Here is a 71,837-nt window from a genome sequence, read left to right as displayed (position 1 = left end):
ACAGATTATCACATTGCTGTTTGTGGGATCTTGCTGTGCACAAATTGGCTGCCGTGTTTTCTACATTACAACAGTGACTACACTTCAAAAGCACTTAATTGGCTGTAAAGCACTTTGGGAAGACCTGAGATTGTGTCCTGAGAAAAAAATCCCTTTTATGACTGTAGAAGAAGTCATCGTCTCCTATCTCCTCTGGTGATGCCCTGAATCCATTACAATACAGGACTACCGGTGGTGAACAGATTTTAGCAGAACAAGAGCTCGGAAGTGGGAGGCTACGCTTAAATTCCTCAACTGCACCTTTCCCTAATTTATAGAACTATAAAAAGGAAAGAAGAAAAGACTTGCATTTCTGTAGCGTCTCTCATGACCTCAGGACGTCCCAAAGTGCTTCACAGCCAATTAAGTACTTTTGAAGCGTAGTCACTGATATAATTTAGGAAACACAGCAGCCAAATTGTGCACAGCAAGATCCCACAAATAGCAATGTGATAATGACCAGTTAATCTGTTTTAGGTTGGTTGAGGGATAAATATTGGCCAAAACACCAGGGAGAACTCCCCTGCTCTTCTTCAAAATAGTGCTGTGGGATCTTTTGCATCCACCTGAGACAGCAGACGGGGCCTCGGTTTAACGTCCAAAAGACGGCACCTCTGACAGTGCAGCACTCCCTCAGTACTGCACTGAGAGTGTCAGCTTGAATTATGTGCTCAAGCCGCTGGAGCGAGATTTGAACCTATGACCTTTTGCCTCAGAGGTGAGAGCGTTACCAACTGAGTCACAGCTAACAACTAACTATGTATGGCCTTCGCTGCAATTACCTGCAAGTAATGTGGAGCGTACGGCACGGATTCTGTATGAAACCATGTCCCGAATGTTTGGAAACTTCTTGTCCATAAAAGAAATCCGTTTGTCTCATCTGAGATCACAACGGCCTTCTGCATCATCGTCTGAACATTATCCTCTCACCAGGGGCCAAAAGGAGACAGTATCGTTGGGCCCAGAGGACTACCAGGCAACCCAGGACCCCCTGGTTATAGCTATCCGGGACCCCCAGGACCTCCCGGACCTCCTGGCTCACCTGGTCTGCCGGGATCAAGCGTATCTTCAGGACAACATAGAACAAGTTGGCATCTTTTCCTTTTCATTTTAAAGGGCTCATTTTGTGAAATGTATGATGATTAAGAGAAATGGGGTAAAGGGATGGAGAGGGTTTGTTTGGGATGGAGAGGGTTAGGTTTGGGATGGAGAGGGTTTGGTTGGGATGGAAGGATGGAGAGGGTTAGGATAGAGGGATGGAGAGGGTTTGTTTGGGATGGAGGGATGGAGAGGTTTAGTTTGGGATGGAGGGATGGAGAGGGTTTGTTTGGGATGGAGAGGGTTTGTTTGGGATGGAGAGGGTTTGTTTGGGATGGAGAGGGTTTGTTTGGGATGGAGAGGATTAGGTTGGAATGGAAGGATGGAGTGGGTTTGTTTGGGATGGAGCGGGTTAGGTTGGAATGGAAGGATGGAGAGGGTTTGTTTGGGATGGAGGGATGGAGAGGGTTTGTTTGGGATGGAGAGGGTTTGTTTGGGATGGAGAAGGTTTTTTGGGATGGAGAGGATTAGTTTGGGATGGAGGGATGGAGTGGGTTTGTTTGGGATGGAGGGATGGAGAGGGTTTGGTTGGGATGGAGGGATGGAGAGGGTTTGTTTGGGATGGAGAGGGTTTTTTGGGATGGAGAGGATTAGGTTGGGATGGAGGGATGGAGTGGGTTTGGCTGGGATGGAGGGATGGAGAGGATTAGGTTGGGATGGAGGGATGGAGTGGGTTTGGTTGGGATGGAGGGATGGAGTGGGTTTGTTGGGATGGAGAAGGTTTTTTGGGATGGAGAGGATTAGGTTGGGATGGAGGGATGGAGAGGATTAGGTTGGGATGGAGGGATGGAGAGGATTAGGTTGGGATGGAGGGATGGAGTGGGTTTGGTTGGGATGGAGGGATGGAGTGGGTTTGGTTGGGATGGAGGGATGGAGTGGGTTTGGTTGGGATGGAGGGATGGAGTGGGTTTGGTTGGGATGGAGGGATGGAGTGGGTTTGGCTGGGATGGACCCGTGGAGAGGCTCTGGTGGGGAGAGTGCTTTGGAGGTGGGCTCGGTTCGTGATGTTCACGAGCTGTGTGTGCTGCCTGCTCCATTGGAAACGATCTTCTGATCCAATTCCTTGGTGTGTAGTCCGCACATCCATAATGGCCAGATGCGTGAGGCTAATGGTAACCGAGGCTAAAAGGGTTAAATTATGAGGTCAGGTTGCATAGACTAGGCTTGTATTCCCTTGTGTATAGAAGATTAAAGGGCGATCTAATTAGAAACAAAACGTAGAAAACAAAAAAAATTACAGCGCAGAAGGAGGCCATTTGGCCCATCGTGTCTGTGCTGGTCGAAAAAGAGCTGCCCAGCCTAATCCCACCTTCCAGCACTTGGTCCGTAGCCTTGTAGGTCACGGCACTTCAGGTGCACATCCAGGTACTTTAAATGTGATGAGGGTTTCTGCCTCTACCACCCTTTCAAGTAGTGAGTTCCACCCTCTGGGTGAAAAAGATTTTCCTCAGCCCTCCTCTAACCCTTCTACCAAGTACTTTAAATTTATGCCACCTGGTTATTGACCTCTCTGCTAAGGGAAATCGGTCCTTCCTGTCCATTCTATCTAGGCCCCTCAATTGAGGTGTTTAAGATGATTAAAGGATTTGACAGGGTAGATGGAGAGAAACTATTTCCTCTGGTGGGAGAGTCCAGAACAAGGGGGCATAACCTGTAAATTAGAGCTGGGTCGTTCAGGGGTGATGTCAGGAAACACTTCTTCACACAAAGGGTAGTGGAAATCTGGAAATCTCGCCCCCAAAAAGCTGTTGAGGCTGGGGGTCAATTGAAAATATCAAAACTGAGATTGATAAATTTTTGTTAGGTAAGGGTAATATGGGTTACGGAACCAAGGCGGGTAAATGGAGTTAAGATACAGATCAGCCATGATCTAATTAAATAGCGGAACAGGCTCAAGGGACTGATTGGCCCACTCCTATGTAATGTGGAACTCTACTGTGGCCTATGTACAAGGTGAGGGGAGGATAACAAGAACAGATTCTGTTGGCAGTTGTCGCCTGTTTCTGTTGACAACTGGAGTTCAGATCACTACATCACACCTGGAAAATGGACAGTGTCCCTCCACACCAGTTAATGAATGTCTTCCAAATGAGCTAAACTAGTTAACTGGATTGGTGGCCATGGTTTGGACAAGTCAATGCAGAGGGTTGGTTCACTTAATGTGATGTGGAATAAAACCTCTCTCTCTCTTCCTCTCTCTCACGCTAGGCATTGTAGGGCCACCTGGCCCTCCCGGTCCTCCCGGCTCCCCAGCCTCGTCATCAGGGGTAAGTGTAGAATCTTCAACACTCCTTCTTCTTAAAGCAGGACTGAGAGTCACCATGCTGTGGAGGATCCAGGGATTTTGATAATTCTATAAAATAGCATGGTCAGGTAAGCTCAGTTTGGTTTAGAACCAGACCAAGGGGCCTGAAGACCCAACAGTTTGTTGGGGAGGGAAGAAAATGCAGGAAGAAAGCTCTGCTGACGAAGTGTGCCTCCTGTAGGCCGGCAGGCACATCGGTCACCATGGAGAGGTCAGTGGGCCAGATTGTGGTGCATTCCTGGCAGTGCGGGGATAGGTGGCAGCAGTGACAACCTGTTGGCTCTTGATAATGCCTCGTAACGCAATGCCTCCTAATCGAACACCAGTAATCCTTGAGCTGTGTAGTCGGTTGTCTTTGACATTCCATAACATTTCTTTTCAATATCACCCAGGTTACGGTTCTACAGACTTACCAGACAATGCTCAGTGTCTCTCGTAGTCTGCATGAGGGAACACTAGCTTACGTCATGGAACGAGGAGACCTGTACATCCGAGTACGGGACGGTTGGCGGCAGGTTTATGTAAGTGCATGTTTAGCGTTGTTTCGATACCTGGGGTTGTTTTTTCTTTCCTAATTCCTTCACTTTCTCACACCTTCAAGTTGACCAAACATGCGGTGACTTCGGTCAACCCTATTGAAGAAGAGCCCTATTGGAGCAGGTGCAGAGGAGATTTACTAGAATCCAGGGATGAGGGACTTTAGTTACGTGGATAGACTGGAGAATCTGGGGTTGTTCTCCTTAGAGCAGAGAAGGTAGAGAGGAGATTTGATAGAGGTGTTCAAAATCATGAAGGGGTGTTGATAGAGTAAATAAGGAGAAACTGTTTCCACTGGTAGGAAGGTTGGTAACCAGAGGACACTTAAAACAATTGGAAAAAGAACCAGAGCGGGGATGTGGAGAAATTTTTAACAGCAAGTTGTTATGATCTGGAATGCACTGTCTGAAAGGGTGGTGGAAGCAGATTCAACAGTAACTTTCAGAAGGGAATTGGATAAATACTTGAAAAGGACAAATTTGAAGGGCGACTGGGAAAGTGCAGGGGGAGTGGGACTAATTGGAAAGCTTTTTCAAAGAGCCAGCACAGGTGTGATGGGCCGAATGGCCTCTTCTGTGCTGTAAGATCCTATGATATTGTTCAAGTTCTGTGTTCACATATACACACACAGACATACCTGCACAAACATGTAGATTTGACGTCCTTTATCTTTTGCTTGCAGCTTGGAGAATACATTCCTTACCTTGGAGGTGGAATACTTGTGAGTACAGTTCCTCATTCTCTATGCTCCTGTGTTTTCATATACTTTCCCCTTTAGTGTTAATTCCTGTTTATACATATTGTGGATTTGGTCCTTTATCTACTCCGCTTGCTCTATTGATTCTAAAACACCAAATAACCTGTTTGAACTCAGGCATATATCCAGATAATCTGTTTTTTAGTTGGTTGAGGGATAAATATTGGCCAGGACAACTCCGCTGCTCTTCTTCGAAATAATACCCAGGGATCTTTTACATCCACCTATAAGGCAGATGAAGCCTTGATTTAACGTCTTATCCGAAAGACGGCACCTCCAACAGTGCAGCTCTCCCTCAGTATTGCACTGGAGTGTCAGCCTAGATTTTGTGCTCAAGTCTCTGGAGTGGGACTTGAACCCACGACCTTCTGACTTCGAGGCGAGAGAGCTTCCCAATGAGCCACGGCTAGCAGTTTTCAGTTTTGATGATGTCCTGCAGTGGGACCTTGTCCTTCACCTTGTTTCTCCACGTAAAATATCACCACGCCACTTCATTCAACACATGGGAGATCTCTCAAAATGGTGAGACGGGCCATATCTAGAACCTTGTCCTGGATTATTTATTTATTTATTTTTCTTAACTTGTTTATCGGTTTACAGGAAAACAAAGTGGAGGCAGTGGGATCGCCACCGGTGGTGCAGTATACACAGGGCGAGTCCTCACCAAAAACAGAGGTTTCAGAGAACTCGGCCTCTGACCCTCGCAAGCCGGAGCGCCCAAAGGAGACTGAACCCCAAAGACATCTGTACCATCATCCAGAGCCGCCACAGCCAAACTACCCGTACCAGCACCACCACCAGCACCTTCCAAGGAGGTACACGACAGCCGCCCCACCCCGCTCGGTAGATTCTCCCAGGGTGAACCACCACGGCTCCTCACACCGACCCTACTTCGCCCCCTCTGGCCATGCGGGGGGCCTGCAAGGAGTACCAATGGTAAATGGCTCCCCTTTGGAAGTTCTTCTCTCGCCGTGTTATACTGGTAGCAAGAGCGTTGCACATTTGCTTCTGTTTCAATCTAATACGGGAGAACCTGGCCCTATTGTAACGCGGGCCAGACCCATTGTGTAGGGTGGATATTCCGCAGTGCTGAAGCCACAGGGTAGGAGCTCACTCTTCTGAACTCTGGTCTATCTAAACTACCAATTTAGTAAAGAACGAAAGAAAGAACTTGCATTTAATTAGTGCTTTTTACAACCTCGGGACGTCCCAAACAACTTTACAGCCAATGAAGTACTTTTGAAGTGTAGTCACTGTTGTAATGTAGGAAACGTGGCAGCCAATTTGCGCACAGCAAGGTCCCACAAACAGCAATGTGATAATGACCAGATAATCTGTTTTAGTGATGTTCATTGAGGGATAAATATTGGCCAGGACACCGGGGATATAATCACCTGCTCTTCTTTGAAATGGTGCCATGGGATCTTTTAAGTCAGCCTGAGAGGGCAGACGGGACCTCGGTTTAACGTCTCATCCTAAAGACGGCACATCCGACAGTGCAGCACTCCCTCAGTACTGCACAGGAAAGTCAGCTTGGACTTTGTGCACAAGGCTTTGGAGTAGACCTTCTGACTCAGGGGACGACAGTGCTACCCACTGAGCCACAGCTTGACACTACATCTTCCAGCCCCAATCACTACCCACCTCTTTCTTCCCCCCCCTCCCCCCTGCAGTTCATGCCCGATTTGTTTTTCCCACAATGCTTATTATGTTGGCAATCCCGCTAGCAATCTACGCACAAGGGAGCAACTCTGAGATTAAACGTGTCAGGTTTGGGAGAATCGAACAGGGAGAATGATAGCCTAGTGGTTATGGTACTGAATAAGCAGTCACAACAGAGGTTGAGAGTTCAAACCCACCATGGCAAATTGAGACATTTAAGTCATTAAATCTGGTAATTTGTGGGCTGGCACCAGATAAAATGACCATGAAAGCTGCCAGATTATTATAAAAACCCACCAGGTTTACTAATATCCTTCAGGGAAGGACACCTCCCGTCCTTGCCCAGTCTTGCCTACATGTGACTCCAGTCCCATGTGATTGATTCTTAATGCCTTCTGGGCAACTAGAGAAGGTCAATAAATGCTGGCCAAGCCAGCGATGCCCATATCCCAAGAATGAATTAGAAACATTTTTAAAAATACAACGAGTGTCGTTTGTGGGAGGAGGTAGTCATCACTGCTGGGAGAGGGGACTTTGGGAAATCGGAGTTTGGTATAATGCGGACCCCTGTAATGCGGTGCCAGAATGTCCCGAGAGTCAGAGGTGAGGAAATGTTACAGCCTGCGGGTGGCTAAGGACACGTGGTTATATCACAATGTCGCACTGTTTAGTGGCATTAATACTTACATTTGTAGAGCTGCTGATTGCACCATCAACCATCTCAAAGCAGCCATTGAGTTTTTGGAGTGCAGTGAATCCTGTTATGTAGGCAGCCAGCAACATCTCACAAACAGCAATCATTCGTTGAGGAATAAATATTGGCCAGGACACCGGGGAGAACTCCCCTGCTCTTCTTCCAACAGTGCTGTGGGATGTTTTACATCCACCTAGTCAGGAAGACGACCGTTCAGTTTATTGTCTCATTCGAAGGATGGCACCTCTGACAATGCAGCACTCCCTCTGCACTTGTTGGAGTGCCGGCCAAGATGACGGGCTCAAGTCCTGGTGTGGGCCTGGAATCTCCAACTTTCTAATCCAGAGCCATGAGTGCCACCAATTGAGCCAATGTTTGGGGGTCTATGGAGAGAATGGGGTTGATGTGCGGAATGGCCTTTTCTTATGCCATACTTTGTCCTTCTCTATGAGAAGATACTACCTCCACGTCACACACCATTTTGACTTGGACATATATCACCGTTCCTTCATCGTCGCTGGGTCAAAATCCTGGAACTCCCTTCCTAACAGCACTGCAGGAGAACCTTCACCACACGGACTGCAGCGGTTCAAGAAGGCGGCTCACCACCACCTTCTCAAGGGCAATTAGGGATGGGCAATAAATGCCGGCCTTGCCAGCGACGCCCACATCCCAAGAATTAATATTAAAAATTGCTAGTGTAAGTGCTGTGAATGTTCAGGTTTCTGTTTTCCTACAACTGATACTCTGTGCTTCTCCCTGCAGCTACACATCATGGCACTCAACACTCCTCTCACGGGCAACATGCGGGGGATCCGTGGTGTTGACTTCCAGTGTTTCCAGCAGGCCCGTAGTGTAGGCCTGATGGGTACGTTCAGGGGCTTCCTCTCCTCCAGGCTACAGGACCTGTACAGTGTTGTTCGGCGTGCTGACAGGAACTCAGTGCCCATCGTCAACAGCAAGGTGAGTCCCCACACCGAGTCACAGTCAGAAACATATATATATATATATAAATATATTCACTGGGGCTGGTAATGCATTCCTGGCAGGGCTGCATTGGGCCCGGTAATGCATTCCTGGCAGGACTGCATTGGGCCCGGTAATGCATTCCTGGCAGGGCTGCACTGGGCCTGGTAATGCATTCCTGGCAGGACTGCATTGGGCCTGGTAAGCATACTTGGTAGGTCTGCACTGGGGCTGATAATGCATTCCTGGCAGGACTGCATTGGGCTGGTAATGCATTCCTGGCAGGGCTGCATTGGGCCCGGTAATGCATTCCTAGCAGGGCTGCATTGGGGCTGGTAATGTATTCCTGACAGGGCTGCGCTGGGCAAGGAAACGCATTCCTGGCTGGACTGCACTGAGGCTGGAAATGCAATCCTAGTTCAGCCACACTGGGACTGCAGTTGCCGAGGTGACGGCCTTGCCTGCGTCAGAATGATTTGACCTTGGCCCACAATGCCTTTTTAGCGGCAGTCACAGCACATGATGTGCTGATGCCCAATCAGTGCTGCTGTTTCTAGGGGCAGAAAAGGCAATGGGGACTTAGCCCCTTTGCAGTATTTGGCAAGTTGGAGGTCTCAAAATACTGGGGCAGCGAGGAAGGGTAGCCCTAAAATACAGGTGGGAGCCTCCCAGGGGGAGACTGGCCTTCCTGTGCAAGGGGCCTGCCCTTCGGTGCCGTTCGTTAGTAGTGCTTAGCAACTGGAACGTTGCTCAGACACTCCCAATTGCGATGGGCTGCATGGCCTCCTCCTGTGCTGCAATATTGAACGATTCTACCTGGGTTGTTTGTGATATTTGCCAACTGGAAGGGTGAGGTGCGTTGGACTCAGCGATCCGGTAAAAGCCGTTGGTTAGACCAGGACCTACATTAACCTATAACGTACCCTTTCCAGATCTTTCTGAGTGCTGTTTGCCCGAGTGCAGTCACGTGCTATCCCATAATCCTCATGGAGGAGGAGTGAGTGAAATGACTGAGTGCAGTTGCACACAACATCACTGAACAGCTTAAGGTGGCTAGACTGTAAAGTTTCCAGAGAACTGTGGCAGAAATGAATGAAAAGATGTGTTGAGATATTTTCTTGCTCTTCCCTCTCAGGGAGAGGTGCTGTTCGATAGTTGGAGCTCACTCTTCTCTGGATCTCAAGCGCTCTTCAAATCCAACACCCCCATCTATTCCTTCGATGGACGGGATGTACTTCGAGACCAAGCCTGGTATGTGAATAACAGCTTTTGTTAATGTAGTCCCATTAAGATGGTAAAATGTCTGAAGGCCTTACACAGAGGAGTAACAACTTGCATCGATATAGCATCTTTAACATAGCAAAACGTCCCAAAGCATTTCACAGGAGCGTAACCAGACAGAATTTGACACTGAGCCACACGAGGAAATATTAGGACAGGCGACCAAAAGCTTGGTCAAAGAGGTAGGTTTTAAGGAATGTCTTAAAGGAGGAGAGAGAGGCAGAGAGGTTTAGGGAGGGAATTCCAGAGCTTAGGGCCCAGGAAGCTAAAAGCACGGCCGCCAATGGTGCAGCGATTAAAATCGGGGATGTGCAAAAGGCCAGAATTGGAGGAGCTCAGAGATCTCGGAGGGTTGTAGGGCTGGAGGAGCTTACAGAGATAGGGAGGGGCGAGGCCATGGAAGGATTTGAAAACAAGGATGAGAATTTTAAAATCGAGGCATTGCCGGACAGGGAGCCAATGTAGGTCAGCGAGCACAGGGGCGATGGGTGAAAGGGACTTGGTGCGAGTTAGGATACCGGCAGCAGAGTTTTGGATGAGCTCAAGTTTATGGAGGGTGGAAGATGGGAGGCCGGCCAGGAGAGCATTGGAATTGTCCAATCTAGAGGTAACAAAGGCATGAATGAGGGTTTCAGCAACAGATGAGCTGAAGCATGGGCGGAGACGGGCGATGTTACGGAGGTGCAAGTAGGTGGTCTTGGAGTTGGAGCAGATATGTGGTCAGAAGCTCATCTCAGGGTCAAATAAGAGGCCAAGGGAAGAACAATGGATGGTAGTCAAAGGAGGAGATATTAGGAGAGATGACCAGAAGCTGGGGCTTTAAGGAGGAGAGGGAGAAGGAGGGGGGGGGGGTGAGGGAATAAGGGGGGGGTGAGGGAATAAGGGGAGGGGGAGAACGAGGGAGAGGAGGAGGTAGAAAGGGAGGGAGCTGGAGGGGGAGGTGGAGGGGTTTAGGGAGGGAATTCCAGAGTGGGGCCTAGGAGGCTGAAGACACGGCAGCAACGGTGTGAGGGAGAGAAGGGTGGATGCATATGACGTCAAAGGCAGAAGAAGTGGGGGTTGTCGTGCTAGAGAAGGTCAGAGCGATAGTGTAGTGGCCACGGTTTAGTTCACAAAAGGAAAGTCTTGCCCATCCCTAGTTGCCCTTGAGAAGGTGGTGGTGAGCCGCCTTCTTGAACCGCTGCAGTCCATGTGGTGAAGGTTCTCCCACAGTGCTGTGGGGTGCCAATCAAGCGGGCTGCTTTGTTCTGGATAGTGTTGAACTTCTTAAGTGTTGTTGGAGCTGCACTCATCCAGGCAAGTGGAGAGTATTCCATCACACTCCTGACTTGTGCCTTGTAGATGGTGAAAAAGCTTTGGGGAGTCAGGAGGTGAGTCACTCGCCGCAGAATACCCAGCCTCTGACCTGTTCTTGTATCCACAGTATTTATGTGGCTGGTCCAGTTTAGTTTCTGGTCAATGGTGACCTCCAGGATGTTGATGGTGCGGGATTTGGCGGTGGTAATGCCGTTGAATGTCAAGGGGAGGTGGTTAGACTCTCTCTTGTTGGAGATGGTCATTGCCTGGCACTTGTCTGGCGCAAATGTTACTTACCACTTATCAGCCCAAGCCTGGATGTTGTCCAAGTCTTGCTGCATGTGGGCTCGGACTGCTTCATTATCTGATCGGGTTGCGAATAGAACTGAACATTGTGCAATCATCAGCGAACATCCCTACTTTTGTCCTTATGATGGAGGGAAGGTCATTGATGAAGCAGCTGAAGATGGTTGGGTCTTGGACACTGCCCTGAGGAACTGCTGCAGCACTGTCCTGGGGCTGAGATGATTGGCCTCCAACAACCACTACCATCTTCCTTTGTGCTAGGTATGATTCTAGCCACTGGAGAGTTTTCCCCCTGATTTCCATTGACTTCAATTTTACTAGGGCTCCTTGGTGCCACACTCAGTCAAATGCTGCCTTGATGTCAAGGGCAGTCACTCTCACCTCACCTCTGGAATTCAGCTCTTTTGTCCATGTTTGGACCAAGGCTGTAATGAGGTCTGGAGCCAAGTGGTCCTGGCAGAACTCAAACTGAGCATTGGTGAGCAGGTTATTGGTGAGTAAGTGCCGCTTGATAGCACTGTCGATGACACCTTCCATCACTGCACTGATGATTGAGAGTAGACTGATGGGGCGGTAATTGGCTGGATTGGATTTGTCCTGCTTTTTGTGGACAGGACATACCTGGGCAATTTTCCACAATGTCGGGTAGATGCCAGTGTTGTAGCTGTACTGGAACAGCTTGGCTAAAGGCGTGGCTAGTTCTGGAGCACAAGGCTTCAGCACGACAGCCAGGATGTTGTCGGGGCCCATGGCCTTTGCTGTATCCAGTGCACTCAGCCGTTTCTTGATATCACATGGAGTGAATCGAATTGGCTGAAGACTGGCTTCTGTGATGGTGGGGATATCGGGAGGAGGCCGAGATGGATTTAAAGTGCACTTTCGGCACGACAGATAAAATAAAAACTAGAAGGCGTAAGGCGATTAACCCAGCATCAAAGCTGTGGCAGGCGTTTTGGGAATCCGAGTAGGGAGACAGAGGAAAGCGAGTCAGGAAGGGACAGAAGGTATGGAGTAAAAGGTAAAGTGTTAAAAAAGGAAAAAGCAGGAACTAAGTGTCACAAAACATATTTGAAAGTTCTTTTTCTGAATGCACGTAGCATTCGTAACAAAATGGACGAGTTAACGGCACAAATAACTACGTATGGGTATGATCTTGTGGCCATTACAGAAACATGGCTGCAGGGTGACAACGACTGGGAATTAAATATGCCAGGGTATTTAACAATCAGGAAGGACAGGCAGGAAGGAAGGGGAGGTGAGGTGGCTATGTTAATAAAGGAAGGAATCACTGTAATACAGAGAAATGATATTGGGACAAAGGATCAGGATAATGAAACAGTTTGGGTAGAGATAAGGAATAATAAGGGGAAAAAAACACTAGTGGGCGTCGTATATAGGCCTCCTAATAGTTGCAACTCTGCTGGAAGAAGTATTAATCAGGAAATAGTCGGGGCATGTAATAAGGGAACAGCTATAATTATGGGAGATTTTAACTATCATATTAACTGGACAAATCAAATTGGGCAGGGCAGCCTTGAGGAAGAGTTTATTGAGTGTATTAGGGATGGATTTCTTGAGCAGTATGTAACTGATCCTACAAGGGGGCAAGCAACCTTGGACCTGGTCCTGTGTAATAAGCCAGGATTAATTAATAATGTCCTAGTTAAGGATCCCCTTGGAATGAGTGACCATAACTTGGTTGCATTCCATATCCAATTAGAGGGTGAGAAGGTTGGTTCTCAAACAAGCGTACTGAGCTTGAATAAAGGAGACTATGATGGTATTGATTAAAGTGGACTGGGAAAATAGATTAAAGGGTAAGACGGTACATGAGCAGTGGTGTTCATTTAAGGAGTTATTTTACAACTTTCAAAAAATATATATTCCACTGAGGAAAAAAGGGTGTAAAAGAAATGACAGCCATCCGTGGCTAAGTAAAGAAATTAAGGATAGTATCCGACTAAAAACAAGGACATATAAGGCAGCCAAACTTAGTGGGAGGATAGAAGATTGGGAAGTCTTCAAAAGACAGCAAAAAGTAACTAAAGGATTGATTAAGAAAGGGAAAATAGATTATGAAAATAAATTTGCAAAAAATATAAAAACAGACAGCAAGAGTTTCTATAGTTACATAAAAAGAAAAAGGGTGGCTAAGGCAAACGTAGGTCCTTTAGAGGATGAGACCGGGAAATTAATGGTGGGAAACATGGAGATGGCAAAAATGCTGAACAGATATTTTGTTTCAGTCTTTACGATAGAGGACACTAAGAATATCCCAACACTGGACAAACAGGGGGCTCTGGGGGGGGTGGGGGAGGAGCTTAATACGATAAAAATCACTAAGGAATTGGTACTCAGTAAATTAATGGGACTCAAGGTGGATAAATCCCCTGGACCTGATGGCTTACATCCTAGGGTCTTGAGGGAAGTGGCAGTAGGGATTGTGGATGCTTTGGTAATAATTTTCCAAAATTCTCTGGACTCGGCAAAGGTCCCGGCAGATTGGAAAACTGCGAATGTAACACCCTTATTTAAAAAGGTAGTAGGCAGAAGGCTGGAAATTATAGACCAGTTAGCCTAACATCTGTGGTGGGTAAAATTATGGAGTCTATTATTTAGGAGACAGTAGCGGAACATTTGGATAAACATAATTTAATAGGACAAAGTCAGCATGGCTTTACGAAGGGGAAGTCATGTCTGACAAATTTGCTTGAGTTCTTTGAGGACATAACGTACAGGGTGGATAGAGGGTGTTGACCGGAAGTCACCGGTTAACGGTTTTGGCTTAGTGCACAGAGGAAGAGTCAATTCTCTCTTAATTCTCAATTCGCTTTATTAACGTTATTAGATCATGTACATACCGCTTATACGTCTAGTTAGATATAGGCATGCAGTTTACAGCAGGTTGTACAGTTTTATACTCAAACTTGGATTTAGACGCACACCCACTAGGTTTTTCTGACGAACACTCCCCGAGTGGTCACAGAATAGAAAGGATATTATATTACCCAGAAAGGAGAGATACTGCTGGCCAGGCAATTCTCTTTCTCACTCCCGACGTCATCTCTCCGTCCCTGACGTAGGGTTCCCACTTCCACGAGGGTTAGTCTCCGGAGTCTCCCTCAAAAACACACACTCTGGCACCAAGCCTGCAATGCTTCAGTTTTTATTCCCAAGCCTGTCTTTTCGAATGATGCTGTCTTCTCTGGTTGGCTCAAAGTTGCTGGAGTGATCGATGTCATCCCCTGATTGGCTCTGTTCCAAGAGCCCAGGTGGCATCACCTCATACTCCTTTTCTAAATAAGGCCTGGTGTCTCATCACAGTTCCTTCGTCCCTGTAAGAAGCGGAACGAATTCAAACCGGTTCTGGCCAGTTCAGACCAGTGACTGAACTCCAGGTCACCTCAGTTCAAAAGGTCAGTGTCTTTGTTAGCAATTCGAATTAACCTCAATAGGTTTCTGCAGCCTCTGGCCAACAAGGGGAACCAGTGGACGTAGTGTATTTAGACTTCGAGAAGGCATTCGACAAGGTGCCACATAAAAGATTATTGCTCAAGATAAAGAATCACTGGATTGGGGGTAATATTCTGGCATGGGAGGAGGATTGGTTATCTAACAGGAAGCAGAGAGTTGGGATAAATGGTTCATTCTCGGACTGGCAACCAGTAGCCAGTGGTGTTCCGCAGGGGTCGGTGCTGGGTCCCCAACTCTTTACAATCTATATTAACGATTTGGAGGAGGGGACCGAGTGTAACATATCAAAGTTTGCAGATGATACAAAGATGGGAGGGAAAGTAGAGAGTGAGGAGGACATAAAAAACCTACAAGGGGATATAGACAGGCTGGGTGAGTGGGCGGAGATTTGGCAGATGCAATACAATATTGGAAAATGTGAGGTTATGCACTTTGGCAGGAAAAAATCAGAGAGCAAGTTATTATCTTAATGGCGAGAAACTGGAAAGTACTGCAGTACAAAGGGATCTGGGGGTCCTAGTGCAAGAAAATCAAAAAGTTAGTATGCAGGTGATCAAGAAGGCCAACGGAATGTTGGCGTTTATTGCTAGGGGGATGGAATATAAAAACAGGGAGATATTGCTGCAGTTATATAAGGTATTGGTGAGACCGCACCTGGAATACTGCATACAGTTTTGGTCTCCATACTTAAGAAAAGACATACTTGCTCTCGAGGCAGTACAAAGAAGGTTCACTCGGTTAATCCCGGGGATGAGGGGGCGGACATATGAGGAGAGGTTGAGTAGATTGGAACTCTACTCATTGGAGTTCAGAAGAATGAGAGGCGATCTTATTGAAACATATAAGATTGTGAAGGGGCATGATCGGGTGGATGCGATAAGGATGTTCCCAAGGATGGGTGAAACTAGAACTAGGGGGCATAATCTTAGAATAAGGGGCTGCTTTTTCAAAACTGAGATGAGGAGAAACTTCTTCACTCAGAGGGTGGTAGGTCTGTGGAATTTGCTGCCCCAGGAAGCTGTGGAAGCTACATCATTGAATAAATTTAAAACAGAAATAGACAGTTTCCTGGAAGTAAAGGGAATTAGGGGTTACGGGGAGCGGGCAGGAAATTGGACATGAATTTAGATTTGAGGTTAGGATCAGATCAGCCATGATCTTATTGAATGGCGGAGCAGGCTCGAGGGGCCGATTGGCCTACTCCTGCTCCTATTTCTTATGTTCTTCTGTTCTTATGGATCAACCAACCAGCACTTCTGGCTGAAGATGGTTGCAAACGCTTCAGCCTTGTCTTTTGCACTCACATGCTAGGCTCTGCCTATCATTGAGGATGGGGATGTTTACAGAGCCTCCTCCTCCCGTTAGTTGTTTAATTGTCCACCACTATTCACGACTGGATGTGGCAGGACTGCAGAGCTTTGATCTAATCCGTTGGTTGTGGAATCGCTTCGCTCTGTCTGTAGCACATTGCTTCCGCTGTTTAGCATGCATGTAGTCTTGAGTTGTAGCTTCACCAGGTTGGCACCTCATTTTTCAGTACGCCTGGTGCTGCTCCTGGTATGCTCTTCTGCACTCCTCATTGAACCAGGGTTGATCCCCTGGCTTGTTGGTAATGGTAGAGTCCATAATCTAGGCAACACTCCCAGAGCTGCACTGTGGGAAGTGCCGTCTTTCGGATGAAATGTTAAACTGAGGCCCTGTCCACCCTCTCAGGTGGACGTAACTACACATCAAAATAAAAAAGGCTTAATTGACTTTAGGACATCCTGAGGTCACGAAAGGTGCTGTATAAATAAAAGAAAGACTTGCATTTCTATAGCGCCTTTCACGACCTCAGGATGTCCTAAAGTCTTTACAGCCAATGAAGTACTTTTGAAGTGACGTCACTGTTGTAATGTAAAAAACGCGGCAGCCAATTTGTGCACAGCGAGGTCCCACAAACAGCAATGTGATAATGATCAGGTCATCTGTTTTAATGGTGATGGTTGAGGGATAAATATTGGCCAGGACACTGGGGAGAACTCCCATGTTCTTTAAAATAGTGCTGTGGGATCTTTTACGTCCACCTAAGAGAGCAGATGGGGCCTCGGTTTAACGTCTCATCCGAAAGATGGCACCTCTGACAGTGCAGCACTCCCTCAGTACTGCAGTGGAGTGTCAGCCTGGATTATGTGCTCAAGACCCTGGAGTGGGACTTGAACCCACGACCTTCTGACTCGGAGGCGACACCACAAGTTCTTCCTTTCTGTGTGGCCATTTCATCGGCTGACTTTTCTTTCTTTCTCTTCCCCACCCCACCCCCAAAAAACAAATCTCTTAGGCCTGAGAAGAGCATCTGGCACGGTTCGGACTCCAAAGGGCGTCGTCTATCGGAGAGTTACTGCGATGCCTGGCGGGAAGCGAAGGAGGAGATGACGGGCATGTCCTCCTCCCTGCTCAGCGGCAAGCTCCTCGAGCAGCGGCCCAGCCGATGCTCCAGCTCCTTCATCATCTTGTGTATCGAGAACAGCTACCTGCCTCACTCTCGGAAATAAAAAGTCGCCCTCCCCTCAGACCTGTAGAGAGCTGCTCCCTTCGGCCCTGGTGATGAAAATACATTTTCTGTACAGTTGTAATTTTTTGAAACGATTTTTTAAAAAAAAAATGGAAGAAAAGAAAGCCAAAGAGATTGGTTTTAAATAATTAAAAAATCGCTCACGGTGGTGTCCCAGCATGCACTGGGAAGGGTCCTCGAAGCGCCTCAAATAATGCAAATCTCCCACGTGTACATGTAACGATTAATATTTGTATATGGAATGTTTGTGCGTGCAAAGTTATTTTTTTTTATTTGCTACTTCTGAAAGTTAACCCTGTTTTATCAGATTCCTGTGTAACTTGCTCCTTTTTTTTGTAGTATTGTTCAAAAGTATTTTTTACAAAAACAAGAAGTTCTTTTTTTTGTTGCAATATTGCAAGTAAAATTTACAATGGGCCGATCTAAGATACTTGTTTTTTCTCATTTGAAAATCAAAGTCGCCAGGGTCGCGTTCCGCTTTTTTTTTTCACACACAAGACGGTACGTATGGCAGTGTGACGTGAGAGGCCGCCTCATGTTTGGGCAAGGCCCCGCTTGTAGTCGATTCCCACACACCCAGAAACAGCACTGTGGTCAGACACGGCGCATCTGTGCGGTTATTCTTGGGAGATTGTTCGTTCTCTCTATCTATGTGCAGAGAGAGGTGAAATGCATTAAAGGTGGTCTTGATAGCTACAAGCAGTAAAGTGCCTTGACCCTTCCCCTCCCCACCACCCCCCCCCATCCAGTTTGCAAAATCTCTGGTTTATGGTGAATTGGAGGAGCTCACTGGTTTATGGTGAATTGGAGGAGCTCACTGGTTTGTGGTGAATTGGAGGAGCTCACTGGTTTATGGTGAATTGGAGGAGCTCACTGGTTTGTGGTGAATTGGAGGAGCTCACTGGTTTATGGTGAATTGGAGGAGCTCACTGGTTTATGGTGAATTGGAGGAGCTCACTTGTTTATGGTAAATTGGGGGAGCTCATTGGTTTGTGGTGAATTGGAGGAGCTCACTAGTTTATGGTGAATTGGAGGAGCTCACTAGTTTATGGTGAATTGGAGGAGCTCATTGGTTTATGGTGAATTGGAGGAGCTCACTGGTTTATGGTGAATTGGAGGAGCTCACTGGTTTATGGTGAATTGGAGGAGCTCACTGGTTTATGGTGAATTGGAGGAGCTCACTGGTTTGTGGTGAATTGGAGGAGCTCACTGGTTTATGGTGAATTGGAGGAGCTCACTGGTTTATGGTGAATTGGAGGAGCTCACTGGTTTATGGTGAATTGGAGGAGCTCACTGGTTTATGGTGAATTGGAGGAGCTCACTGGTTTATGGTGAATTGGTTGAGCTCATTGGTTTATGGTGAATTGGAGGAGCTCATTGGTTTATGGTGAATTGGAGGAGCTCATTGGTTTATGGTGAATTGGAAGAGCTCACTGGTTTATGGTGAATTGGAGGAGCTCACTAGTTTATGGTGAATTGGAGGAGCTCACTAGTTTATGGTGAATTGGAGGAGCTCATTGGTTTATGGTGAATTGGAGGAGCTCACTGGTTTGTGGTGAATTGGAGGAGCTCACTGGTTTATAGTGAATTGGAGGAGCTCATTGGTTTATGGTGAATTGGGGGAGCTCATTGGTTTATGGTGAATTGGAGGAGCTCACTGGTTTATGGTGAATTGGAGGACCTCACTGGTTTATGGTGAATTGGAGGAGCTCACTGGTTTATGGTGAATTGGAGGACCTCACTGGTTTATGGTGAATTGGAGGAGCTCACTGGTTTATGGTGAATTGGAGGAGCTCATTGGTTTATGGTGAATTGGAGGAGCTCACTGGTTTGTGGTGAATTGGAGGAGCTCACTGGTTGGGGTGAATTGGAGGAGCTCACTGGTTTATGGTGAATTGGAGGAGCTCATTGGTTTGTGGTGAATTGGAGGAGCTCACTGGTTTATGGTGAATTAGAGGAGCTCACTGGTTTATGGTGAATTGGAGGAGCTCACTGGTTTATGGTGAATTGGAGGAGCTCACTGGTTTATGGTGAATTGGAGGAGCTCACTGGTTTATGGTGAATTCGAGGAGCTCACTGGTTTGTGGTGAATTAGAGGAGCTCACTGGTTTATGGTGAATTGGAGGAGCTCACTGGTTTGTGGTGAATTGGAGGAGCTCACTGGTTTATGGTGAATTGGAGGAGCTCATTGGTTTATGGTGAATTGGAGGAGCTCACTGATTTGTGGTGAATTGGAGGAGCTCACTGGTTTATGGTGAATTGGAGGAGCTCATTGGTTTATGGTGAATTGGAGGAGCTCACTGGTTTATGGTGAATTGGAGGAGCTCACTGGTTGGGGTGAATTGGAGGAGCTCACTGGTTTGTGGTGAATTGGAGGAGCTCATTGGTTTATGGTGAATTGGTTGAGCTCACTGGTTTGTGGTGAATTAGAGGAGCTCACTGGTTTAGGGTGAATTGGAGGAGCTCATTGGTTTATGGTGAATTGGAGGAGCTCATTGGTTTATGGTGAATTGGAGGAGCTCATTGGTTTATGGTGAATTGGAGGAGCTCACTGGTTTATGGTGAATTGGAGGAGCTCACTAGTTTATGGTGAATTGGAGGAGCTCATTGGTTTATGGTGAATTGGAGGAGCTCACTGGTTTATGGTGAATTGGAGGAGCTCACTGGTTTGTGGTGAATTGGAGGAGCTCATTGGTTTGTGGTGAATTGGAGGAGCTCACTGGTTTATGGTGAATTGGAGGAGCTCATTGGTTTGTGGTGAATTGGAGGAGCTCACTGGTTTAGGGTGAATTGGAGGAGCTCATTGGTTTATGGTGAATTGGAGGAGCTCACTGGTTTATGGTGAATTGGAGGAGCTCATTGGTTTAGGGTGAATTGGAGGAGCTCACTGGTTTAGGGTGAATTGGAGGAGCTCATTGGTTTGTGGTGAATTGGAGGAGCTCACTGGTTTATGGTGAATTGGAGGAGCTCACTAGTTTATGGTGAATTGGAGGAGCTCATTGGTTTATGGTGAATTGGAGGAGCTCATTGGTTTATGGTGAATTGGAGGAGCTCATTGGTTTATGGTGAATTGGAGGAGCTCATTGGTTTATGGTGAATTGGAGGAGCTCATTGGTTTATGGTGAATTGGAGGAGCTCATTGGTTTGTGGTGAATTGGAGGAGCTCACTAGTTTATGGTGAATTGGAGGAGCTCACTGGTTTATGGTGAATTGGAGGAGCTCACTAGTTTATGGTGAATTGGAGGAGCTCATTGGTTTATGGTGAATTGGAGGAGCTCACTGGTTTATGGTGAATTGGAGGAGCTCACTGGTTTGTGGTGAATTGGAGGAGCTCATTGGTTTGTGGTGAATTGGAGGAGCTCACTGGTTTATGGTGAATTGGAGGAGCTCACTGGTTTATGGTGAATTGGAGGAGCTCATTGGTTTATGGTGAATTGGAGGAGCTCACTGGTTTATGGTGAATTGGAGGAGCTCATTGGTTTATGGTGAATTGGAGGAGCTCACTGGTTTATGGTGAATTGGAGGAGCTCACTGGTTTATGGTGAATTGGAGGAGCTCATTGGTTTGTGGTGAATGGAGGAGCTCACTGGTTTAGGGTGAATTGGAGGAGCTCATTGGTTTATGGTGAATTGGAGGAGCTCACTGGTTTATGGTGAATTGGAGGAGCTCACTGGTTTATGGTGAATTGGAGGAGCTCACTGGTTTATGGTGAATTGGAGGAGCTCATTGGTTTGTGGTGAATTGGAGGAGCTCATTGGTTTATGGTGAATTGGAGGAGCTCACTGGTTTATGGTGAATTGGAGGAGCTCACTGGTTTATGGTGAATTGGAGGAGCTCACTGGTTTATGGTGAATTGGAGGAGCTCACTGGTTTATGGTGAATTGGAGGAGCTCATTGGTTTGTGGTGAATTGGAGGAGCTCATTGGTTTATGGTGAATTGGAGGAGTTCATTGGTTTATGGTGAATTGGAGGAGCTCACTGGTTTATGGTGAATTGGAGGAGCTCATTGGTTTATGGTGAATTGGAGGAGCTCACTGGTTTGTGGTGAATTGGAGGAGCTCACTGGTTTGTGGTGAATTGGAGGAGCTCACTGGTTTGTGGTGAATTGGAGGAGCTCACTGGTTTGTGGTGAATTGGAGGAGCTTTGTCAGTTCTTAGACTGGAATCAGGGGATAGGAAGGAGAATCTGACTCTATCTAGTTCGACCAGTCTCACCTTCCTGGCAGTCGAGTGTCCTGGGATGGAAGGGAGGTTGAATCAATAGGGGCAAAGTTGAAGGCAAAATGAAGAACAAGGGTCACAAAGAGGCAAAAGAGGAATTTCATTCTGCCCAGTTTAGCTCATCCACTCAGAAAGGCCTCAACGGTCTCCCCATCACAGCCCATCCATCACAACATCAGGCCTTTTCTTAAGTCGGGAACACCCAAGCCTCTGACTTTGCGACATAGATACATGCAATGGAACCTTGGGAGCCATATCTAAAGTCTTAAATCTATATTCCGATTCATAAACATATATCTCAATCTGCCGATACAAATAGATCTTGGTGATCTGATTTTGGATTTATCCACCAATGAGGGACCAGCACTCAGTAAGAGCCCTTTCCAAAACCTCCAGGCCCACAAACTCCAAACAGGACAACCCAACAGATAAAGAAGTTTGTGAACAATAGGACTCGGTTGGGTAGGGTTCAAGAGATGGATTGTCAGGGGTCAGGGGTCAGAGCTGGGAGGTACATCCCTGCCCGGAATGATTCCTGAGTTTTTGCCCTTATTCCACATGATCTTTGGAAGGAAAATGCCAAACTCCTGACAGGAGGTAGATCTTAGTGAACCCATAACTCTTTCCTTTGATCCCCTCACCCCCTAGCATACTTCAATTAATATATGCTCAGGGCACTTTCTGTATGTGTGTGTATTTTTTTAATAGATGGATGAAAATTGAGAATTTAAAACACATCACCCGAGGCAATGGTAATTCCCAGTAAAGTTTTGCTAAAATAAGAACATCTGTCAAACTAATTGGCCAGCACTGCACAGAAACAGCTGTGCGTACAGCAGCTGAACTATCTGAAAGTTTGTCGATGCTTGTCCCCTTAAGGAATCTTTCTGAAGAGACTAACGGTGTTTAAATTGTCAACTGCAGTCATTGTTCAGCCTGGTTATCTTCCTGGGAAGCTGCTTTTCGTCCTGTCAGAGTTAATGAGATGACCTTAATGTATTAAAGCCAGGGTAAAGCCGTGAGACAGGGAGGGTACGGATGTGTAGTGGTTATGTTACTGGACTAATAATCCAGGGAACATGAGTTCAAATCCCACCATGGGCGGTTTGAGAGTTTGAATTCAGCTTAAAGAATCTGGAAATAAAAAGCTGGTTCCAGTAAAAGTGACCATGAAGCTATTGGATTGTCATTAAAACTGATGTCCTTTAGGGAAGGAAACCTGCTGTCCTTACCCAGTCTGGCCTATATGTGACTCCAGTCCCACACTAACATGGTTGATTCTTAACTGCTCTCGGTTGCTGAAGAAGAAGGCTGCCCATCACCTTCTCAGGCAATAAATGCCAGTCTTGCCAGTGACGTCCCTATCCTGAGAACGAATAATAAAAGAAAGGGGGATTCTTTTCCTCTCACTCCTAGCTATCTTGACATAGGTTATGTCTCCTTTTCAGCACCCCCCACACCCCGCACCTCAAAAGAAGATTGTTATACATCGTTTTGTCTCTGAGGTGACCTGACTGATGTGTGCTGTTTTATGGTTGTATTTTTTTTTTAGCTGAGCGGAGAGCAATGAAACACTTTCAGTATCTGCATTCTCCCGTCAGGTGTAATACAAACCAAACGCTTCCTCGTGCTCTGTCCCAAAAATGTGCCTTAGCCCTGATCTCAGAAGTGCACCCCTCCTGCCCCAATGTGTACTTCTCCGTTTCCCACACCAGCCATCTCAGATTTAGTGCCAAATGACATGGGTAGTTAACCATTTGCAGCTTTTTCTGGTTGGCTGGCTGTCCCAAAACTCATTTCACACGGTTCACTGAAACACATGTGCACATCGTGTCGGCTTGGAGTCGAACTCAGGCACCAGCGGTGTAAAGACAGTTTGAGGGTGAATTTGGTCTTCGCCAATGGGCTGCCAGTTTTCCACCGGGGCCAATTTTCACCAATCGAGCACGGTGTTTAGCGGGTTGCCGATTTGCCGTGAGCTTGATTCGTGCCACTGCTGTAGACCGATATTCCCTTGAACTCTATAGCTGTCTGTGTATGACGTGTTGGCACATGTTGAAAATGAAGCTCGTGTTCACACAGTTTCAGTCAAAAGAATCCGTGCGCATTTTTATTAAAAGAGTGCATGACAAAATATTTTCCCCACAAATAACTAAACCACTCCAAACCAGAGAACAAGGTGGAGTCTCTCCTGTTTAGTTTCTCCAGTCCTGGGCTGACCCCTCCAGTGTGTATTGTATCTTAACCAGGTAACTCTGCACGTGAATCATCTGATTGGCTGCCAGCCAAGAGGTCGAGAGGTCATAAATGTGAAGCCCATGCCTGGTTGGTTAAGTTGGTCCAATAATAAGAGCTGGCAACTCTGGTTGGACGTATTCCTGGAGGTTTCATCACATGACCACCTGCATCCAACTGCCCCACCCCCACACTCCCGCCATTGGTTGCCCTACATATCCATCCTCACGATGCATTGCCTTCCTATACCAATCAGAAAGTGAATAGACCCTTCAATACCTGATTGGATGATTCTTCACCAGCCAATCAACTGCCTTTTTCCCCCATGTCCGATATTTTTATAACTAATAAACAAAAGTGTTCAAATAATTTTTTTTTCAAAAACTATTTCTTTTTAATGCCCCGATGATTTTTCTCCCGGGTTTGCTCACAGCAGCGTCCTGGAGATTAGCCTTTACATCCTGTTGACTCCAGGACAATCCTGGAGAGTTGGGAACACTAATCTAATCTAATGAGTCAGCCAAGCAGAAAGAATTTCAGGGGGTGTGTTTGCTCATCTCTGATTCGACACAGTCTGCTTGAGTGCTAGTCCAATGTCGACAAAGCAGTGGCAGTTAAATCATTGAATGTTCACTTATGTGTGTGTGCGTTGTGTGAATGAATTATATCTCGGCACTTGGAAAGAAATTGGAAAACCCGGCAGAAAATGAACAAATCTGAAGCTCGTATCTTGCAATTTGAGCAAAAAATGTTTTTAAAACTGTCCGTCTGCTGCCTCCTACCACTTGGCACTTATCCTCCAAGGTAGAACCAAGGCACCCCTGACTGTAACCGTAAACGGCAAAGAGTGAAGAGTTGTTTAACGTGCTAAGTATTCACCTGAGGTCGGCAGTCACAGGGGCACAATTAGTATTCCAACTGATTCTGCAAAGTCAGCGGTGCCACCTTTTCAGAGCTGCACTGAATGCAACATTTAATCTTTCAGAGTCCGCACTGTATTTCATGTCGAAACCAATCCTTTGCTTAACGCAACGGTGCTACGATTAAAGTCTGTGAATGTGAGAAGCACATTCTGTAGCTTTCTGTAACCTTGACGCTCTGTAAACACTTCTCACAAAGTACTGAATAAAGATTATAAAGTACTCTTTTAAATCTTAACTCTTGCTCATTTATTTTGGGTGGAAGTGTTTGATATCAGCAACTTTTGTTTGTTGTTTGATGTGCTTGATTCATTTTTGTTGAAACAGGGCCTGTATATCCCAGTCTCATTTGTATATTTATTGCCATAATAATAGCGTGTTTTTAAAAATATTTTCTTCCCATCTCTGCTCAGCATCCTTTCGTTTAGCATCCCAGCTCACACTGCAGTGTAGTACTGAGGGAGTACTGCACTGTCGGAGGTGCTGTCTTTTGGATGAGACGTTAAACCGAGGCCCCGTCTGCCCCCTCAGGTGGGGGTATTATTTTGAAGAACAGTGGAGTTATCCCCAGTATCCTGGCCAGTATTTATCCCTCAATCAACATCCCTAAAGCCGATTATATATAATGCATCTTTTTTTTTCTTGTCACTATTTTGGGGAAACATGGCAGCCAATTTGTGCACAGCACAGATAACTGACCAGATGATCCATTTTAGTGATGTTGGTTGAGGGATAAATATTGGCCAGGACGCTGGGGAGAACTCCCCTGTTCTTTGAATAGAACCATGGGATCTTTTACGTCCACCTGAGGGCAGACAGGGCCTCGGTTTAATGTCTCATCCGAAAGACGGCACCTCTAACAGTGCTGCACTCGCTCAGTACTGCACTGGGAGTGTCGGCCTAGATTATATGCTCAAGTCTCTGGATTGGGTCTTAAACCCACGACCTTCTGACAAGAGATGAGAATGTTACCACTGAGCCAAGGCTGACACCTGGATACATATATCAGTAGGTAAGCTCATTAAACCATCAGGGCATTTAGGTGGCCGGGGGCGGGCGGGGTTTACTTAAAGAAGAATTGCTGACAAGCTATTACGAATGGCTTATTCATTGCCAGTCTAACAGCTGAAGTCAGTTTAGAATTGCAGCTTCTAAAGTAGTCTTGATTAGTCATTATTCAAACCATGATCATCTTTCTACGAAAAGAACTTCCAACTCAAAACATCTGCCCCCAGAAAGGTTCCCAAACCAACTGTTGCAATATTTTTAAAAATTTGAGCAAAAATGCCAAAGACTGGCAACAAAAATTAGCTTAGCAATACAGTCATCGTTTCCCTTCCATTACCGTATTTCTCATGACACCGCACTCATGTTTAGGCCAACATCACCAATACAGCATCGAAACAGACTACTGCTGCCTTTGTACACTGTCCTTCCACTACACTATGGCCAGTGATTTTAACAGATAAAATTTCATAAAAACAAAATTGCTACAAAAAAAGCCTACCAGCGTGGGAAGTTATTTTTTCACAGCCTTAGTGCGTCGTAACAGATTGTTTCTGAAGTGTAGCCACTGTTATAGCCAAAACCAATTTGTGCACAGCAAGGTCCCACAAACAACAAATGAATGAATGACCAGGTGATCTTTTTTTTGGTGGTGTTGGTTGAGGGAAGAATGTTGGCCAGGACCACGGGAGAACGTCCTGCTCCTCTTCAAATCGTTCAGGATACAAAAGGGAGGGAAACAGAAGTCAGGAAGGTAACGTTACACCAGAAGTTAACAATCAACCTTAGCGTCCCCGATGAAGGCGGGGGATCCAGAGGACACCCTCCTGATCGCTATCCACGGAGCGTGATAACTGAATGTGGACATCAGCTGAAGACAAGATAGCATCGGGTAAGTGGTCCCCAGCCTCATATACATCAATCACCTGCCCGCCGTCAAAATCCAGACCTGTATGTGAGGATGAAAGGCATCATGGGACAGACAGTACACGGAGGAGGTCATCAAAGGCGGGGTGAAAGAGGTAGATTTAAAGGATGCCCTTGAAGATGTGGAGAGGATGTCCCAAAGCGCTTTACAGCCAATGAAGTACTTTAGGAAACGTGGCAGCCATATTACGCACAGCAAGATCCCACCAACAGCAATGTGATAATGACTAGATAATCGGTTTTAATGATGTTGGTTGAGGGATAAATATTGGCCAGGACACCAAGGAGAACTCTCCTGCTGTTGTTCGAACAGTGCCATGGGATCTTTTACAGAGAGGGCAGACGGGGACTCGTTTAACATCTCATCTGAACGATGGCACCTCTGACAGTGCAGCACTCCCTCAGTACTGCACTGGGAGTGTCAGCCTAGATTATGTGCTTGAGTCTCTGGAGTGGGACTTGAACCCACGACCTTCTGACTCAGAGGCGAGAGTGTGCTACCAACTGACACCCTGTTGAATATTCTACCAGCACTCACTGTCCAGGCTCATTCATGAATAAAGGCCACGTGCAGAAAGAGGGCTGCGGACATGTGTGTAACTGACCCGCAAAAAGAGTCCACACCTGTGGGAGGTGAGAACATTGTGGAGATCAAATGCATTGTTTTGCAAGAAATCAGTGCTGTCTGAAACCTGTGAGTACCTGCAGGTGGCGCCGTAGGCCAGCTAAACAACTTCAGTAATAGAAAGACTTGCATTTATATAGCACCTTTCATGTCCTCAGGATGTTTTTTTTTTATTCATTCACAGGATGTGGGCGTCGCTGGCAAGGCCGGCATTTATTGCCCATCCCTAATTGCCCCTTGAGAAGGTGGTGGTGAGCCGCCTTCTTGAACCACTGCAGTCCGTGTGGTGACGGTTCTCCCACAGTGCTGTTAGGAAGGGAGTTCCAGGATTTTGACCCAGCGACAATGAAGGAACAGCGATATATTTCCAAGTCGGGATGGTGTGTGACTTGGAGGGGAACGTGCAGGTGGTGTTGTTCCCATGTCCCTGCTGCTCTTGTCCTTCTAGGTGGTAGAGGTCGCGGGTTTGGGAGGTGCTGTCGAAGAAGACTCGACTGTGGGACAGCTCTCCCAATTTTGGCACAAGTCCCCAGATGTGAGTAAGGAGGACCTTGCAGGGTCGACTGGGCTTGGTGTTTTGCCGTTGTCTTGTCCGGTGCCAAGTGGTCCGATGCCGGGTGGTCCATCCGGTTTTATTCTTATTATGACTTTTCGTAGCGAGATTTTACAACTGAGTGGCTTGCTAGGCCATTTCAGAGGGCAATTAAGAATCAACCACATTGCTGTGGGTCTGGAGTCACATATAGGCCAGACCGGGTAAGGACGGCAGGTTTCCTTCCCTAAAGGACATTAGTGAACCAGATGGGTTTTTACGACAATCCGGTAGTTTCATGGCCATCATTACTGATACTAGTATTTTAATTCCAGATTTTGATTTAATTAATTGAATTTAAATTCGCCAGCTGCCGTGGCAGGATTTGAACTCATGACTCTGGATTTTAGTCCAGGCCTCTGGATTACTAGCCCAGTAACATAACCACTATGCTACCGTACCAGTGTCCCAAAACACTTTACGGCCAATAAAGTACTTTTTGAAGTGTATTCACTGTTGTAATGTAGGAAACGCAGCAGCCAATTTGTGCACAGCAAGGTCCCACAAACAGCAATGAGATAATTATCAGATAATCTGATTTAGTGATGTTGGCTGAGGGATAAATATTGGCCAGAACACCAGGGAGAACTCCCCTGCTCGTCTTCGAAATAGTGCCGGGGGATTTGTCGTGTCCGCCTGAGAGGGCAGACGGGGCCTCGGTTTAAAGCCTCATCCGAAAGACAGCACCTCCGACAGTGCAGCATTGGAGTGTCAGCCTAGATTTGGTGCTCAAATCTCTGGGGTGGAACTTGAACCCAAGATACATTAATCAGTATTCCACTTGGATTCTGATGATGCTTCTTGCATTGTAAATTGATTAGTACAATTAAGGATACCCTGCTTCAAGGTCCAGTTAGAAGCAGTACAGACTCACTCAAACTAGTTGATTTGAACTGGCATTAATTAGAATTCGAAGCAAGATGTTAACACCAAACCTGGCCCCACCATCCAGGCAAGTGGAGATTTAGGGGCAATTTTATGCAGTGGGTCCAAAACAACTTGGAACTGGGACAGAATTAGCAGTCCCTTGGACAAGTGTGGATTGATTAGGGAAAGCCAGCACGGATTTGTTAAAGGCAAATCATGTTTAACTAACTTGATAGAGTTTTTTTGATGTGGTAACGGAAAGGGTTGATGAGGGCAATAGAATTGATGTGGTGTATATGGATTTTCAAAAGGCGTTTGATAAAGTGCTGCATAATAGGCTTGTCATCAAGATTGAAGCCCATGGAATAAAAGGGGCAGTAGCAGCATGGATACAGAATTGGCTAAGGAACAGGGAACAGAATAGTGGTGAACGGTTGTTTTTTGGACTGGAGGGAGGTATACAGTGGTGTTCCCCAGGGGTTGGTGCTGGGACCACTGCTTTTCTTGATACAGATTAATGACATGAACTTGGTGTACAGGGCACAATTTCCAAATTTGCAGATGACATAAAACTTGGAAATGTAGTGAGCAGTGAGGAGGATAGTGATAGACTTCAAGAGGATATAGACAGGCTGGTGGCATGGGCAGACACATGGCAGATGAAATTTAATGCAGAAAAATGCAAAGTGATACATTTCGGTGGGAAGAACGAGGAGAGGCAATGTAAACTAAAGGGCACAATTCTAAAAAGTGTACAGGAAGAGAGAGATCTGGGGGTATATGTACACAAATTGTTGAAGGTGATAGGGCAGGCTGAGAAAGCGGTTAAAAAAGCATATGGGATTCTGGGCTTTATAATTAGAGGCATAGAGTACAAAAGTACGGAAGTCATGATGAACTTTTATAAAACACTGGTTTGGCCACAACTGGAGTATTGTGTCCAGTTCTGGGCACCGCACTTTAGGAAAGATGTGAAGCCTTAGAGAGGGTGGAGAAGAGATTTACTAGAATGATTCCAGGGATGAGGGACTTTAGTTATGTGGATAGACTGGAGAAGCTGGGGTTGTTCTCCTTGGAACAGAGACGGTTGTGAGGAGATTTGATGGAGGTATTCAAAATCATGAAGGGTCTAGACAGAGTAGATAGAGAGAAACTGTTCCCATTGGCAGAAGGGTCAAGAACCAGAGGACATAGATTTAAGGTGATTGGCAAAAGAACCAAAGATGACATGAGGAAAAACTTTTTTACACAGGATCTGGAATGCACTGCCTGAGGGGGTGGTGGAGGCAGATTCAATCATGGCCTTCAATAGGGAACTGGATAAGTACTTGAAAGGAAAAAAATTTCAGGGCTACGAGGATAGGGCGGGGGAGTTGGACTGCTGGATTGCTCTTGTATAAAGCCGGCGCGGACTCAATGGGCCAACAGGCCTCCTTCCGTGCTGTAGCCTTTCTAAGATTCTATGATAATTGCTCAAACTTAGCTATCATAGAATCACACAGCAAAGAATGAGGCCATTCAGCACATCGTGCCTGTGCTAACTCTTTGAAGTAGCTATCCAATTAGTCCCACTCGCCCCACTCTTTTCCCAAAGCCTTGCAAATTTTTTCCTTTTCAAATATATATCCAATTCCCTTTTTAGGTTATGATTGAATCTGCTTCCACCATCCATTCAAGCAGTGAATTCCAGATCATAACAACTCGCTGAGTAAAAAAAAATTCTCCTCATCTCTTTTTTTTGCCAATTACCTTAAATCTGTGTCCTCTGGTTACCGCCCCTCCTGCCAGTAGAAATAGTTTTTCGTTATTTACTCTATCAAAACCCCTCATAATTTTGAACACCTCTGTTAAATCTCCCAGCTTCTCCAGTCTCGCCCCATAACTGAAGTCCCTCACCCCTGGTACCAATCTAGTAAATCTCCTCTGCACCCTCTCCAAGATCTTGACATCCTTCCTAAAATGTGGTACATACAATACTCCAGCTGAGGCCTAACCAGTGATTTTTGAAACATACCCCACATAAGAATCCTTCGAGCCAGCAGAGAGACCAGCCCTCTGGGCAGGATTCAGGCCTAGAGTCCTCTGCTGTTACACAAAGCCTCAAAGATTGTTACTTAAAAACAAACAGGGATAACAAAAAATACCAAACTTGTCAAGCTTCAATATCTTTCATACTTTATTTTAATAATAAAATCAATAATTACAATGCAAAATGTACCATTGCACAGAGGAAAAAAAAAGAGCAATTAAGCTTTAAAATCTTTAAACCATTTCAGAATTGTGGATCAATTTAACTTTAATACCCACATAAAATGTAATACTGCAAAACTGGCCTGTAACACTATAATCTGCAGGAATGAAACAAGAGGTTTCACTTCCTCGGGCAGAGCTTTGCTTAACACATTTAAGCCAACTTTTTGGCTGCATCTATTGCAATGCCCTCATTGACCAGAGGTAACCACAGCATCTTGAACAGTATGCAGAATGATTTTACGGGAGCGGGTTAAGCAGTACGCTATCCGAGGAAGCGAAACTCCCTGCTCAGGCATCTGAGGGGGCAATTCTGACTCTGTGTGATAGTGTAAGACGGGCGATAGCAAATCGGCAGCACCCTTTTACATCTCTCCCGATTTCTGTTTCCATTGAAATTCATGAGGAAATTAAAATTTGGGTCCATGCTCTATCAGCACTACCTTACGGCCGACCAAATTCATTCAGGTGTCAGCCATGGCTCAGCTGGTGACACTCTCACCTCTGAGTCAGAAGGTTGTGAGTTCAAGTCCCACTCCAGAGACTTGAGCACAAAATCCAGGCTGACACTTCCAGTGCAGTACTGAGAGAGTGCTGCACTGTCGGAGATGCCATCTTTCAGATGAGACGTTAAACCGAGGCCCCGTCTGCCCTCTCAGGTGGATGTAAAAGATCCCATAATACTCTTTCGAAGAAGAGCAGGGACGTTCTCCCCAGTGTCCTGGCCAATATTTATCCCTCAACCAACATCACTGAAAACAGATTATCAGGTCATTATCTCATTGCTGTTTGTGGGACCTTGCTGTGTGCAAATTGGCTGCCGCATTTCCTACATCACAACAGTGACTACACTTCAAAAGTATTTAATTGGCTGTAAAGGTGCATTGGGACATCCTGAAGTCGGGAAAAGCGCTAAATAAATGAAAGTCTTTCTTCCTTCTCACAAATGCCTGTCTTTGACTGGTTTTCAGATCAATTTGGATGGGGTTGGGGTTGGGGTTGGGAGGAAAGCAGTCAGTGAAAATTCCATGGCATTGGCTGCGAATGTATGGAAACCTTATGACCCCCAGTACACCCAACAATAGTTGTGTACACAAAATCTGACATCAGTCTGTATCGATACAAGGTGGATTGGGAATAATGGCTGCCTCAACGCCATGCAGTCTGATCTGAAAATTCCAGTAAATCCCACAGCATATATTTAACTTCAAGGATTATAGATTTATTTTGATACAAAAGCAAATAAATTTATCTACACAATACTGCACATAAATTGCATTTCTGTGTTGTACCTTTCTTTATTTCTAAGTTATAAAACCGAGCTTTAAAACAAAATACATTTAACCACAGCTATAGTGGGAGGATGGATAGGAAGTGACAATCTCAAGATGCTGGCTGGCTAATACAGAGTAGAGGCAATTGACCATATCATGAAATGGGTCATTACTGTATGTACCAGAAAGGCAATTGTGATACTGGCCATGTAATAGAATGACCATTGTACTACCGTACCACTAATCATCTTAAAGATTGGCCATTATAGATTGCATTGTGGTGTGATAGAACAGCAAGCAAACCATCCTATGTAATAGAAAGGCCACTGTACCACTGACCATGTAATAGATTGGCCACTGTACCACTGACCATGTAATAGAATGGCCACTGTACCACTGACCATGTAATAGAATGGCCACTGTACCACTGACCATGTAATAGAAAGGCCACTGTACCACTGACCATGTAATAGAATGGCCAATGTACCACTGACCATGTAATAGAATGGCCACTGTACCACTGACCATGTAATAGAATGGCCACTGTACCACTGACCATGTAATAGAATGGCCACTGTACCACTGACCATGTAATAGAAAGGCCACTGTACCACCGACCATTGCATGTAAAAGAATGATTTCTTAAAGAGTTGGCAGCAGGATGTGTTAGAGACCAGTTGACTAACTGCATATCGCATGTGTCACAGTTTCACACCATAACAATGAGGCTGGTTAAACCACAGCAGGGATGAAACTTATGTCTCTCTAATGTGTAAGTAGAGTATTTCTGTAGCTACATTATTCACTTAACCAACAAACCTACCTCCAAAGAGGAAGAGACATATTACAATTTAAAGAAATTAAGAAACAGCAACTGATGTGTTACCAAGTGTTGGAGAATTACATATATTACATAGAATTCACAGCACAGAAACAGGCCATTCGGCCCAACTGGTCCATGCTGGTGTTTATGCTCCGCACGAGCCTCCTCCCTCCCTACTTCATCTCACCCTATCAGCATATCCTTCTATTCCTTTCTCTCTCTCTCTCTCTAGTGTTTATCGAGTTTCCCCTTAAATGTATCTATGCTAATCGCCTCAGCTACTCCATGTGGTAGTGAGTTCCACATTCTAACCACTGTTAGCTGTGTGCTAACAGCCTGAGACCATTCATTGCAGGTCAGACACTGAAATACTGGCAAAGAAGAGGCTGTTCAGTTTATCTAGCCATTCCATCATAGCCCAGCTCAATGATTAATATAAACAGCAATTTATATCACTAATTTCTACATATAACACACTATAATAACTTAGAAAAAAGTACAATGTCAGCTTATATACTGTGATGTCCAAAATGTTCAATGTTTCTATATAATTATAAAATTAAACAAAGAAACCTGCAGCTAGTGATTACAATGAGATCTAAAATGTGCACATTTTGACAGCATTAAAAGGTCTTAATGCCTCTGAGTTAGAAGGTTGTGGGTTCGAGTCCCACTCCCGACACTTGGGCACAAAATCTAGGCTGACACTCCAGTGTAGTACTGTGGGAGTGCTGCACTGTCGGAGGTGCCGTCTTTCAGATGAGACGTTAATCCGAGGCTCCGTCTGCCCTCTCAGGTAGATTTAAAAGATCCCACAGCATTATTTCGAAGAAGAGTAAGGGAGTTTTCCCTGGTGTCCTGGGCCAACATTTATCACAAAACCAACGTCACTAAAAACAGATGATCTGGTCATTATCACATTGCTGTTTGTGGGACCTTGCTGTGCGCAAATTGGCTGCCACGTTTCCTAACAGTGACTACTGTTAGGAAAAAAAAAAAACTTACTTGGCTGTAAAGTGCTTTGGGACGTCCTGAGGTTGTGGAAGGCACTATATAAACGTAAGTTCTCTCTCTCCCTCTCTTTGAGAATTCAAAAGGGGTTATGACTGGGTTCCATTTGCAGGATTCACTTACTGTCCCACCGGCTTGTGCTAGTCCACGTGTCGACAAGGTGCTTCCAAGGTGGGACCTTCCTTTGTGGAAAGACACACGCATGGATCTTTGAAGCCAGGGAGAAGCAACTGCTTTAAAATGGGCGGTGCCACTACGGCAGGCGATGGCCTCAGACTCTTGTTAAAAAGAAAGACGTGCACAGCCAGCTCACACAAACTGCAATGAGATAAATGACCCAATAATCTGTTTTTTTTTAAAGTGATGTTATTTGAGTGATAAATATTTGTCAGGACACCAGGAAGAACTCCCCTGCTCGTCTTCGAAATAGTGCCATGGGATCTTTTACATCCACCCGAGAGGGCAGACAGGGACTCGGTTTAACATCTCATCCGAAAGACAGCATCTCCGCCAATGCAGCACTCCCTCAGTACTGCACTGGAGTGTTAGCCTAGATTCTGTGCTCAAGTCTCTGAAATGGGCGTGAATCCACGACCTTCGGACTCCGAGGCGAGAGTGCTGCCCACTGAGCTACAGCGGACGTTAACTGCTGATGTGAGGGCTACGTGCATTTCCAATTCCAACTTCCCGGGAATGCGTTCTCCCAGGCTAATGGGATCCCTCGCCACATGCGGAAGTGGGAGAGGCAGAAAACAAGAGAATCTGGGCAACAACAAAAACAAACCAGATGTTCGCTGGTACCGCCTCTTGGCACTGAGGGACCTGCTGTTTATAACAAGCTCCTGTGGCATAAATAGAACATATGTTAGTAGGCGGGTGGTTTGGAAAGTGACGTGCATCCTGAGCAGTGACGCCATAGGTCTCAAACGCCCACGAGAGGACTCTGAACCTCAGCAGGACACTGCCCATAACCCACTAATTCCTACACATTTAACCTCGTTCCAAAAGAAAACCCCAACATTGCTCCCTTCCGTGTACCCGTTACAAAAACAGACTCGAACAAACAGATTTCCTACAGCATGCCTCTGCCTTAAATAAAGAAATCGGTTCGGGACATCGTTTTTAATCGAAAATCTCCGCCCGGAGTTATTTCACAAATGATCGTGGGCAGTGGGATAATCGCGCCTGCCTCGAGATTTCACTCAAGATCTCTTTTATACTTCGTGGCTTAAAAAGGAGAGAGTTCTGGTATTATCCTTGTAAATCTGTTTTGCACCTTCTCCAATGCCTCTATATCCTTTTTGTAATATTAAAACCAGAACTGTGCACTGTACTCTATCCTAACAGTGCAACCTCCTCCACTCTGCACCACCATGTCATTATTAGAAAGGAGACCAGCTCTCTAAATGTTAAATCAAGTCATTAAATCCTAGCCGCAAGCAATGCATCAATCAGGTACCCCCAACCTTGCTAAACCAGCAGCCTGTTAACTAAAACCTTAAAACTGTACACATATTTAATTCAAATATATATTATGTTTATATGCATATACTCTAAATAAGCACTGAAAATAATCTATCTCAGTCCTGCAATATTTACATTAGGACCTTGGTAAAGACTCTATTAATTATTTGTATGCAGGAGGCACTACACACCTGAAAAATAAATTTGAAGATATATTAATTTCACTGGTTCAGTGGCAGATTGAGCAAGAGAAGGTTGCTCAGTGGGGCTGAACCTTTGCATTGAACATGTAGCAAGTGTAGGGTTGCCAACCATCCAGGGCTGTCCTGGAGTCTCCAGGAATTAAAGACTAATCTCCTGGATGCTTGCTATGAGCAAACCCAGGAGAAAAATCATAGGGACATTAAAAGAAAATTGTTTTTTTTTCATTTTGTTTGAATATTTTAGTTATAGAATTGGGAGGGAGGAGGAAGGATCTTTGATAGGGTGGGGTGGTTAGAGGTGGGAGGTCATGTGATGAAACCTCCAGGAATAACCCAAGTAGAGTTGGTAACCCTAAGCGAGTGTATGAGTCAACTGCAGGCCTCACCAAAGCCTGGGACTGGATTTAAGTGCTGCCCTAGTGTTATGGTTGCAGAAGGCAACTGTTCCAGCCCAACAAATAACCAGAACATTCTTCTGTTGACCAATTATCACCTGCGGCAGCTGCCACGGTGTCTAATGTCACCCCGTTTGCCTTTAATGCCCACCTAGACCTAGACCATCAATAAATCTCGTTGCACTGGGTACTAATCGTTTAAGTAGCAATATTTATAGTATAAATTTGACATCATGTACACAAAACACCACAACTGCAAGAAGTATAATAAACTAAAAGAGTTTGGAATGGATTATTGCAGAGCTGTCATCAGTTTGACTGATCTATAATCCAGTCCCTCTCCCTAGCAAAGTGTGAGTGAGAAACAGGGCCTCATGATCAAGTTTAAATAAAGGGGTGCGCTGACAATTCCTGCCAAATTAGCTCCCAGGGAAATTTAGTGCCCGACCACAGACCTGTATCCATGAGATTGTATTTGGATAAATGATCATCGGGGGACTGCAGGGTTTGCCAACCCTCCAGGATTGTTCCTGAGTCTCCAGGAACTGATGATTAATCTCCTGGACACTGCTGTGAGCAAACCCAGGAAAGAAATCACAGGAGTGTTAAAATTCGGTGGGGATTTTTATAATTTTCTTTGAACGCTTTCGTTTATTGGTTATAAAAATATTGGAAATGGGAAAATTATTGATTAAATCTCCAAATCTACCGGTTAAATAGGTGTTGAAAAAAATCTTTTAACAGTATAAATGTTAGTCTCTGTATAACCCGGTACAATATGACCAAGCTACAGTGTAATCGATTTGGTCTTCACTCTATCACAGCCATGGAAATGGAGCTAGTTCATGGGTGCACAATAATCGAGTTGTTTTATTTTACAGATTATCCTCTTTTCCGTCTCCTCCCTCCCCCATAACAATTGACAGGAATACAGGTTCGGATAATTGTTCTGTCGCCCATTTTTACCAAGACAATGCACCTTTGAACCCTTTGATATGGTTCCGTGCACCTCAACATCGTGCATTGTGGGTGAGGGTAAAAGAACACTTAGACCTGGCAGACCCACCACTGCAGGATGTGCAGAATGGTGAGTTCAGCCTGAAATTTCCATGTCCTTTACTTGCGGTGAGGGACACTAAACGCATTAGGACCAGTGTCCAAGGGTGAGTGTCTTTATCAGAGTCCTGAGGACAAACTGAACTGCCGTCCGTGTGAATGTGTCGTTCAGTTAATTCAACGGCAGTCAAGTCAATGTACAATGGATCGAACATTGAGAGAATTACAAAGGCGTGCTGGGGGGGTCCCGTGTTTTTTTGTGAGTTAAACAAGGATTAACCATCCTTTTTTCAGTTAAAGTGCATCATCTTCAAATGATTGATTTTACATTACTTCACAGTAAAGTGAATGGTCGTGTAGAATCTATGTCCCTTACTTCCTTCACTTTGGCACCAAAAGCACATTAGGGTTAATCGCAATCCAATCCGGTGTATTCCCCACCTCATCCCATCTCTGCTGTCATGGAATGTCTCATCTAACTCTGGACTTTTGCACCATCAGTTAGCGACAAGCTTGGGACTGAATTTGGGAATGGGAAGCTGGCCAGTTCAAATCAAAAGGGGGGGGGGAGGGGGGAGGGCAGAAGCTGGAAGAGCCACATGCCATTTTTTGTCACGACAATGTCACACCAACAAGTCACGTGATGCTGAGCTGCCACATCCTTTACATCCCGGGGCAGTTGTCCAGTTTCTCCGATCTTCTCCATCCATCAGTTCAAAGGCCGGGAGAGCTCCATGTGGGAAGGCCCAGATCGGCCTTTAGCTTCATTTGTGAGTCCAACTAAAACCTGCGATGCCAAGGAGAGGAGCAAACACCAACGGCAAATGTCACGTTTTTTGCAAAGTATTCTGACACTGGAAAAGTGCTGTCCGATCTTATAGATCTGTAAAAACAAATCTACTTTCGCAATCAGCGTTACAACCATGTCGATCATGTTTATAGACGTTCTGTCTTGGGATCTTTCTGTACACTCCAAATGCGACTGGCAACATTCAGCACTCAAAGGCTTCAATGAGAAGGTTCAGTGATATTGTCTAGTACTGGGAATGTGGCCAAGTACCGTGTTATCACAAAACATCATTTTAACACTTTTTTTTTAAAAACAAAAACCTGAAATGTTCTTACTCTGTTGCTCCTGCTATATTTTTACTTTAAGGCAGAACCATAACACAAGAGACCCTCCACCCCCCCCTCCCCCTCCCCCCTCCCCCCTCCCAGTCATTGTCCATTTCCACTTCATGCCTTTGAGCAGGCGATGTGTGAGTGACCGTCGCTCCCGTCCCGCTCCGCCGTCGAGCTGTCGGCTCCCTCCTCCTTCCGTGGGCTGCGTGCTCTTTTCTCCCGGTGGTACCGACCGAAAATGTACAGCCCTCTCCCCAGGTACACAGTTGCCAGCAGGGAGAAGTAGCCAATGTAGAAGTAGAACTGTGGCAGGAGGTGGGGGGGGGGGGGGGTGGGGGGGGGGGGGGGGGAAGAGGCGGGAAAGAGAAGAGTTATGGACTACAACAGCAACATGAGCGGGAGTCAACTATAAACTAATGGCCCAGACTATGGGGAATAGCAGGCCAATGGTAGATCATAAGCATGGCTATTGTTCTTCCAATGGAAAATTGGACGCAATGTGACCCCTCCCCCTGCTGTCCCCAATCAGAACCCCAATCTAAACTCCCTGAACATCACGTAATAAAAACAGTAAACCAGCAGCCTCGATCATTTCCATTTGTGTCCTCTCGTCCTACTTTCGCCCCCTATTGTGTAGCTAACACTATAGAAAACCTACCACCCATCATAAGGGAGCTTCATCCATCCTGCTGGGCCGTCCAAATACAACACAGCAGCCTGCACACACCAGGAACCTTGGAATACAAAACCTGAAGTACAAGGATGGGCTGTCACCAATAGGAGACCCATGTGTGTCAGCCATGGCTCAGTATTAGCACTCTCACCCCGGAGTCAAAAGGTCGCCGGTTCAAGTCCCACCCAAGAGACTTGAGTACATAATCCAGGCTGACACTTCCAGTGCAGTACAGAGGGAGTGCTGCGCTGTCTGACACGCCGTCTTTCAGATGAAATGTTAAACCGAGGCCCCGTCTGCCCTCTCAGGTGAACGTAAAAGATTCCACGGCACTATTTCGAAGAAGAGCAGGGGGCGGTATCCCTCAATATTTATTCCTCAACCAATACCCAAAACATTATCTGATCGTTATCACATTGCTGTTTGTGGGATCTTGCTGTGCGCAAATTGGCTGCAGCATTTCCTTCATCACAACAGTGACTACACTTCAAAAGCACTTCATTGGCTGTAAAGCGCTTCGGGACGTCCTGAGGTTGTGAGAGGCGGCTATATTAATGCAAGTTCTTTGTTTAATAGGGTGAAGCGGTCATCATCCTGGGTGAATGCAGGGAATAGCACGGTTCCACTGGGAATGAAAGCTCGATGGAGTCAGCACCAGCGGGTGCTGGAGTGGTCTGCCGCCAATCTCCGCCCGCCAACCACACCATCACACCCAGTCCTCCTCCACACACTGCCAAGCAGGCTTTCTTTTCAGCTTAAGAATAATTAGGGCTTTTAAAAATATATATATATATAAAAAAAATTGTTTTTGCACTGTGTGGCTTGCTGCAAAAACAAAATTCACAAAATAAGGCCAGCCATTAATATGCTGTTTATCAATAAAGTTTATTCAAAACAGATGGTTGGCTGAAAAACATGGAAATCTGGAATTCAGTGTTTGGCAGATTATTCGAACACTGTGGGTTTGGCATTCTTCAAAGTGGCATTCCTGCTCCATCAAGATATTTAAATGTGGTTGTTATAATGAATACCAGAGTTATCTAATGTCCTGTGTGTTCAAGACCACATTAAACCACTGGTACCTGGGACTAATTCAGCTTCCTGCCAGCTTCAAGTGTACATAAAAATGTGGCTATTATAATGAGTAGGTTGTTCAGTTTCCTCGCTTGTTGTACAGCAAACAATATTTAAAAATAACAACATGATGTTTCTCTACAATTTAGCTGTTCCTTGTCAACTTCACTTATAGCGCTCTTAAAGAAGGGACACCATTGGGCAGAAAGCCTCCGTTAGCCAGCCTAGACATTAGTTTTGAATAAACTTAATTGATCAACAGTGTTTTAATCTGTGATGGTTCCCATCAACTCTCGCTGTGTATTTCTCTCCACCTCATTTTCCTGCAGGCGCCGATTCTCACTGAGGTAAAAAGATAAAAAGGAAAGACCTGCTGGTCCCCTCAGACAGTGAGCCAGAAACTAACAAACAGTTACAATCGCCCTCTGATTGGGTTCAGCAGCTTACGTGGGAACAGAAGTAGGCCATTCAGCCCCTCGAGCCTGTTCCGTCTTTCAATTAGATCATGGCTGATCTGTATTTTAACTCCATTTACCCGCCTTGGTTCCAAATCCCTTAATACCCTCACCCAACAAAAATGTATCAATCTCAGTTTTGAAATTTTCAATTGACCCCCAGTCTCAACAGCTTTTTGCGGGAATATTTCCAGATTCCCACTACCCTTTGTGTGAAGAAGTGCTTCCTGAATGGCCCAGCTCTAATTTTAAGGTTATGCCCCCTTGTTCTGGACTCCCCCACCAGAGGAAATAGTTTCTCTCTATCTACCCCATCAATTCCTTTAATCATCTTAAACACCTCAATTAGATCACCCCTTAATCTATACTCAAGGGAATACAAGCGATGAAATACACTGAAGTGCACTGAGCATTATCATGTAGGCAGCCATTTTGCACATAGCAAGATCGCTCAAACAGCAGTGAAAGGTTACAGTTTATATTAAACTCCGGTTAGACCCCATCTGGAGCACTGTATTCAGTTCTGGGCACCGCACTTCAGGAAGGGATATATTGGCCTATTGGATATGTCGGGGGTGCAGTGCAGATTCATCAAAGTGATCACAGGGCTAAAAGGGTAAAATTATGAGGACAGGTTGCATGGACTAGGCTTGTCGTCCCTTGACCTCAGGATGTCCCAAAGCGTTTTACAACTAATTAAGTACTTTTGAAGTGTAGTCACTGTTGTCATGTAGGAAACATGGCAGCTAATTTGCACACAGCAAGGTCCCACAAACAGCAATGTGATAATGATCAGGTAATGGCCCAGAAATTGCTCATAAAATAATGGAGAGCCGAACAGTGCTCACCGTTATATCAGAAGAGCAAGTTCTGGAGAGCACACATGCAGTCAAACACGGAAATATGGAAATTGCTCTTCCTGATTCCCTCCTTCTCTGAAAGCTTTGCGGTAGAGAGATCTTGCTGGCTGAATGAATGGACCAGTGCAAACTTGCTCTCCTGTCCAGCTGGAAAAGGACTAATCTTGCCAGAAGAGGTACGTTCAGTTTTTTAGGTCTAAACTAAGTTTTAACGGGGTGGTAAGTATTAATGGCCGCCAAACAATCTCACTGGCATGAAAATTAACTTTTTAAAATGTGGAGTCTCATCCCTCCCGATATTAATTGTTGTTGGAGACATGTTTTAAAAAAAATAATTTTTATTCTTTTTTACTTTTTCTTTCTGTCTCTTTTATCTGTCTTTTAATCTCACCCTCTCTTTATTTTGCTTTCTCTAACTGATTTTACATTTGAATTCACTGTTGTAACTTTCACTTCCTGGTTCTTAGTCTGCCCGGCTTGTGAAGGAAGCTTCACTTTCACTTCCTGGTTCTGACCTGTCAAGGATGCTTCCAGCAGGTTGGTTGAGAGGAGAGAGAGAGGTCCTTTCCCCGCTTTCTCTCGTAGCTGACAAACGCCGAGGAACGAACACTGTGCTTCTTGCAGCTCACCATAGAAGCAAGTTGGTGCCCAGAAGCCCGCAAATAGTTTGTGGGTGAGTTTATAACTAATGAGTGGTGGACGATGTTCGTTCACCGCTCAGTGCGATGTCCGGGCCATTCTGTTTGTAGTGATGTTGGTCGTGGGATAAATATTAGCCCGGACACCTTCCACAGAGCAACAGTGTCACCTGCTGAGAGCTCAGTGTCACTGCAATGTTCGCCATTCACCAGCAGGTCTGGTCACCACAAGCATTGGCAATAAAGAGGTTCAAAAAGAAATACAAATTAAAAAAAACAATAACCAAGAAATGTTAATAGTTAGATTAAAAGGTCTCCTGATTGGCTGCTTGAAAACCTTGCGTACACTATAGCAGACAGGGACGGAGAGCAGCTGCAGGAAGTGTATGCAGAGCAGTGAGGTCTGGCCCAGGATCTTCCTGCTCTGATGGCAACTTTACTGTTAAAAGCCTGAAAACGGGCATCGATTTGGAACGGTCAGTTTTTGGAAATAACATGGCTGCACCTCCATTTCATTCAGAATAGGACTGATTCGATGAGCTCCTCAATACATTGATCAACAGACAGAGTGACTACCAAACTCACTGGGGGTGAGCTCCAAGTTCATCGAGGAGATCTGATCCAGTCTCAACTTAGCACTGTTCAGATTCATGCTGCCCTGTCGGTGTATATATGGGGGGAGTGAATATACACATTATATCATCGAGTGAACTCTGTGCTAAAGGAAGATGTTTATTGCACTGAGGGAACATTCATAACCATGCTGGTAACACACATGTTCAACTTTCAGCTGCAGAATGATTGTCCAGCCAACCAAATTAAGCATTTGCTCTTTGTAATTATTTACCACCGAGGTGGGAGAGCACATTAGCACTTTGCGTGGTGCTCGTGTTTATACAGGTGATTAATTCCGCAAGGATCCAAACCCAAGCTCGATAAAGCTTGGGATTGTCGGCCCATATGTTTCACCAGTGGACCAGGGGATGTCTTCAAGCCAAGATTGCTGGGGAGTAATCCGGGCTGGGGCAGTGGTGGTGGGAGGGAGCTATAATTGACCTCAGTGCCACTGGGCCAGGGCAGGAAAAATTACCCGCCTAATGGCTACCCAGTGGACCCTATTGAAGAGAGGTTGGAGGTTGGGCGAGGACAATATCGGCCATGGCTGTCCAGCTCCTCTTGGGAAAATAGCTTGCCAACGCATGTAGCCTCCTCCATAAGACCCTCCTTAAAACCAACCTCTTAGACCAAACTTTCAGTCATCCAACCCCAATCTCTCCTCCTTTAGCTTGACGCCTGTTTCTCCTTCCCCCACTCTGAAGCGCCTTGGGACATTTCCCTACGTTAAAGGTGCCATAAATGCAAGTTGTTGTTATCTAGCCTCGGCCATGAAGGATGGCCACTTTGTAGGCCAAGGATTGGAGGGCTCCCGGTACCTATGGGATCATGGGAAAAGAGGCTACACCTTCAGAAGGGAAGGGGAGAACATTGGGATATGAAGAAGGTGCTGTTAGAGGTAGTTGCAGTAAGGGCAGGTATCTCACAAACTTAAGCCTGGAGCTCAGAAAAAAAATGGCAGAAATAGAGCTTGAGGGAGTAATGCATTGCTCAGCAAGTCATGGTCTATCCTGGATTTTATTCGCCCTCTGTTCCTGATTAATAAATTCCTTCAAAGCTTCCTTGACAACAGTGATCGTAAAGCCCAATTCTTCCAGAGTCTACGCATCCACCAACCAGGGAGCGTCTGGGCTCCTCATCACTCTCTCGCTAAAAAACAGGAAACGAGGACTGGACACCCGCCAGTACAACACACGTGGTCAAATGATCGTTGTGGCTGGCTTTGGCTCAGCTTCTCCCTTCTCCCACTACAAAAAGCAGCAAACTGTTTACTGATATTTTATTGAAATCTCTTCTCCCTCCCCATCTCACGGCCGAAACCGCGCAGTGTTTCAAAGAGCAGTCCCAGAGAAAGAAAGACTTGCATTTATATAGCGTCTTTCATGATCTCAGGACATCCCAAAGTGCTTTACAGCCAATGAAGTACTTTTTTTTTTGAAGTGTAGTCACTGTTGTAATATGGGAAATGAGGCAGCCAATTTGCGAACTGCAAGCTCCCACAAACAGCAATGTGATAATGACCAGATCTTCTGTTTTTAGTGATGTTGGTTGAGGGGTAAATATTGGTCCAGGACACCGGGAAGAACTCCCCTGCTCTTCTTTGAAATAGTGCCGTGGGATCTTTTACAAACACCTGAGAGGGCAGACGGGGTCTCGGTTTAACGTCTCATCCGAAAAAGCAGCAATTACAGTGCGCAGCAGTCTGTCCATACTGAGCCCCGGGATATGAGATGGCAGAGCTCTGACGACTGACCAACTCAATAACCCAGATGCTAAAACCATACAGTACTTGTACCCTTACAGGATAGACAAACAGTCATAGTATCATAGAGCACAAGAGAGGCCATTTGGCCCATCATGCCAGTGCCTGCTCTTTGAAAGGACTATCCAATTAGTCCCACTCTCCTGCTCTTTCCCCATAGCTCTGCAAACTTTTCCCCTTCAGGTATTTTATCTAATTCTCTTTTGAAAGTTACTATTGAATCTGCTTCCACCACCCTTTCAGGCAGTGCATTCCAGATCATAACAACTCGCTGCATAAAAAAATGTCTACTCATCTCCCCTCTGATTCTTTTGCCAATTATTTTAAATCTGTGTCCTCTGGTTACTGACCCTCCTGCCAGTGGAAACAGCTTCTCCCTGTATACTCTATCGAAATGGATCATAATTTTGAACACCTCTATTAATCTCCTCTTAGCCTTCTCTGCTCTAAGGAGAACAATCCCAGCTTCTCCAGTCGCTCCACAATAACTGAAGTCTCTCATCCCTGGTATCATTCTAGTAAATCTCCTTTGCACCCTCTCCAAGACCTTGACATCCTTCCTAAAGTGTGGTGCCCAGAATTGAACTGAATACTCCAGCTAAGGCCTAACCAGTGATTTATAAAGGTTTATGATGAATAACCCCCCTCGCGCCCCCTCCCAGCTCCAGTATATTACAGAGGGAAGCTCAACAGAGTTTTAACTTTACACTTACCTGATTGTTCACGTGCAGTCCTAGGCCTCGTTTGTCAGCGATGATGACGGTGATAATGGTTTTTAAGATGGTGGCTATAAACGTGTTCATACCAAACACCAGGGCGCAGAGTTCCTTGGTCAGTGACGTAGCTATCTGAAAACTAATGGCAGAGGACACCCAGTCAGGACAATTGCACTCACAGCGAGTGGAGGACAATCTACATCCCTGAAGAGTGAAAATCATTCTCCACAAAGTCTGATCAACACTTAACGACCTGGGCTTTTCTCGCAGCAAGAAGAGATCTCCAGCACACCAGTCGTTTTCTGATGCTGAACGAGCGAGTGACTCAGTGGATCTTCTACTTGACCAGGGCATGAAACTTATTTGTTACATGTGTTTCCCCCTCCCCATCACCGCCCTTCAACTGGCCCTCACCCGAAGACACTCACTCTTTTTAGGGCACAGGTCCATTGATGTGAGCAGGGACTTCGGTGCCTCGCCCAAGTGTGAGCAGGGACTTCGGTGCCTCGCCCAAGTGTGAGCAGGGACTTCGGTGCCTCGCCCAAGCGTGAGCAGGGACTTCGGTGCCTCGCCCAAGCGTGAGCAGGGACTTCGGTGCCTCGCCCAAGCGTGAGCAGGGACTTCGGTGCCTCGCCCAAGCGTGAGCAGGGACTTCGGTGCCTCGCCCAAGCGTGAGCAGGGACTTCGGTGCCTCGCCCAAGCGTGAGCAGGGACTTCGGTGCCTCGCCCAAGCGTGAGCAGGGACTTCGGTGCCTCGCCCAAGCGTGAGCAGGGACAGACTGTTTGACTGTGAGTATCACAGTCAAGCCTGACCCTGTGCTCACACTCGAGGTGCTCACATGAGCACTTCCAGCAGAGGTTACTGAATTGCAGCAGAAGAAGACCTGCATTTGTATTACATATAGAATTACATAGAATTTACAGCACAGAAACAGGCCATTCGGCCCAACTGGTCTGTGCCAGTGTTTATACTCCACATGAGCCTCCTCCCACCCCCCTTCATCTAACCCTATCAGCATATCCTTCTATTCCTTTCTCCCTCATGTGTTTATCTAGCTTCCCCTTAAATACATCTATGCTATTTGCCTCAACTACTCCTTGTGGTAGTGAGTTCCACATTCTCACCATTTTTTTGAGTAAAGAAGTTTCTCCTGAATTACTTATTGGATTTATTGGGCCAGAGATCACGTAGAGCAGTGAGGTAACACCCACTGCAGCTCCTGCAAATTAAATTCATGAAAATACTTACTGCAGGCTCTATGGTGTCAAATTGCTTGATTTTGAACTTTAAACAAAACTGTGCGCTGTCAACCCAGCCTCTGAGCAGCGTGAGTTGTCGTGCGTGGAATGGTCTGTGAGAATAGAAGATATCCACAAAATCTGTCGGGAAGAGAAGTCATGCCCACAGATTCAGGCTGCATTGCTCAAGCAGGCAAGCAGACTTCATTCATTTAACATTAATATTCTGGATGTCATTGTAAATAAAAAAAATTACATTTTTTTTAATAAAAAGCCAAAGAAATAATTGAATTAAATTAAAGAGTCAGAAGGGAAAACATTTTTAATTTTTAAAATGTTTTTTAAATGACCAAAAACTCTTAAAATAAGGTGTAAAATGAGACTCCACATTTTTAGAAGTTAATTTTTAGTTGTTTGATAGTGATTAAGACTAATCGCGCTTTTAAAATTTAGTTTGGACCTGGTATTTTTAAGCGTACCTGTTTGGTGTAATTAGTTACTTTCCAGCTGGGCAGATAAGCAAGTTTGCGATTTTTCAGTGACTTCTCTGATTGCAGCGAGCAATAGTCTTTTACTTCGCAGCTGTCATCACCGGTGAACCACTAGGAACAAGTTCATGATTTCAACGTTTCACTGTGCATGTGCAAACACGGGAACTTGCTCCTTCAATTTACCACTGAAAACAGAGAGCTCTGTTGAGCTCCTCTGTAATTTCAGGAGTGATTTCTGGTCCATTAGTGACTATCTTATCTTTACGGCCCCTAGTTTTGATCTCCCCCAGAAGTGGAAACATCTCCTCTATCAGGTCACCCCTCAGTCTTCTCTTTTCTAGAGAAAAGAGCCCCACCCTAGAATCATAAAATGGTTATAGTATAGGAGGTCGGCATTCGGCCCATCGAGCCTGTGCCAGCTCTTTGTAATAGCAATTCAGTTAGTCCCATTTCGCTCTTTCCCTGTAGCCCTGCAATTTTTTTCCCTTCAAGTATTTATCTGATTCCTTTTTGAAAGCCACGATTGGAGAGGGTGCAAAAAAGATTCACAAGGATGGTACCAGAACTGAGAGGATATCCTTATCAGGAAAGGCTGAACAGGCTGGGGCTCTTTTCTCTAGAAAAGAGAAGGCTGAGAGGTGACCTGATAGAGTGGTAAGAATGTGGAACGTGGTACTGCAAGGGACAATGAGGCAAATAGCATAGAAGCAATTAAAGAGAATCGAGATAAGTACATGAGGGAGAAAGGAATAGAAGGGTATGCTAATAAAGTTAGATGAAGTAGGGAGGGAGGAGACTCCTGTGGAGCATAAACACAGACATAGACCAGCAGGGCCAAATGGCCTGTTTCTGTGCTGTAGTTTCGATGTATCTGGGTGTAAGAGCAGGGGAGTTCTCCCGGTGTCTTGGTCAATATTTATCGCTCCATCAACATCACTTAAAACAGATTATCTGGTCATTTATCTCATCGCTGTTTGTGGGATCCTGCTGTGCGCAAATTGACTGCCACGTTTCCTACATTACAACAATGGTTACACTTCAAAAAAGTATTTAATCGGCTGTAAAGGACTTTGGGTCGTCCTGAGATGGTGAAAGGCAAGTTCTTTCTTTTCTTTTAGGGCGGGGATTGGTGTTCTTTACAACTACATTTACAGTTTTGCAACAAATAGCGAACCAATGAAATAATCTCCCCAGGATACTAAAGAGATCAAGCTTCAACATAAACCCGTTCCGTAATATAAGAGGAGCTTGGTTAGCTGCAGAAACAGTCGCTGGACTTCTCAACTGTTGGAGGAAATTTTGTTTAATTCTTCTTATAGCCTTCCGTTGGCCCCCACCCAAAGACACTCAGGACTGTTCATGTTACATAAGGCAGTTGTTCGTTGGCACTTTGACATCATATAAAGCGATCCCGGAGGTGGGAGGAGTGCAACAGACATCCTGTGTTGCTTTTCCCCAACATATTTCCCTTCCTGTTGCCTGTCCAAATCGGCCCAAGCTCCCACTCGATGCCCAGTGATCGAAGGGGCTTGACAGGGTCAGCTTAATTACAGGTATGATGTCGGCTGGTCATATCCCGTGTGTGTGTGCGTGCGTGCGTCCCGTCTCACATCACAAGTCTCTATTAAACATTGTGAAATGGAATATTACATAGGCCAATGCCCTGGGAATTTTTTTTTAAATGGATGTCAGCCAACAATGCTCTAGAGGAAGCTATTGTTTCAGTAGCTTCATAAACTACTGTTCAAAATTATGAAGGGTTTTGATAGAGTAAATATGGACAAACTGTTTCCACTGGCAGGAGGGAACCAGAGGACACAAATTTAAGATCATTGGCAAAAGAACTAGAGTGGAGATGAGCAGAAATTTCTTTACACAGCAAGTTTAATGCAGTGCCTGAAAGGGTGGTAAAAGCAGATTCAATAGTAACTTTCAAAAGGGGATTGGATAAATACTTGAAAAGGAAAAATTTGCAGGGCTATGGGAAAAGAGCAGGGGGAGTGGGACTAATTGGATAGCTGTGTCAAAGAGCTGGCACAGACACAATGGGCTGAATGGCCTCCTTTTGTCCTGTAACATTTTATGATTCTATATTGTTCCACTTAGTCCTTTCTCACTTTGAGTGGGCAGTTCCAGACATGGCATTGACCCACTGGTACATCACTACCACCACCACCCCCCAACTCCCCTGCTCTTTCTCTACAGCCCTGCAAATTTTTTCCTTTTTAAGTATTTATCCAATTCCCTTTTGAAAGTTACTATTGAATCTGTTTCCATCACCCTTTCAGGCTGTGCTTTGCGGGAGGGAATACATATCCTACTTACATTGCTATGGGCACCAGGAGTTGGTGGCTGCTCCGGAACAGGACGAAGCCAACGTAGCAGACCCAGATGTTGGTGGTGGTGTTCATGAGGAACAGAAGTCCAGCCTGCAATGCTGTGATGCTGAAAATCACCAGCTCCGCCCACAGCGACCAGCGCAGTGTCACGTGTCCGGCTGAGAAAGACGCGATTGCACCTGCCAATGAGACCAAGTAATCAACTGAAAAGATGGAAACGTTCAGGGAAGCCGAGACTGTACAATGATCAGACAGAAGCACTGGGGGAGGGGGGCAGGGTGAGGTGCAAAAACCATACTCGCAGTAGGATTCTTGGCTTTCAGTTATTTATTTTCAAAAAGTGAAAATCTAGAGAGTAGATTGCGGATGTAGATTCCCACTAGTCAATATTTATCCCTCAACCAACATCACTAAAAAAACAGATGATCTGATCATTATCTCATTGCTGTTTGTGGGACCTTGCTATGCGCAAATTGTCTGCCACGTTTCCTACATTACAACAGAGTCTATACTTCAAAAGCACTTTATTGATGCACCCTGAGGTCGTGAAAGGTGCTATATAAATGCAAGTCTTTACATTCTAGTGTGTGGGGAGCGTGGGGTAAAATTGAATGTTATTAGATTTTGGCTTCTTTACTGTTTGTGAAGCACATGTGCCAAAAGTTAGTAGCATGATGCCAACCCACAGCTTGTTGAATTTTAAGGGATGGACGGATGGGTTTACATTGCTAGCTCTGAAATCTGGGCAGCTAAGAGTACAAGTGTCATCACTTTTCAGCAATGGGTTTCTTGGTATCTGTGAACACATGAACATTGGATTCTTCTATGCTGCAGTGCCGTTAATGAGCGTGTTGTTCTAAGTCAATTCATGGTTTGGGTGAATGTGTTTGTCCAATAATTGGATTTCTAGGTCTTGAATGTCCTGCTTGAACTGGCAGTCTCAGCGATGTAAACATCTTGCTTTGGTAAGTTCACCAATCTGGTCCAATGTCAATCTGGGGGTTGCAACGCAGCCAGAACCAAACCTTGGAGTAAATAATCTTGTTTCTTCCACTCCTGAGGTAAAACTCTGAAATACTTTGACATTTCCCAACGTTAAAAATCTCACGATCTTACTCTCGCTCTTCTAAGGAAAGAAGACTTTAATGGCATGAGTATACATACCCAGGAATTTCTATAATCAGCAAAGGGGAAGGTGAGTATGAAAGAAAGACTTGCATTTATATAGCACCTTTTCTGACCGCAGAACGTCCCAAAGCGTTTTATAGCCAATGAAGTACTTTTTAAAGTGTAGTCACTATTGTAATGCAGGAAACAGGGCAGCCAATTTGCGCACAGCAAGGTCCCACAAACAGCAATGAGATAATGACCAGATCATCTGTTTATAGGCATGTTGGTTGAGAGATATATATTGTCCAGAATACCGGGGAGAACTCCCCTGCTCTTCTTCAAAATAGTGCCACAGGATCTCTTATGTCCACCTCAGAGGGCAGATGGAGTTAGTTTAACATCTCACCTGAAAGACGGCACCTCCAACAGTTCAGCACTCCTTTAGTACTGCACTGATAGTGTCAGCCTAGGTTATGGGCTGAAGTTTCCAAACAGATGCTTTGCTTTAGCTGGAAGTGTTTTTGGCAGATCCAATAAACAAGGTAGACAAAAAGAATGATGGGATTTGTACATTCTGACATGTGGTACTTGCATATTGCGAACTGAACACTAAATGGCACTAGTGGAAATAAGCACTTTGTAGCAATTACACTCCAAGGCCTCTCTGGCATTATTTCTGTTACTCTTTGACGGAATGTTCTAGAGGGCCTGAAAATAAAAGCAGCTAGTTATTACCACACCGATTCGAGTGTTTATTGGGACACAACACATTCAAACCATGACGACACCACTGGGGCTGAGGAGACATACGATACATGTGAAAAGAAGAGTGTATGAGGACAGTGTCCAGGCAACATTTTGTTGTGATGCCAAGAGCTCAATCCTGACAGCTGCACGGAGGCTTTTTGGATATGTTGAGCAAAGAGCACATTGGGTATCAGCAGGAAGGACAGAGCTGAAGTGGCAAGAAGTTGCCCTGTACAACACCCGCAATGTGTCAGGCAGAGGTTTAACAATAGGCATGCTGAAGATCCATACTCTTGGAAAGTGACTCCATGGATCCCAGGTCGAAAAGAAAATCTTTGTAACAAAACCAAAGCTGAGATGGTGGGAGTGTGTATGGGAAAAGTGGGATGGAAGGCTGACGGGAATCAGAGCTATTGGGCCAGAGAGAAGAGCTTAATGACTAACTTTTTAAACCATTAACCACCACTCTTATCAAGACTATCAATATTTTTATTGGCCAGTTTACTTCAAACAAACCTGTATGAATGACCTCTCCACCAGCTGCTAGTCTTTCTCTTTTTTATTATTATGGATAAAATGTTATTTTCTAATTATGCAACTGTCAGTTTTCAGTTCTGACGTAACAGCATCAAATTTTGTGGGTGATCTGAGACTCACCATCCCAGATGTTTCAGCCTGAAGATCGGCAAAAAAAGTGACCAGCCTGACTGTTCCATTCAAAAAACCTCTTGTCTCTCAGAGAGTGCAAGAAGCAGGCTAACTAATTGTAGCCTTTGAGGGTATTTTTTGGCTTCTGTAAATTATTTCAGCTGTAAGTAAATCTCACTAAGTGGTTTAGCTTGTATGGATTAGTATGGCGATGCTTCATTTTCCATCTTTTGAGGTGATGGGAGAACATGGTGGGGATTCCACGTATTCTCCAATAAATGAGCTACCACAACTTAAGACTAATCATTAGACCAGAGCTCCCCTGACCCATTCATGGCTGGTTCAGATTCACAAGGGACTCCGTCTACTACTCTAAAATGATGTCTAGCCGTGAACACAGAGTGCGTGTTGGGAAACAACCAGAACTGTAACAGCCGTATGGTTATGCTCCTTGGACAATTAATCACAAGAAGGATTGTTCTCCTTAGAGCAGAGAAGGTTAATGGGAGATTTAATAGAGGTGTTCAAAATTATGAGGGGTTTTGATAGAGTAGATAGGGAGAAACTGTTTCCAGTGGCAGGAGGGTCAGTAACCAGAGGACACAGATTTAAAGTAATTGGCAAAAGAGCCAGAGGGGAGACAAGGAGAGATTTTTTTTATGCAGTGAGTTGTTCTGATCTGGAATGCACTGCCTGAAAGGGTGGTGGAAGCAGATTCAATAATAACTTTCAAAAGGGAATTGGTCAAAAACTTGAACAGGAAAAGTGCACGGGCATGATGGGTCGAATGGCCTCCTTCCATGCTGTATGATTCTATAATGGTAGATTCTGGTGGCTTCCTGGACCACACGCCCTCCTGCCTCGCACATCATTCCCGAGGGCTGAGAGGAACATACTTTCTCCATACCTAGCAGTGTTGCGGCCGCATCCACACCTCCATTGTAGACGCCCCTGTTTTCTCTGGATGGGTAGATGTTGTCCCACAGGATCTGCACGTAGTAGACCACCAGGTAATAGCCGGTGGAGTTAAAAATCCACCACAGAGACCACAACTTCAACCGTGGCGATCGGACCGTATCTGCACAAACAGAAACGAAGATGGGAAGTGAAGATCAAGAGGGTCCAGCCTCTCACTGCACGCGGTTATAGCTCACTCCTCACAGTTACACCCTCAACATTATAGATTCACTGCAGCGTCTGAGTCAGAAGGTCGTGGGTTCAAGTCCCACTTGAATGAAATATATATAAAAATAAATATATTCATTCAATATATATATATAGACTTGAACCCACAAATGTCTGACTCAGAGCCTGCAGTGGACCTATAACGTATATATCACCTTTCACAACCTCAGGACGTCCCAAAGCGCTTTACAGCCAATGAAGTACTTTTTGAGGTGTAGTCACTGTTGTAATGTAGGAAACGCTGCAGCCAACTTGCACACACTAAGGTCTCACAAACAGTAATGTGATAATGATCAGATAATCTGTTTCAGTGATGTTGGTTGACGGATAAATATTGGCCAGGACACCGGGGAGATCTTCCCCGCTCTTCTTCGAATAGTGTCGTAGGATCTTTTACGTCCACCTGAGAGGTCAGACGTTAACGTTTCACCTGAAGGACGCACCTCCGGCAGTGCAGCACTCCCTCACTACTGCACTGGATTGTCAGCCTAGATTATGTGCTCAAGTCTCTGGGGTGGGATTTGAACCCAAGACCTTCTAACCCAGGTGAACGCAGGCGGTTTGTGAAGAAGGGGCATCCACTAACCTTTGAGCTCCAGGATCATTTTCACCAGTGCGCTTTCCCGCCAGTGCCATCTCTGAGGGGCCTTCTGCTTCTCGTTCACCAGCGTGACAGAGATGGCGTGCATGGCATCTGCCTCGGACGGGATTGCGCCGTTGGTTGTCAGAGTCTGCCTATTGAAGAACATGGTCCGTTTGGGCCTCTTGAGGAAAAGGGTCAAGGTGAAGGCGAAGATCACAAACCCTAGGGAGATGTAATTCAAGGTGTAGAAGGGCACGCCTCCCAGGCTGACAAAGAGCTGCCCCAGCACCGAGCTGACAAAGACCCCCATGAGCACTGAGGACCGGGAGTAGCTGGCCACCTTCTGGTACAACTGGGGGGTGACCAGGGTGAAGATGTAGGAAGAATAGGCCACCCGGGCGGCCATGGTGATTCCGTAGAAGAACTCCATGAATTGCATCTGCAGCACGGTGGTTCCGAAGAGCAGCAGCAGCCAGATGGCGATGTGGCTGAGACTCTGCAGGATGAGGACGGGCTTGTAGCGGAGGTAGTCTGTCAGCAGGAAGACGGGGACCAGCACTGACATGTAGGAGTAGGACAGAACCGGCGTGATCTCATTAGTGACCTGGAGAAAGGCACACCAAAAAAGAAATGGGTTTAGAACAGTCCTCAACAACAAATTGCATATAAAGTTGCTAGAAAAAGTAGCAAGCTTGAGGATTGGGAGCAGTTTAGAATTCAGCAAAAAAGGACCAAGAGATTGATTAAGAGGGGAAAAAGAGTATGAGAGTAAACTTGCAAGGAACATAAAAGCGGACTGTAAAAGCTTCTACAAGTATGTAAAAAGAAAAAGATTAGTGAAGACAAATGTAGCTCCCTTACAGTCAGAAATGGGAGAATTTATAATGGGGAACAAGGAAATGGCAGAGCAATTAAACAAATACTTTGGTTCTGCCTTCACAGAAGAGGACACAAATAACTTCCCAGAAATGCTAGGGAACCAAGGGACTAGTGAGAAGGAGGAATTAAAGGAAATTAGTATTAGTAAAAAAAGTGCTGGAGAAATTAATGGGATTGAAAGCCGATAAATCCCCAGGGCCTGATAATCTGGATCCCAGAGTACTAAAAGAGGTAGCCATGGAAATAGTGGATGCATTAGTTGTCATCTTCCAAAATTCTGTAGATTATGGAACAGTTCCTGCAGATTGGAGGGTGGCAAATGTAACCCCACTATTTAAAAGGAGGGAGAGAGAAAACTGGGAACTATAGACCGGTTAGCCTAACATCAGTAGGAGGGAAAATGTTAGAGTCCGTTATAAAGGATGTGATAACAGGACACTTAGAAAATATCAACGGGATTAGACAAAGTCAACATGAAGTTATGAGAGGGAATTCGTGTTTGACAAACCTACTGGAGTTTTTTTGAGGATGTAACTGGTAGAATAGATAAGGGAGAACCAGTGGACGTGGTTTATTTGGATTTTCAGAAGGCCTTTGATAAAGTCCCACATAAGAGGTTAGTGTGCAAAATTAAAGCACATGGGATTGGCGGTAATATACTGGCATGGATTGAAAATTGGTTAACAGACAGGAAACAGAGAGTAGGAATAAAAGGGTCTTTTTCGGGGTGGCAGGTGGTGACTAGTGGGTTACCGCAGGGATCAGTGCTTGGGCCCCAGCTATTCACAATATATATCAATGATTTGGATGAGGGAACCAAATGTAATATTTCCAAGTTTGCTGACGACACAAAACTAGGTGGGATCGTGAGTTGTGAGGAGGATGCAAAGAGGCTTCAAGGCGATTTAGACAAGTTGAGTGAGTGGGCAAATACATAGCGGATGCAGTATAATGTGGAAAGATGTGACATTATCCACTTCAGAAGGAAAAACGGAAAGGCAGAGTATTATTTAAATGGTGATAGATTGGGAAATGTTGATATACAAAGGGACCTGGGCGTCCTTGTACACCACTCACTGAAAGCAAACATGCAGGTGCAGCAAGCAGTCAGGAAGGCAAATGATATGTTGGCCTTCATTGCAAGAGGATTTGAGTACAGGAGCAAGGATGTCTTACTGCAGTTATACAGGGCCTTGATGAGACCACACCTGGAGTATTGTGTGCAGTTTTGGTCTCCTTACCTAAGAAAGGATATACTTGCCACAGAGGAGTGCAGCGAAGGTTCACCAGACTGATTCCTGGGATGGCAGGACTCGTATGAGGAGAGATTGGGTCGACTCGGCCTGTATTCACTTGAGTTTAGAAAAAATGAGAGGGGATCTCATTGAAATGTATAGAATTCTGACAGGGCTAGACAGACTGGATGCAGGGAGGATGTTTCCCCTGGCTGGGGAGTCCAGAATGAGGGTTCACAGTCTCAGGATACGGGGTAGGACATTTAGGACTGAGATGAGGAGAAATTTCTTCACTCAGAGGGTGGTGAACCTGTGGAATTCTCTACCACAGGAGGCTGTGGAGGCCAAGTCACTGAAAATATTTAAGAAGGAGCTAGATAGATTTCTAGACACAGAAGGCATCAAGGGGTATGGGGAGAGAGCGGGAATATGGTATTGACAATAGAAGATCAGCCATGATCATATTGAATGGCGGAGCAGGCTCGAAGGGCCGAATGGCCTACTCCTGCTCCTATTTTCTATGTTTCTATATAGCATCTTTAATGTAGTAAAAACGTCACAAGGCTTTTCACAGGAGCGTTATCAGACAAAATTTGACACCGAGCCACATGAAAAGAGATATTAGGACAGGTGACCAAAAACTTGGTCAAAAGAGGTAGGTTTTAAGGAGGGGCTTAAAGGATGACAGAGAGGTGGAGAGGTTTAGGGGGTGAATTCCAGAGCTTAGGGCCTAGGCAGCTGAAGGCACGCCCGCCAATGGTGGAGCGAAGGAAATCGGGGATGGGCAAGAGGCCAGAATTGAAGGAGTGCCGAGATCTCGGAGGGTTGTAGGGCTGGAGGAGGTTACAGAGATAGAGAGGGGGAGAGGCCATGGAGGAATCTGAAAACAAGGATAAGGATTTTAAATTCTAAATAAACCAGTTCCCGCACCTCTCTTGAAATTCACCGACTCTTTATGTGTTTAAGTTTCTTTAATCAGTCTCACAGTTTGCACTTATGTAATCTGTCTTTTAGCAGCTGTGAAGGTTGAACCAGTCTGTTATCTAAATGATATAAGTGAGAACACACTTCCCTAAACCACACAGTTCATTACTGATGAATTTTCCCATTAAACAGTTTTGCTGCTTTTCTCCCTTGCTAGTGCTCGCAACAGCCACAACATGAATTGATATAGTGCTTTAACATTAAAAATATAGTCCCGAGGCACTTCACCGAGGCGCAAGAAGAGAAAAAAAATGGATCCCGATCCTGAGAAGGAGCTATTAGGGCGGGTGACCAAAAGCTTGGTCAAAGAGGTGGGTTTTAAGGAGGGTTTTAAAGGATGGGAGGGAATTCCAGAGCTTAGGGCCTAGACGGATAAAGGCACAGCTGCCAATGGTAGAACAAAAAGTGGGAAGGGGGAATGCATAAGAAGCTGGAGTCAGGGGAGTTTAGGGAAGAGGTGTAGGGCTGGAGAAGGTTATAGAGATTGGGAGGGGCGAGGCCATGGAGGGATTTACACATCAGAATGAGAATTTTAAATTGGAGGCATTGCTGGATCAGGAGCCAGTGTAGATCAGTGAGGACAGGGGTGGTGAGTGAACAGGACTTGGTGCGAGTTAGGGTACAGGCAGCAAAGTTTTGTGTGAGCTCAAGTTTATGGAGGGTGCAAGGTGGGAGGCCGGCCAGGAGAGCATTGGAATAGTCGAGTAAGGAGACAATGAAGGCACGTATGAGGGTTTGAGCAGCAGATGAGCTGAGGCTGGGGTGGAGACAGGCGATATTACGGAGGTGGAAGTAGGCGGTCTTTGTGGTGGAGAGGATATGGGGTCGGAAGTGCAGCTCAGGGTCAAACAGGACGCAGAGGTTCTGAACAGCCTGGTACAGCCCGAGACAGTGACATTAAAAAGGGATGGACTTGGAGGTGGGATTACAGAGTTTGTGACATGGGCTGAATGCAACGGCTTCAGTCTTTGCAATGTTTTAACTGAAGGAAATTGCAGCTCACCTGAGACTAGACGTCGGGCAAGCAGTTTGACAACACAGAGGGGTCGAGAGAGGTGGTGGAGAAGTCAAGCTGGTCGATAGAGTGCATATGGAAGCTGACCCCACGTCTGCAGATGTAGTGAGGAAGAGAGGGGGCTAAGGATCCTTGGGTGACTCCTGAGGTAATGATGTGGGGGCAGGAAGGGAAGCCACTGCTGGAGATGCTTTGGCTACTATTGGATAGGAAAGAGTGGAACCAGGCGAGGGCAGTCCCCTCAAGGTATTCAACAGAGGAGAGGCGTCAGAGGAGGATGGTGTGGTCAACCGTGTCCAAGGCTGCAGACAGGTCGAGAAGGATGAGGAGGGATGGTGCACCACGGTCACAGGATGCCCTTTGTGACTTTGGTGAGGGTCATTTTGGTGCTGTGGGTGGGGCAGAATCCTGACTGGGACTGCACTGGCAGTGTCAGCTAGATTTTTGTGTTCAATCTTCTGGAGTGGAACTTGAATCCACGACCTTCTGACTCGGAGGTGAGTGCGCTACCAACTGAGCCACGGCTAACACTGAAGGAGCACACATGGTGGCAACTACAAAGCAGAGAGAGAAAAAAATAAACAGATGTGAAAGAAAGGCAGAATCACTTGATTTGGATGACACCACTTTGAACGCAGTTCTGAGTTGCTGGTGAATGCAGAATGGCTGGTGATTGTTAGAAATACTTAGGCAGTTACACAGAAGTGACTGTAACAGCTACTGTTTGTTTAAAAGAATAAAATTCATTCTATACGAAGTGGAGAATAGGTCAAGAATAGGACCTTTGATCCAGATACTATTTCGATGCGCTTTATCTGTAAGCTGACTCAGGCTTAGCACTCTCATTCCACAGCTTTCACAATGCAACTGTTAGTTAATAATCTCTACAGTCTTCACACCAACCCTGCTCTCATTCACCTAGCAACTATTGCAGAAATTCCTCTACAACAAACTTGCACTGGTTCACCCGGACGTGTGTGTCTCTTCAAAGTTCATTTCTTTCCCAATTGCCAATTCTCCCCATCCCCCACAATTCTTATTTGCCCATTGCCCACTCCCACATAATTCCTCACTGCCAATTCCACCCATCCCCCACCCCCACATAATTCCCCACTGCCAGTTCCACCCATCCCCTCCCCTCCCACATAATTCCCCACTGCCAATTCCACCCATCCCCCCCACATAATTCCCCACTGCCAGTTCCACCCATCCCCTCCCCTCCCACATAATTCCCCACTGCCAATTCCACCCATCCCCCCCACATAATTCCCCACTGCCAGTTCCACCCATCCCCACCCCCACATAATTCCCCACTGCCAGTTCCACCCATCCCCTCCACTCCCACATAATTCCCCACTGCCAATTCCACCCATCCCCCCCCACATAATTCCCCACTGCCAATTCCACCCATCCCCCCCCACATAATTCCCCACTGCCAATTCCACCCATCCCCCCCCCACATAATTCCCCACTGCCAATTCCACCCATCCCCCCCACATAATTCCCCACTGCCAATTCCACCCATCCCCCACTCCCACATAATTCCCCACTGCCAATTCCACCCATCCCCCACCCCCACATAATTCCCCACTGCCAGTTCCACCCATCCCCCACTCCCACATAATTCCCCACTGCCAGTTCCACCCATCCCCTCCACTCCCACATAATTCCCCACTGCCAATTCCACCCATCCCCCCTCCCACATAATTCCCCACTGCCAATTCCACCCATCCCCCACTCCCACATAATTCCCCACTGCCAATTCCACCCATCCCCCCCACATAATTCCCCACTGCCAATTCCACCCATCCCCCACTCCCACATAATTCCCCACTGCCAATTCCACCCATCCCCCCCACATAATTCCCCACTGCCAATTCCACCCATCCCCCACTCCCACATAATTCCCCACTGCCAATTCCACCCATCCCCCACTCCCACATAATTCCCCACTGCCAATTCCAAACATCCCCCACTGCACATAATTCCCCACTGCCAGTTCCACCCATCCTCCACTCCCACATAATTCCTCACTGCCAATTCCACCCAACCCTCAGTCCCACATAATTCCCCACTGCCAATTCCACCCATCCCCACTCCCACATATTTCTCCACTGCCAATTCCACCCCATTCCCACATATTTCTCCACTGCCAATTCCACCCCATTCCCACATATTTCTCCACTGCCAATTCCACCCCATTCCCACATATTTCTCATTTGCTCGTCTCCCCGCCCCCCCATTCCCACATAATTCTCCATTCTCCTACTCCCCAAGTGTCTCCTTCTCTCCTCTCAAGGTGCTGACTCTTGCCTTAGTGCAGTCTATGGGACGCTTGCCCAAGCAGTCACTCTTCCTGAATCTTGACTATTTGATTGTTGGGGGTGTCACATATAAGCCCAACTGGTCCTCACCCGATGTCCACACCCACACACTTTCCAGCAGGGGCCACGAGATAGTAATCAGGAGAAAGAATACTGGATGACGTTTTTCTCCCTCTCTAGCCCAGGTACGATGAGACCAATTACAGCAAACCCCTCACTCCTGCCCAAAGTGAGATCAGCTAATTTGGTACAGGCCAGGGATTGAACCTAATGTCTTTGTGGCATCTGTTACTCAGTAGTACATCAGTTGATACTGTTTTATTAGATGGGGGAAGGGATCTGGTGGCAATAACTAAAGGCAATAATCCATAGCAAGGAACCAGGCGTAATAGGAATAACTGAAGCTTGGCTACATGAAGATCAGGACTGGCAACTAAATATTGCAGGTTATAACATAATCAGAAAGGAAAGGGAAGGAAGAGTGGGGGGTTGGAATAGCTGTACTAATTAGAGATTACATAATGGCAGTAGAAAAAATGGGACATAACCAACAGAAGGATAGAAACAGAATTCATATGGATTGAAATAAAAGATAAGAAGGAATCGATCACACTAATAAGGGTATATTACAGACCATTTAATAGTGGAAAGGAGGTGGAGGAAGAAATATGAAAGCAAATATGTGAAATGAGTAAAGGACATAGAATAACAATCATGGGAGATTTTAACTATCCCCAAATAAACTGGCAAGAAGAGGTAGGTAAAGGGGTACAGGGAATGGAGTTTTTACAATGTGTGCAGGACTCCTTTCTTACCCAGTATGTAAAAAGCCCAACAACAGAGGAACCACTGCTGGATCTAGTAATAGGAAATGAACCAGAACAGATAAGAGAAGAATGCGTAGGGGAACATCTAGGCAATAGCGATCACAACATAATAAGGTTTAAGATAATGATTGAGAAGGACATAAGTAAGAGAAAGACCAAAGTAATAAATTGCAAAAAAAGTTGATTTTAAGGGGACGAGAATGGAAGTAGGGAAAATAAACTGGAAAAATGTACTGATAAACAAAGAAGTAGAACAGCAGTGGGAAACATTTAAAACAGTGATCAATAGAGTCCAAGAGAAATATATCCCACTAAAAAGCAAGAACAAACTACCCAGTATGATACACCATGGATGAATAAAGAGATAAGGGCAAAATTGAAACTAAAAAAACATAGACAACAAATGAGAGGATGGCAAAAGGGCTTACAAAAAGGTTAGGAAAGAAGTTAAAAAAACAATTAGGAAGGCAAAGAGAAACTACGAAATTAAATTATCGAGGAATATAAAAAGAAAAAGGGAAATATTCTACAGACACATAAATAACAAAAGAAATATCAGGATAGTGATAGGGCCACAAAGACACAAAATAAACTTACAGGTAATGACAGTGAAATGGCAGAAATATTAAATAATTACTTTGCCTCAGTATTTATCAGGGAGACTAACATGGTGGGCATGACATTAGAAGAGAGCAAAAAAAGATATAATAAATATAGTATAGAAAGGGAGGAGATAATTGATGAACTAATCAAACTTAGAGAGGATAAGACCCCTCATCCGGATATACTGCATCCACGCATATTAAAAAGTTAGGGAACAGATAGCAGAGGCACTATTACATATATATAAAAATTCATTAGAAAAGGGAATAGTGCAGAAGACTGGAGGACAGCTAATGTGATTCTTATATTTAAAAAGGGAAATAGAACAAGTTCAGGGAACTATAGACCAATTAGATTAACATCAGTGGTAGGAAAGATAATGGAATCTTTACTCAAAGATGCTTAACCAACATTATTGAATTCCTTGAAGAAGTAACAGAAAGAGTAGACAAGGGGAATGCAGTAGCTGTAATGTTTTTGGATTTTCAAAAGGACTTCAATAAGGTATGTGGAGGCAGGGGACAAGTAGCTGAATGGATAGCAAGTTGGCTACAAAACAGAAAACAGAGAGTAGGGGTTAATGGTAGTTACTTAGACTGGCAAAAGGTGGGAAGTGGTGCTCCACAGGGATCGGTGCTGGGACCACTGTTGTTCATCATTTACATAAACGATTTGGACTCAGGAATCAGAAGTACAATTTCAAAATTTAGGGATGACACCAAATTGGGGGTTATAGTTAATACTGAGGAGGACTGCGACAAAATACAGGGAAACATTAATAAACTTGCAGTATGGGAGTGTAATTGGCAAATGAATTTCAATATAGATAAGTGTGAGCTATTACATTTTGGTAGGGATAATAAGGAGGCCACGTACTCCTTGGATACAGCAACTCATCTTTTAATTAGGCATTTTACAGTCTTCCGGCCTCAACATTGAGTTCAACAACCTTAGATCATAACCACCGCTCCCATTTACCCGGACAGCAGGTGCTGGTAATGGTCCTGCTGTAAACATTTACATCTCCTCTGGACCCATCTTTCTTTCTTTCACTTGTCCCATTACCACCCCCTTTTGCCTTGCACCATCATCTCTTTTGGGGGGCGCGGTCTCCGACATCGGGAGGGGGGGGGCGGAGGGGGGGGGGGGCGCGGTCTCCGACATCGGGAGGGGGGGGCGGAGGGGGGCGCGGTCTCAGACATCGGGAGGGGTGGCGGAGGGGGGCGCGGTCTCCGACATCGGGAGGTGGGGCGGAGGGGGGCGCGGTCTCCGACATCGGGAGGGGGGGCGGAGGGGGGGGGGGGGCGCGGTCTCCGACATCGGGAGGGGGGGCGGAGGGGGGGGGGGGGGCGCGGTCTCCGACATCGGGAGGGGGGGCGGAGGGGGGGCGCGGTCTCCGACATCGGGAGGGGGGGCGGAGGGGGGACGCGGTCTCCGACATCGGGAGGGGGGGCGGAGGGGGGGGCGCGGTCTCCGACATCGGGAGGGGGGGCGGAGGGGGGGGCGCGGTCTCCGACATCGGGAGGGGGGGCGGAGGGGGGGGCGCGGTCTCCGACATCGGGAGGGGGGGCGGAGGGGGGGGGCGCGGTCTCCGACATCGGGAGGGGGGGCGGAGGGGGGGGCGCGGTCTCCGACATCGGGAGGGGGGGCGGAGGGGGGGGGCGCGGTCTCCGACATCGGGAGGGAGGGCGGAGGGGGGGGCGCGGTCTCCGACATCGGGAGGGGGGGCGGAGGGGGGGGGCGCGGTCTCCGACATCGGGAGGGGGGGCGGAGGGGGGGGCGCGGTCTCCGACATCGGGAGGGGGGGCGGAGGGGGGGGCGCGGTCTCCGACATCGGGAGGGGGGGCGGAGGGGGGGGCGCGGTCTCCGACATCGGGAGGGGGGGCGGAGGGGGGGGCGCGGTCTCCGACATCGGGAGGGGGGGCGGAGGGGGGGGGCGCGGTCTCCGACATCGGGAGGGGGGGCGGAGGGGGGGGCGCGGTCTCCGACATCGGGAGGGGGGGCGGAGGGGGGGGCGCGGTCTCCGACATCGGGAGGGGGGGCGGAGGGGGGGGCGCGGTCTCCGACATCGGGAGGGGGGGCGGAGGGGGGGGGCGCGGTCTCCGACATCGGGAGGGGGGGGGCGGAGGGGGGGGCGCGGTCTCCGACATCGGGAGGGGTGGCGGAGGGGGGCGCGGTCTCAGACATCGAGGGGGTGTTGGCCGATCCCAGGGGTCCAATCACTGCAGGTGAGCCTGTTGGGTCTGAAAGAAACACTCCTGCTCCTCCGGGCCCACAAGCAGTGCAATGAAGGCTCTGACCTCATGGACCCAGCCCCTTCTCACCTCCGTTTCACTGGGGAGACTCAGGAAACCCACACTGGAGGTGTTAAATTTAAAGGTTGGTTCAAAACAATTTAAAAAGACCTAATCAAGTCTGATAGTGACGTTAATTGATGCAATAACCACCAGCCCGGCTGCACTAATTAAGGTCCTGACTGCAGCAAGTCAGTTACTCGCACACATCCAAACACACCTCTGTTAAACTCAGAATTGGGTGCGTTGGAGCTAGGTTGGGGACACGCTGGAAAATTCATTTATTTTAACTTCCCACCCGTTGTTGGGGGTTAAAATTCCCCCACTAACGCCGTCTCTCAGGTTGCTGCCTGACCAGCTGAGTGTTTCCAGCATTTCCTGTCTTTATTTGCGAAACAAGCCTACATTTATCGACCACCCAGGCAAGGACCTCATTAAAATGCAAAAGTTGGGGGCTGATGAGGTAATTCAAACCCCAACACTATCTTAAGGTGCATTTGGGCATATTGCACCCTATCCCAAACTCACCAGCAATGCCTGTTGCCAAGCAGCCACAGGCCCATCGAAGGCAAGTGATTTTTTTTTAAAGTTTTACTTGTGGGCCAGGAGGCACAGGAATGTGACTGCCCCCCCACCCCCGCCTCGACCCCTCAACGCACTTACCAAACTGCGGGGGAACCATTCCCGTGGATTCCCAGTGGGGGCCTCTTGCTGTTGGGAGTCGGGCTTGGGTAATGAGGCCCAGGATTTAAAATGGCCCAAGCCTCATCGTTGGAGTCCGTGCGAGCCTGCCTCAAGCTGACCTCTCACCTCACCTGCCCCACGCTGACCTCTCACCCCAGGGGCTTCAGAGTGAGCACAGTGTGTCCTTACTGGGAGACAGCATGCAGTCCATGTTGGACAAACAGAAAATCTACTTAACGAACATTCCTCCCTCCACCAAACAAACAGGATTATCTGCTCATTTATCAAATTGTCAATTATGAGGACAGGTTGCATAGACTAGGCTTGTATTCCCTTGAGTATAGAAGATTAAGGGGTGATCTAATTGAGGTGTTTAAGATGATTAAAAGAGTAGATAGGGTAGATAGAGAGAAACTATTTCCTCTGGTGGAAGAGTCCAGAACAAGGGGGCATAACCTTAAAATTAGAGCTGGGCCATTCAGGGGTGATGTCAGGAAACACTTCTTCACACAAAGGGTAGTGGGAATCTGGAACTCTCTCCCCAAAAAGCTGTTGAGGCTGGGGGTCAATTGAAAATTTCATAACAGAGATTGATAGATTTTTGTTATGTAAGGGTATTAAGGGTTATGGAGCCAAGGCGAGTAAATGGAGTTAAGATACAGATCAGCCATGATCCAATTGAATGGCGGAACAGATTCAAGGGGCTGAATGGCCTACTCCTATTTCCATGTCCTAGGATCAGCTCTACTGCACATGCCTCAGCAGCCTCAAAGGAACGAATAGCGCTACACCCTTCATCATCACATGGACAGAACCCTGTAGTGTTCTATCAGACACTATCGTGTGACCACCATCGCTACAAGGACTGCAGCGTTTTAAGGAGAAGGCCCATCACCACCTTCTCAGGGCAACAACAACAACCTGCATTTATATAGCGCCTTTAACGTGGTAAAACGTCCCAAGGCGCTTCACAGGAGCGTTATCAAGCAAAACTTGACACCGAGCCACATAAGGAGATAGGTTTTAAGAAGAATCATAAAGGAGGACAATTGTAAACAATTTTACAACACCAAGTTATAGTCCAGCAATTTTATTTTAAATTCACAAGCTTTCGGAGATTTTCTCCTTCCTCAGGCAAATGTTTTCCTGAGGAAGGAGAAAAAAACATTTGCCTGAGGAAGGAGAAAATCTCCGAAAGCTTGTGAATTTAAAATAAAATTGCTGGACTATAACTTGGTGTTGTAAAATTGTTTACAATTGTCAACCCCAGTCCATCACCGGCATCTCCACATCATAAAGGAGGAGAGAGAGGGGGAGGCGAGGTGGGGAGGGGGAGGTTTAGGGAGGGAATTCCAGAGTTCAGAGCCTGAACAGCTGAAGGAATGGCCACCAATGGAGGGGGGGTGCACAAGAGGCCAGAGTTGGAGGACCGCAGAGTTCTCGGAGGATTGTAGGGCCGCAAGGGACAGGCAATAAACGCGGCCCCGTCAACATAGCCCACGTCTCGAGCACAAATGATAAACAAAAGTAGGCCTTTTTTCAGCTTGATTTTTCCCCGGGGGCAGCCTTTGATCCTGGCAGACCGAGTGGTCAATCTATCCCAACGGAGATAATCATAGAAACATAGGAGTCCATTCAGCCCGTCGTGTCTGTGCCGGCTCTTTGAAAGAGCTATCCAATTAGTTCCACTCCCCTGCCCTTTCCCCATGGCCCTGTAAATTTCTCCCCTTCAAGTATTTATTGTTTTCCCTTTTGAAAGTTACTATTGAATCTGCTTCCACCATCCTTTCAGGCAGTGTATTCCAGATCATAACAACTCACTGAGTAAAAAAAAAATCTCCTCATCTTCCTCCTGGTACTTTTATCAATTATCTTAAATCTGTGTCCTCTGGTTACCGACCCTCCTACCACTGGAGACAGTTTCTCCCTATCTACTCTATCAAAACCCTATATAATTTTGAACACCTCTATTAAATCTGCCCTTAACCGTCTCTGCTCTAAAAAGAGCATCCCCAGCTTCTCCACTCTCTGCACATAACTGAAGCCCCTCATCCCCGATACCATTTTAGTCAATCTCCACTGCACCCTCTCTAAGGCCTTGATGTCCTTCCTAAAGTGTAGGGTGCAGAACTGGACACAATACTCCAGCTGAGGCCTAACCAGTGATTTAGAAAGTTTCGATTATAAAGATAATCTTTCAAATACGTCTCTGCGTGGAAAGATGGAGCACAGCAGAACTCCTGTGGAGTTACTAATGAAGCTTCGACTCAATCCTGGACAACAGGGAACACAACTCATTAAAAAAAAGTGCACTGGGTGAGGGGAGACTGCATGCGACAAGCCTGTTGAAATGGGATTAGTACAGCATCAAGGAGTTACAACTGCCTATTAGGATCTAGAAATGCCTGTTCTCATAACTAAAATCACTTCACCATGGGAATATTGCCCCCTCCTCCAATCGACTACAGAGCGGAAAGAAAGAAAGAAGAAAACTTGTATGTATGCACAGCCTTTCATGACCGCAGGACGTCCTAAAGCGATTTACAGCCAATTAAAGTACTTTTGAAGTGTAGTTGCTGTTTTAATGTAGGAAACGCGGCAGCCAAGGTCCCACAAACAGCAATGTGATAATGACCAGATAATCTGTTTCAGTGATGTTCGGTGAGGGATAAATATTGACCAGGACACCAGGGAGAACTCCACTGCCCTTCTTCGAAATAGTGCCATGGGATCTTTTATGTCCACCCGAGGGAGCAGGCGGGGCCTCGGTTTAACGTCTCATCTGAAAGTCGGCACCTCCAACTCCCTCAGTACTGCTCTGGGGTGTCAGCCTGGATTATGTGCTCAATACCGTGATTATTACACGCTGTAGTGTTTCATTGTTATTCTGCAACTGAGAGGGTAGTCACAGATGGGCAATTAATAGTATACCTGGGGAGGGGGGGTGGTGTCTGTACTCAAGGACTGCGCACGCCTACTGTCCTGCAGGGCAGGAGTCACCGGGATCAGGAGCAGGAGCAGATCCTGGCTGATTTTTCCCATCCCTGACCCAGGGATGCTGAGACCAGCAGCAATAGGGCTCCCCTAATGGTCCCACTGAGATCAGCTGACTCAAGACGGAGGTTTGAGGGGGCACTGAATGGGGGCGGGCTTGCATTATGTTGACATGAGCTGCAACAAGTTGGATTGCTTTATTGAGCTACCAGGAAAGACTGGAAAGCACAACGTGAAAGGAAATCAGGCACGTGTCAGCAGTGCCTCGCACTCTCGCCTCTGAATCAGGAGGTCATGGGTTCAAGTCCCACTCCAGAGACTTGAGCACCAAATCTAGGCTGACACCTCAGTGCAGTACTGAGGGAGTGCTGCACGGTCAGAGGTTTTGTGCTCAAGTCTCTGGAGTGGGACTTGATTCCAAAACCTTAATCAGATCAACCATGATCTTATTGAATGGCAGAGCAGGCTCGAGGGGCCGAATGGCCTACTACTGCTCCTATCTCTTATGGTCTTCTGACTCAGAGCCGAGAGGACTACCCACTGAGCCATGGCTAACACATAGAAATACAAGTCTTTCTTTTCTCATCAGCCCTTGACAGGAAGTAGGATGGAACCCTATAGAGGTATGTTAAATACTGAATGGAATGGGATCGGTTAATCCAGAGCACGATTAACGGTTAATAAAAGTTAGCAAGTTAAAATCACAACTGGAAGGCAAGGCCATGTAGGTACAAACAGCTAAAAGGTATCTTCAGAACTAAGGTCGAGGAGCACTGCTTCTGTACTGGATAAGGGGGGGCCGGAGGATCCTATGGCAGAGTAAGCTGGGTGGGCTGAACGGCCCCCTCACTTTTATGACTAAGGGATCGAACCTGGGGCCCCTCCTCCCCCTCCCCTTCCTGATATGTACAGCACAACACCACACCACTTCAGGAGATGCATTCACCCACTGAGCCATTGGAGCAACCAAAGATTAGGGGTGGGGTGGAGTGGGAGGACTGTTTATATTTTTTCCGGAATGGTTATGTTAAAACTACTTTCCATAACAGGGTCATGTGGTGGCAAGGGGTCTCACTGGAAAATGCGGTGTTCATTGGCACAATCTTAGACACAACTTGCATTTATATAGTGCCTTTAACATAGTAAAACATCCCAAGGCGCTTCGGGTCAAACAGTGACTGTATAATAATAGAGAACACTGATGAATCCTTGGAGTAAACACAAAGGTATTAGACCATCAATCTAAAGTGAGGTCAGTGCAGAGTATTCTACGTACAGGTAATTTAGGATTTTCCTTAGGCTGCTGTCAGACTTCAGACCGACGTTCAGTCTCGATGCAGTAAGAAAAGAGCTCACACTACGACACAACTGCCCCAGCAATACACCAACCAAAGGGCATCGAATCTTCAGTCATACTTTATTGATATAGCATCTTATAATGTCCAAACACCTTGAGATGAATTACTTTCTGAAGAGCAAAGACTGCTGTTATGTCAGCAAACCTGGCAGATATTCCACACCAGTAACATCCCTCAAACATCAATGAAAAGAAAGACTTGCATTTATATAGCGGCTTTCATGACTCAGGACATTCCAAAGCGCTTTACAACCAATGGAGTACATTTGAAGTGTAGTCACTGTTGTAATGTAGGAAATGCAGCAGCCAATTTGCGCACAGCAAGGTCCCACAAACAGCAATGTGATAATGACCAGATAATCTGTTTTAATGGTGATGGTTGAAGGATAAATATTGGCCAGGTCACTGGGGAGAACTCCCCTGCTCTTCTTCGAAATAGTGCCATGGGATCTTTTGAGCTCTGTTGTTATTGAGAGGGCAGACAAGGCGCTATATAAATGCACGTCCTTTCTTTCTCAGCTCTCTCTTTATTGTGGCACTCACCTGCTCCCTGGTGAAGTTCTTGTCCGGTCCCAGGAGGTAAGGGGTGATGAAACTTTCCGCTGGTTTAATCTGAGCCATGAACCCGTAAAAGCACAGGTACAAGACGGAGAACCTCCAGCGCTCTTCCGCCTGCTGCAGGGGTTTCTCCGTGACCTCGGGGTCCATGCCGCTCGAGCCTCTCTCGCGGACCCACTCTGCCCTGCTCCTTGGCCGCTCTGCCCTGCTCTCGAGTTCTGTCTCTCGTCACGTTCAAACCGCTGGCACCGACGCTGCTTCGTCCCCCCCCCCCAACTTTCCGATATCGCCGGTATCTCTCGGAGTCGAGATCAAATCCCACGATTCTCAGACCCGGCTGAAGGAATTGTCCCGCTCCGTTTGGGTGAGGAGAGCACTTTTGCACTTAAAAAAAACTTTACATTAGTAGAATTGCCCTTGTGAGGACTTGGCTTGCTTGTTGCTCTTTGATCCTCAAACTGATGCAGTGCAGGACTGCCATGAACAAAACAAAGACGGCTCTTCTGTTCTTTGCTGTGAATTGTCAACTTGTTGTATCAAAACTCTGCGAGGACTCCCAAAGAGTGGAGTTTCATATAACCGGGGCTTGTCCCCGCCTCCAAACCTGGGGCTCCCAGTGAAAACATTGGCTCTCCAAAGACACATCTTTTACAGCTGCTACCCACAAGCCTTCGCTTAATGCAAGCTGGGACTTGGAGTCCGCCAGGCACTGTGTCCTGACTCAGTGCAGCTACCACTGCACTACAAGTGCCAGAGTGCACTGCAAAACACCAAGGAGGATGACTGCTGAAAGAGCCAGGATGTGAACTTCCCCTGACAGCCATAACATTGCCATCATCTGGGGTGGGAGGGTACTTTAACATTGCTCGTCCCTCTCAAGCCTGGCTCATCAGTCAGTTTTCAAGTTTATTTTGTACTTTTTTTTTGTTAGCTTGGTGAAGGTTTTGTTTTAAAAATTTAGTTGCATTTATAATCAGAATAGAATAGCTGACGACAGCTGCCCCGGCCTGTAATATTCCCTGACTCTCAGTCAATAGTTGCTTCACCGTCCTGCCTCAGGGGAGCAACCATTCTGACAGGCAAAAACAGCACAAAATGTTCAACGTGGCATCAATACAACTGTGTCCCTTGTGACACAATACCGTAGAACACACAGGCTAGAGGGTAAAGTAAAGCATACGGTCTACAGTGTGTTACATACTGTAAAACATACAGTCCAGGGCAAGTTATATACTGTAAAACACAGTCTAGGGCAAGTTATATACTGTAAAACATACAGTCCAGGGCAAGTTATATACTGTAAAACATACAGTCCAGGGCAAGTTATATACTGTAAAACATACAGTCCAGGGCAAGTTATATACTGTAAAACATACAGTCGAGGGCAAGTTATACACTGTAAAACATACAGTCTAGAGCAAGTTATATACTGTAAAACATACAGTCGAGGGCAAGTTATACACTGTAAAACATACAGTCGAGGGCAAGTTATATACTGTAAAACATACAGTCTAGAGCAAGTTATACACTGTAAAACATACAGTCTAGGGCAAGTTATATACTGTAAAACATACAGTCGAGAGCAAGTTATATACTGTAAAACATACAGTCTAGAGCAAGTTATATACTGTAAAACATACAGTCCAGGGCAAGTTATATACTGTAAAACACAGTCTAGGGCAGGTTATATACTGTAAAACATACAGTCCAGGGCAAGTTATATACTGTAAAACATACAGTCTAGGGCAAGTTATATACTGTAAAACACAGTCTAGGGCAAGTTATATACTGTAAAACATACAGTCTAGGGCAAGTTATATACTGTAAAACATACAGTCTAGAGCAAGTTATATACTGTAAAACATACAGTCTAGGGCAAGTTATATACTGTAAAACATACAGTCGAGGGCAAGTTATATACTGCAAAACATACAGTCTAGAGCAAGTTATATACTGTAAAACATACAGTCCAGGGCAAGTTATATACTGTAAAACACAGTCTAGGGCAAGTTATATACTGTAAAACATACAGTCCAGGGCAAGTTATATACTGTAAAACACAGTCTAGGGCAAGTTATATACTGTAAAACATACAGTCTAGGGCAAGTTATATACTGTAAAACATACAGTCGAGGGCAAGTTATATACTGTAAAACATACAGTCTAGAGCAAGTTATGTACTGTAAAACATACAGTCCAGGGCAAGTTATATACTGTAAAACACAGTCTAGGGGAAGTTATATACTGTAAAACATACAGTCCAGGGCAAGTTATATACTGTAAAACATACAGTCGAGGGCAAGTTATATACTGTAAAACATACAGTCTAGAGCAAGTTATATACTGTAAAACACAGTCCAGGGCAAGTTATATACTGTAAAACATACAGTCCAGGGCAAGTTATAGGCTGTAAAACATACAGTCCAGGGCAAGTTATAGACTGTAAAACATACAGTCCAGGGCAAGTTATATACTGTAAAACATACCGTCTAGAGCAAGTTATATACTGTAAAACATACAGTCTAGGGCAACTTATATACTGTAAAACATACAGTCCAGGGCAAGTTATATACTGTAAAACACAGTCTAGGGCAAGTTATATACTGTAAAACATACATTCCAGGGCAAGTTATATACTGTAAAACATACAGTCTAGGGCAAGTTATATACTGTAAAACACAGTCTAGGGCAAGTTATACACTGTAAAACATACAGTCTAGGGCAAGTTATATACTGTAAAACATACAGTCGAGGGCAAGTTATATACTGTAAAACATACAGTCTAGAGCAAGTTATATACTGTAAAACACAGTCTAGGGCAAGTTATATACTGTAAAACATACAGTCCAGGGCAAGTTATAGGCTGTAAAACATACAGTCCAGGGCAAGTTATAGACTGTAAAACATACAGTCTAGAGCAAGTTATATACTGTAAAACATACAGTCTAGGGCAACTTATATACTGTAAAACATACAGTCTAGGGCAAGT

General features: G+C 45.9%; 2 protein-coding genes across 5 annotated transcripts in view; one reads left to right on the top strand and one right to left on the bottom strand.

Annotated features, from left to right (window-relative positions):
* Positions 1 to 24,577, top strand: part of LOC137323927 (collagen alpha-1(XVIII) chain-like) — a 377,865-nt gene extending 353,288 nt beyond the window's left edge. For all 4 annotated transcript variants that reach the window (XM_067988020.1, XM_067988018.1, XM_067988016.1 and 1 more), the window contains 8 exons: positions 973 to 1,126; positions 3,346 to 3,404; positions 3,835 to 3,963; positions 4,662 to 4,700; positions 5,337 to 5,672; positions 7,858 to 8,055; positions 9,194 to 9,309; positions 16,736 to 24,577. In XM_067988020.1, coding sequence (XP_067844121.1) covers positions 973 to 1,126; positions 3,346 to 3,404; positions 3,835 to 3,963; positions 4,662 to 4,700; positions 5,337 to 5,672; positions 7,858 to 8,055; positions 9,194 to 9,309; positions 16,736 to 16,949 — 1,245 coding nt within the window. In that variant the 3' untranslated portion in view covers positions 16,950 to 24,577. The remainder of the gene's footprint in view (positions 1 to 972; positions 1,127 to 3,345; positions 3,405 to 3,834; positions 3,964 to 4,661; positions 4,701 to 5,336; positions 5,673 to 7,857; positions 8,056 to 9,193; positions 9,310 to 16,735) is intronic.
* Positions 24,578 to 35,972: 11,395 nt separating this feature from the next.
* Positions 35,973 to 69,499, bottom strand: slc19a1 (solute carrier family 19 member 1). The gene is made up of 6 exons (XM_067988014.1): positions 68,834 to 69,499; positions 53,098 to 53,698; positions 52,234 to 52,404; positions 48,808 to 49,000; positions 44,750 to 44,891; positions 35,973 to 38,262 (listed from the first exon to the last, which is right to left on the bottom strand). Exons 1-6 carry the CDS (start codon positions 68,996 to 68,998, stop codon positions 38,074 to 38,076), a joined length of 1,461 nt encoding a protein of 486 aa, XP_067844115.1. The 5' UTR covers positions 68,999 to 69,499; the 3' UTR covers positions 35,973 to 38,073.
* Positions 69,500 to 71,837: the final 2,338 nt, after the last annotated feature.

The sequence above is a fragment of the Heptranchias perlo genome, chromosome 7 (genome assembly GCF_035084215.1).
Source record: "Heptranchias perlo isolate sHepPer1 chromosome 7, sHepPer1.hap1, whole genome shotgun sequence".
NCBI classification, from domain to species: Eukaryota; Metazoa; Chordata; class Chondrichthyes; order Hexanchiformes; family Hexanchidae; genus Heptranchias; species Heptranchias perlo.
The sequence above is the reverse complement of the archived record's forward strand: the minus strand, read 5'-3'. Positions and strand labels throughout refer to the sequence as shown.

Excerpts from the sequence above, each read along its gene's own strand:
- slc19a1 (XM_067988014.1), bottom strand. The coding sequence starts at position 68,998 with ATGGACCCCGAGGTCACGGAGAAACCCCTGCAGCAGGCGGAAGAGCGC. Across the intron at positions 53,699-68,833 it reads AGAACTTCACCAGGGAGCAG|GTCACTAATGAGATCACGCC; the intron begins GTGAGTGCCACA and ends GCCTTTCTCCAG. Across the intron at positions 44,892-48,807 it reads CTCCTGGTGCCCATAGCAAT|TTTTCAGATAGCTACGTCAC; the intron begins GTAAGTAGGATA and ends CTCTGCCATTAG.